The sequence below is a fragment of the Punica granatum genome, chromosome 4 (assembly GCF_007655135.1).
Source record: "Punica granatum isolate Tunisia-2019 chromosome 4, ASM765513v2, whole genome shotgun sequence".
Lineage (NCBI taxonomy): Eukaryota > Viridiplantae > Streptophyta > Magnoliopsida > Myrtales > Lythraceae > Punica > Punica granatum.
The window spans coordinates 2,692,083-2,753,030 of record NC_045130.1 but is presented as its reverse complement, the minus strand read 5'-3'; the positions used below and the strand labels follow the sequence as shown (position 1 = coordinate 2,753,030).

The window sequence follows — 60,948 nt, the reverse complement described above, 5'->3', positions numbered from 1 at the left end:
TTATCGATCAACTTAGTGACAACAATTATATTGATTGCCACGAGTACATATTTACCGACATAATCCAATCTGAATGCCACCACATGCACGAAGCAACAGATTTCCCCGCGCCCAATTTGGTCAACACCTGAAATTCCAAGCCAGAGAGCAAAGTGTCGAGAAAATTACGGCATCCATTCACCGACAATTTTCAATTGAATCGACGACACATAAAACCAATCGGCAAAAACCGACGATCAACCAACAAAATCACGGAAATAATCTGAATCAACCATTAATCCAATTTGCTTTTTTTCTTTTTTTTTTAAATTTTTTTTATTCTTTCCGGAAAATTTCAATTCATTCAATTGTCCCTTGAAGCTGAAACCCTAAAAAGTTGCAATTTGGGTCCCAAATCCCCATTCTCCCCGTGCTCGTATCCATATCCACCACCACGTTCGACCATCAGCCTCCTAACGTTCTTACCATCGGCGTCAAGTCAACCCCCTCAAGTGAGTAATCGTTCTCCTTTTAGGTTTTCGTACATTGCTTAAAGTTTTGCAATCGATCGATTTTTCTTCAATTACTAATCTGGAATGAGTGGGGGAAAACTGCTGTTTCATGTCTATATTTGATATGATTGTTTAGATCAGCAATCGTGAAGACTTCCTTGGCCCCCTTTCCCCGAACATTGCCTCTGACATAACCCTAACCCTAAAATTTTGGAATTGAGATCGAAACTAGGGTTGGATTTGTGCCGTGGTATTGATTGGAGTAATTTAATTTTTTAGTCTTGAATGTTTTGCAATTGGTTTTCACATGTGTTTACACGTTGATCGGTTTGTCCTTAAATTCTTGGTCTGGAATTGTAGGGGGGGGGGGGGGGGGGGGGGGGGGGGGGGGGCAAACAGCTGTTATATGTCGATTTGATTAATTTAGATTGGCAATCGTTAGGACTTCCTTGGGCCGCTTGCCGCGATCTTTGTCTCCGTACTCGCTTCTGACATAACCTTGATCATAATATTTTTGGACTGAGATTCAAAGTAGGAATTCTTGTGTTGGGATCTATTAGATATAATTCAATTTGATTGAGAGCGTGAACCGGGTGGTTGATCTATGCAGGATCTTCATTCCCTTAAAGATGGAGGAGGAGGGAGGGATGCACTTCTGTGCGTTGATATCGCGGCCTTTCGGTTTTGGCGAGTGTTTAACTTATGATTACTCATCTTTCACTGAGGCTGATTTTGATAAGAATGCTGATCATCGACTAATTACGGACCCTGTTGTTCCTCACGGACTACAAGATCAACCCCTTCCCGACGGTCCGGGTTGCAGCCGCGTCGGTCGTCGCTTCTTTCTCATGGGAGGTTTACAGTTTTCAAGTGGTGCGAGTAAGATAAACTTGCTTGGTCTCTCGACAGCCCTGTGGTCCTTCGACGCTGATGCATCACCACCAGCACCTGGACTGAGAACTAGACCGAGACCTTGTCCTTCTGGTTTTTCTTTGACTTTGAGGTTCTGCGGTTCTATGGAATTAGGACGATCATGGCCCGTGGGAGTCCCATATGATGATAAGTTATATATCTTCGGAGGCTTGGGCTGCTCGGCATCTCTGGAGCATCGGCGATCTTGGATCGAGATTTATGACCCTCTGAAGGACACGTTCCTGCAGCCTAGGGAAGTGCCTAAATATGTTGCGCACATGTCGCCCTCTTGTTACTTTCTGTGGGACAACGCGACCACTAATCAGTCCCTTGCCGATGGCAAGGAGCATCGCAAGAAAACACTGTTTATGCTGTACGATAGTAATCATCCCCGTCTCTTGTCGTACGACGTGGAAGAGAACTGCTGGGAAGAGTTCGACCCCAACTTCCCCGGGTCCCGCGTTGGCAACTGCAGGAGGAACCTCATTCTTTGGGGTCGAGACACTCTTTTCATAATCGACCATGCAGCTCGTTGGTCCATCTATGACTTGTCCTCCAAGAAGGAGACGGGAGAAGTGCAGGTGCAGGGCTTGAAGCTGGACGGTTTGGTGATCCATGCTTTCTGTCAGTGCTCCTCCGAGGATGGACCTCTTACCTTCTTCATCTTCATGGAAGGAGCTTCGGACAAGGAAACCAGGATCAGGGAGTATCTTCCTTACGCAAGCGTCCGGCTTGTACGCGAGGGGAAGAACTTCATTGCTACTGTCACGTCTGAAGGTGCTCTCAACATCGGTGACCATGACCATGTTGAGATGTGAGTGCGCATCTCTCATTCACTCTCTCTCTTTCTCCCTCTCTCCCTCTCCCTTTCATGTCTGTCTATTGTGTTGCACTTCCTTGGCTGTTCTGTTGATTGGAATGTACAAACATGCAATTTTAACATGGTTCAGGTGAGGCAATTAGGTACCATGTGGATTGAGAAATCGTGTAAGTTAATTAGCGCTTGAATCACATTGGAGTGTTTCCGAAATTTCAGCAGCCGTAGCCCTAAGGTTGCCGAGCACCGGTAACAAGTTAGTAGCTGAGCTTGAACAGACTTTTGTGCATGCTAGCTTATTTCGGAAAGCCCATCCTTGATAATTAGCTTGTTTGGGCCGCGAATGATGACAACCGACCTGGGATATGGAGGACATACTGATTCTGAGGGAAATTTTGTTGGAGTGGATGTTTTGTTTTTGTTGGTGAAACCTGTGGACTTTGATTATTTTGTTAATATATATATATATTTTTTAATGGGTGCTTGCTATTTTTTTTTTGTTTTTAAAATTTTCTTCTGCAGCTTTACCGATCAAGGTGGTGATTAGAGAGTTGCAGAAGAGGCTCCTCTTGGATGGAGGAGGGTCTGATAAGAAGAAACGGGAAGCTGAAGCTGTAGCTGTAGTTGGTGGGCTTGTGCCAAAGCCTAATAATTTATGTCGGGGTCCTCCCTTTAGATTCTTCCGTCTCTGTTGAAGGATTACGATCTTGTGGTGCACAGTATATGCTCTCATGTCCTTGAGACAACTGAATTTTTATCTCCTTAGGAAGAAAGCAAGTAATTATTAGACCTGATTTTTATTAAGATGTATATATATGCATGGTTTTTTATTTTTTTTTATAAGATATATATATACATATGGTCTTAATTGATGAGTGCATGATACTCAACTAGGAGGGTTGTTCTGGCCCTGGATAATTAATATATCAATATATAAAAGCAGAAACATGGAATATAGAAGCTCCGTTCGAAAACCCTCATTATCGTGCAGTGGCCTATCATTCGCTTATTAGAAAAGGATAATTATTCATCTCATTGGGCAAAGAGAAAAAATTTAAATAATCCACCATCTCTCAAACTTCTTATCTTCCTGCGTTGATCTGCACGAAGAGTAAATATTGAATTTCATGTTGGGAATTTGTGTATGCCCTACAGGCAATCTGTTATCAATTCTGTAATATGACATGTATTTCATTATAATACGAGACATTTCTGTTATTGTGTGGGTTGTACTAAATATTAATTTTACACAATAATATCATTGGAATAGTAAGTTTAATAAGCATCAAGTGTGACTAGATTGTGAGATCCTACAATTACAGAACACTATTCCTGAATGTCCCTAGTCAAAATATTATCGTTAATTAGAACGACGATAATGCTGTTAGACTAGTGCGGGTGTTGATTAATGACCAAGTCTCACAGGTCATGAATGTAGAGATATCGAGTCACACTGTAGGTATACATTAGGAGTAATGTGTACTGGACTGACCCGCCATGAGACTGCTACATAGGTCGTTACGTGACTGTCATTACTAGGTCTCATAATGACTATGGTGCAGTGGTCTTTTGACTTGATGGTTTCCTATATGTAATATCGTATATTTTGATACTGTTAAACGCCATCGTAACAGCTGGTTATAAAGACAGTTATTAAGTATGTCACAGAGCATGGAGAGGAATGTAAGTAACCAATATAGGATTTGTCCATCATACGTAATGGGAGCGATATCTCACGCTCGCTTGGTTGGTAAAGTCTGAAAATGTATGCATACCTAAATAAGTCAATATAAGGATATCGAGCTCATTTGTTCCGATAAACTTACCCAGTAAACCAAGAAAAAGAGATTGAGCCATACAAGAATGACAACGACCATACCTTGGGCTCAATAGAGATATAGAGGATAGATGGATTATACTGTACGAAAACATAGGTTATAAGGTTCGTCGAGAAACTAATTTTCCAATTTCCTAAGTAGCAGTGATGCATTGCTAGATGTTGCTCACTATTTGTAATATTAAAATAGAGATTTCGATAATACTGTCAACGTAATTATGAATCTATAAGGTGACACACTACGACTAAATCGACAAGATAATTTTGAAACACTGAAACTGTCTAATGAAGATTAGATGAGTTAATGTGCTATCGATTAATCGGATATTTAATGAGATTAAACTTACCAATTAATTAGACCCGATTTGTTAGATTAATTGGACTCGATTTATACACGAAATAGAGACACACTGGGACTCGAATTGGGAGCCACGTGTGGTGCTCATGATAAGCCACCTAAGGCTATTATTGTGCATGCCACATACATGGCCATTTGATGACCACATTGCATGGGCAAATTTTGAGGGCCATGTGGCGGTTTGGGAGGCTAATTTCAGCCATTCCACACCGGCCAAACATGGAGAATTGTCCCCCCTCATTGCCTTATAAAAGGGCTCAAAAGTTAAGCTTTCAAGGTACATGTAGGTATATATGTGTATGTGTGCTTGAAGAAATTGAGCTGAATTGTTCAACTCATTAGGTCCAATTAGTCTAATAATTCTAGGTGTTATATCGGTGTTTTGTTTGAGAGTTGACCGCTGGTACCGTCGATCTCGAAGACCCATTGACGAAGTCGGTATAGATACCGGTAGAGGTCGTCAAAGTCGGTGTGGATATCGGTAGAGGCGTCACGCTTGGGGCGCTCAGTTCCAAGTACATGTTATCTAATCCTATTCTTAACATCTACTCCTATTCTTATTCTTCTAGTAGGTCTTGGGATCTAGTGCATATCCTAGTGAATTAGGTACATGTTATCTACTAGGTCTTGGATCTAGTTTCACAGTAGGAAATTTTGAATTTCTTCCCCATCTAGCTAGTCCCTGTGAAACTAGCAATTAATAATTCCAAAATGGAGAAAAATAGAGAGGGATTGTCGCAGCCTCAAAATCCAAGACAGTCTCTTGACATTCCATTCCTCTCTGATTTTCCAAAATGCTCAAAATCCATCTTCCTCCTTCGGCTCCTTTTCTCCCCCATAGATACCTCGAGCCTTGTTGATTGAGCTGAGACCCCATTCGCCTCGTAAGCTTCATCATCATCTTCTTATTCCAGGGACAAAACCCTAGATGCGGGCACTGGAAACTTCAGTCTTTCCTGCTCAGACGATATAATTAGTACGTAATTCTTCAGACAACGAGTATGTTGGCATTCTAAGCTCATGACTGCGTTGGAGTTGGGTTGTTCATCTGCTATGACTATTTTGCTGCTAAAAAATGATAGGAAGTGAGAGCAATATCAGAACTTGGGTTTCGGACCAGCTGGTGACACTTCTTGTGTACTCGCAGACCACCGTTGTCCAGTATATTATCGGACTTGGTAAGTGCAATCTTCCTTCTCCCTGTTTTTTTTTTATGTTCAGCTTCAATTTGTATTGGTATTGACAGACTTGACTCAGTAAAAGACGATCAATAGGAAAAATCCTGGGAGGACAGTCAAAATGGTTAGGTGGCAGTCAATTGTTATATTTGTATTTTTGTTAGCAGTTTTGTATCTGTTTGTTATCAGTTTGTTATATACAAAGCACATCTCCTCTCTGATGCAAATCGTAGCACGATTTCAAGGGATCCAGTTCAAGTTCCAATTGGACTGATTACACGGGCACGAGCAAAGAAGTTTAAAGATGAACTCAACGGCCTGATTCAAGAGGTTTGGGCTCAAGCAAATTTGTAAAGGCCCATTAGACATGAACCATGTGATCAACAAAGATCCATTAACATGAGTCAAGTTATAGAAGATTCCGGACAAGGCTAAATTTAGCAAGTGTTTGAGGAAACTTCTAGAATATTTGATGATCAAAAGAAGATATTATCCGATTTGTTTAAAGTTTAAATCTCATGGAGATATTCTCGGGATATTTATATTTTATATCTTTATAGATTATGTTATATCTCTATCGATATTTTAGGTTTTCTTTTTCTTATCTTTAGGATGAGATATGACCAGATTAGGATTAGTTTTATGTCTATATATATTCATCTTAGTGAATTTTTAATAAGAATGAACATTCAGAAAATTGTAAGAGTATTTTTTTTTGTTCTTGAAAAACTAATTCGAACTTATCGGAAATTTCCGTGGCGTTCATCATCAACTTATCAAACGACTTTCCACCACCGTTTGTGGCGTCTTTCTATATACCGAGGTTCTTGTTTCGCAATAAACAACAGGTTGAGATCAGTTATACCAAGGTTCTTGTTTATGTCGTAAACAACGAGTTGAAGGTTTGTCAATCAAATCTGATCGTGAAACAATCTTGGGTTCCTTTAATTGTCGGGTCTTGTCATTCTTAGCGGGAATCGCATCAGTCTCTCTTTGTATATATACACAGAACGTAATGAAAGTAAGTCAAGCTGAGTTTCTACCCATATCTCTTTGTTCCTCTTAATTTCGTTCCTTTTGTTCTTCTATCACTTCCCATGTGACTTTGAGGCTGTGGTCTTCTATTTTACAGCCAACCAGTTATCTTCACCTGCTGATGTTCTCGAGAAGCTGGTATACTTCAGATTGTCGTCTTCGAGTGAAACACGGGCTTTTGCTAAAGAAGTTTTTTCGAGAGTGCCACGTACAACAGCTTCCGTCAATGTGAGTTCTGATCATCACTTAAATTTGAGTTTTTCAGTCATCTGCTTCATTCAAGCCTGTAGTACCCAGATGTGGGCTACACCCTTACCAATAATCGAGATTGAGAGAAACGTGAAATACAAGGACAAAGAAATGGAGTACCGGAACATTTATTTGGCCATTACTAAAATTTGTAAAAAGCCCGTAGTATTATGCCCTTACCGAGAGTGGGGACTGATTATACTTAAAATTTGAAAACTAAAGTACTTAGGTAGACAAGTATCAAGTAGAAGGAGAATATAGTAAAATATCGACATTTCTTAAGTGGATACTAAAATTTGTTAAAATGGCAGTACTTCTATTGGCCACCTGAACCGCCCGATTTTACTTTCCACCGTTGAATCATGTTTAGGAGATTCAACGGTGAAAACTGTTGGGAATTGATGTATGCCCTAGAGGCAATCTATAATCAGTTTTGTAATATGATATCTATTTCATTATATTACGAGGCATATCTGTTATTGTGTAGATTGCGCTAAATATGATTTTACACAATAATGTCCTTGGAATAGTATGTTCAATAGGCATCAAGTGTGACTTGATTGTGAGATCCTATAATTACCGAACATTATTCCTAAATGTCCATAGTCAAAGTATTATCGTTAATTAGGACAACGATAATACGGTTAGACTAGTGTGGGTGTTGATTGATGACCAAGTCTCACAGGTCATGGATATGGAGATATCAAATCACACCACATGTATACATTAAGAGTAATGTGTATTGGACTGATCCGCCATGAGATTGCTACATGGGTTGTTACGTGACTGTCATTAGCATATCTCAAAGTGACTATAGTGTAATGGTCCTTTGACATGAGATCACCATGGATTCCTACATGTAATGTCGTATATTTTGATACTGTCAAACGCCACCGTAACAGGCTGGTTATAAAGATAGTTATTGGGTATGCCACAAAGCATGGAAAAGAATGTGAGTGACCAAGATAGGATTTGTCCCTCCTACGAAACGGGAGTGATATCTCATGGCCACTTGGTGGTTAAGTCTAAAAGTGTATGCATACCCAAATGAGTCGATATAACGATATCGAGCTCATTTGTTCTGATAGACTTACCCGGTAAACCAAGAAAGAGAGATATTGAGCCATACAAGGATGTTATCGACCATGCCTTGGGCTCAATAGAGATATAGAGGACAATGGATTATATTACACAGTAATATAGGTCACAAGGTTCGTCGAGAAATTGACTTTCCGATTACTTGAGTAACAGTGATGCATTGCTAGATGCCGCTCACTGTTTATAATATTGAAATAGAGATTTCGATATTATTATCAACGTAATTGGGAACCTACAGGGTCACACACTACGACTAAATTGACGAGATATTTTGAAATAATAAAAACGTCTAATTGAGATTAGATGATTTATGGTGCGACCGATTAATCGGATATTTAATGAGATTAAATTTGTCGATTAATTAGACTCGATTTATTAGATTAAATGGACCAAAATTGATGCACGATTAATACGGTGACACATGGCTTTTATGTTAATAGACATGTGTATGGACACATGTCATGTGAGGAGCAATTTAATGCTAATCCCACATCGGTGGGAACTTCAATTTTGTTCCCCCCATATTGCTTATATAAAGGGGATAGTGTGCATGTACTGATATATATAATGTGTGTGTGAATGTATGCATGTATGTGTGTATATGCATATACTTTTATATATATAAAAGCACACACATATAATTATATGTGCAGAGACATATATGTGTGCGTGCATATATGTGTATGCATATAAAGTATAAATAATTTGAATTGAATTGTTCAATTCAAATTAGGTCCATTAGACTAAAAATTTCGGGTGTTGCATCGGTATTTCTTTCGAGTATTGGTCGCTAGCACCGCCGATCTCGAAAACTCGTCGACAAAGTCGGTGTGGATACCAGTAGAGGCGTCACGCGTGGGACGCTCGGTCGACAACTTTAAATATTCCAGGTACGATTTTATTTACTCTTATTCTTCTAGTAGGTCTTGGAATTAGTTTCACGGGTAGGAAATTTTGAATTTCTGTTCCTTTTCGCTTCCGTGTACCAGTGGAACTAGAAAACGACCGGACATGATGTCAGGAGAATATTTGGGCGATATTTATAATATTCATCTTCCATATTTGTTGGTAATCCTTTGCTCTGTTCCCTCCCAAAATTTCCCTGGATATTTCTTGTGTCTTGTGTAATAATATATTCACTTTTGTTCCTTTTCCTTTCTCTATCCTTCATTGGCTTTGTGGATGTATATTTATACATATATATATATATAGTATAATACAATATCGTGAAGAATATAGCTTCTCTCTTTCATGCGACTGACCAGTCTCGCTGCCCCCTCCACTACTCTTTTGCCTGAGCATCGTCCCAAGTCAAAGCAATGCTTGAACCCAAGGATGAGTTGAATTTAGGCGATGTTGAACAAGCAACGATAGTCAATAAACGGGGCCGTCCTCCCTTACAAGCTCCGTGAGCTCCAAAAGGCCATCACACGATTATGTGATATTGAACTAAGGAGCCGAGATAACTACATCGTGGTAACTCGCTTGGGTTTTCCTGATGAGAAATACTTCTTTCATCAAAAGCGATGTGAGGGCCTGAATTGTGTCAAAAGTCGCTTCTGGGATAAAAAAAAAACAGTCGGTCATCTTAGTCGATTAGCTCGAGACCAACATCCACGGCTGGATTCAAGCCACATATGATATCAAGGACCACAATCACTCGAAGTCTTCTGCCGATACATGGTGGCTTCATATTTAGGAAGATTTCATCAAATTCTTCACCAAAAATGTTGCGAAGGAGGAGCTCCACTGTCTGAAAATTCACTATTATCAAGTCGATATGTCGCATATGATTGTTGGACACCCACAAATTCAACATAATGGACAGGTTGAGTTCAAGAGGTTTTTCAGAGCCATCACTAGGGGATTATAGGCGTTGCATGATAGAGGTTTATATCACGGGAACCTTTGGAAAGGAGTTGCGAGCATGCCAGAGCAGTGTAAGGGAGAGGGACGGAGAGCGGTTCTCTACAACATGACGGAACATGACAAAAGGGCACCCAAGGTGGTACAAGATAGGGATTGTGAAGACCTCTTAGCGATCAACGATCACGTGACGACGTATCCATTTCGGAACCATCCGGACCAAATTAAACATTCACAACTAAGTCCGTTCTCTATGCAAATTATAGCTCCGTACGAGTTATGTGTTTGTTAATTAATATTCTTTATTTAATTAAATTTTACCCCAATTAAATGCATAAAATTTTTATATTATACTTCTTTTTATATGGTAATACCGTGCGACGAGCTTAGTCGATCAGCTCGAGACCAACATCCATGGCTAGATTCAAGCCACATATGATAGCAAGGACGAGTTCAATTTAGGCGACGTTGAACAAGCAACGATAGTCTAGAAACGAGTCGTCCTCCCTTACATGCCTCGTGAGCTCCAAAAGGCTATCACACGATTCTATGATATTTAGCCAAGGAGTCGAGATAACTACTCCGTGGTAACTCACTTGGGTTGTCCTAATGTGAAATACCCTTCATCAGCCGGATTGTGTCAAAATTCGCTTCTGGGATAAAAAACAGTCGGTCATCTTAGTCAATCAGCTCGAGACCAACATCCATGGCTAGATTCAAGCCACATATGATAGCAAGGACCACGGTTACTGGAAGTCTTCTGCCGATACATGGTGGCTTCATATTAAGGAAGATTTCATCAGATTCTTCCGTGTAATTAACAGGGGACTGCGATGTCTACACGAGAAGAACTTATACCATGGGGAGGATGGCATAGCAATCACGCCATTGCAGCCGGGGGGAGGGAAGACAAGCTATTCTATATGATATGAAAGAGCACGAGATAAAAGAATATGATGAAGTACAAGAAGAATACTATGACCACTTGTTCCTAAAGATATTGCACGTCACGAGCTACCCATATATGGTGACTAGATATAACTCCCCATTGATTTTGGATGTCCATGCATTGTGCCAAGAACAACTTTATTGGAGGTACATTCATCGATCAGTCTTCATTATTCAATTCGATAATACTCGAACCATACAATAATATTTAGAATCGGAATAACTTTCTTGTAGGAAACTCACTCGGAGACAAGCTTGGCATCTCAATCCCTTTCTTTTTTAGGAGTCGAATGAAATAGTTTGATTTCTTTCAAGCAATTCATCGTCTGTTGCTCTGTCAATATAAAGTAGACTCTTTCTATTACAACCATTTTACCCCAAATTAGTAACAAAATGTGTTATTGAAGGTATTGAAGGGCATGTTGTCGTCCACGATCACCACATATACCAGTGGTGGTCGGTGCAAAGTATGCTTATGGCGGAACACGACAGAGCACATGCATGACTATATTGATGCTACAATGAAAAATGTCTTGACCTCGGTTACAATTGATGATATGGTTAGATCAAATATCAAAGAACTCCTTCCGGAAGCTATTGAAGTGGCAAACCTCCTCATGATACACGAGTAAAATCATCCTCATTTATATTCCGTCCGGGCAGTCCGCCGTCACGTCCTCCAACACAAACCAAAGGGCAATCCACCACCATGTCCTCTGCCACAAACTGAGGACAGTCCACGACATATACTAGAGGTCTAAGTGAACTACTATTTTACTGAAACATGCAAGCACATGGACACGAGCATGTAATGAAGATTGCATTATTGCCTGTCAAAATAGATAATATGATCAGGTCAGAAGTTGGCCTTCTTCCCAATGCCATTCAAGCAATAAACGCTATCATGGAAATGACCATGTAAGATACTAGTTGTCTTCCACTTATTTTATTCTATTTTATTTTATTTTTTATGATTTAAAAGTATACTGAATTTTGGTTTGATGTTTTCTTAGACATATGATGTTATAGATGCATTTCTCGAGGAACTAAAATTGTAAGTTTGAAAATTTTGTCCTTTTTTTTTCCTTTATAATAATTAGCATGCACTTTGATATGATGTATATTGCTATGTCAAGCCTACGGGAAGAGATGTTTAAGCAATGCAAGAATACCATACTGAAATCACGGTGGAAAGAGACCAAGGTAATTCGATTAACTACAACAAGGTTCTTTTTTACTAGTTCTCAATATACTTTTCCATTTGTGCTTATTTTGGATGATTGCACATACAATTTGATTGCAATCACTTTGAAATGGTAATAAGACAATTGATATTTTTGATATATCAATGATTGTCATTCAGTTTTGATGTCTTTTTCACGTCTTATTCATTTAATTGATATTTGTTATAAAGTCTCAAGATTTGTGTCATTTTTTAGCAAAAGGCTTCGAACTCAGTTGTTAAGCCTTTTTGGTACTGTCCTTTGACACATATAATTATCTCGAGATAAATCTTATTGGACATTTAGTTTTCTATTAAAACCATAAGGGATTTCTATGCTTCCATTTGTTGCATCAAGAGAGAAATGTTTCATTCAAATATGCTCCCAAAGTTTCCATGTATATTTATTGTGTCTTGCGTAATAATATATTCACTTTTGTTCTTTTTCCTTGCCCTATCGTTCATTGGCTTTGTGGATGTATATTTATATACATATGTATGTATATAATACGATACAATACCGTGAAGAATACAACTTCTCTCTTTCATGCGACCGACCATGCTCGCTGCCCCCTTCAGTACTCTCTTGCCTGAGAGTCGTCCCAAGTCAAAGCAATGCTTGAGCCCAATGATGAGTTGAATTTAGGCGACGTTGAACAAGCAATGATAATCTATAAACGGGTCGTCCTCCCTTACAAGCCTCGTGAGCTCCAAAAGGCTATCACACGATTCTATGATATTGAGCCAAGGAGTCGAGATAACTACTCCGTGGTAACTCGCTTGGGTTGTCCTAATGTGAAATACCCTTCATCAGCCGGATTGTGTCAAAATTCGCTTATGGGATAAAAAACAGTCGGTCATCTTAGTCAATCAGCTCGAGACCAACATCCATGGCTAGATTCAAGCCACATATGATAGCAAGGACCACGGTTACTGGAAGTCTTCTGCCGATACATGGTGGCTTCATATTAAGGAAGATTTCATCAGATTCTTCCGTGTAATTAACAGGGGACTGCGATGTCTACACGAGAAGAACTTATACCATGGGGAGGATGGCATAGCAATCACGCCATTGCAGCCGGGGGGAGGGAAGACAAGCTATTCTATATGATATGAAAGAGCACGAGATAAAAGAATATGATGAAGTACAAGAAGAATACTATGACCACTTGTTCCTAAAGATATTGCACGTCACGAGCTACCCATATATGGTGACTAGATATAACTCCCCATTGATTTTGGATGTCCATGCATTGTGCCAAGAACAACTTTATTGGAGGTACATTCATCGATCAGTCTTCATTATTCAATTCGATAATACTCGAACCATACAATAATATTTAGAATCGGAATAACTTTCTTGTAGGAAACTCACTCGGAGACAAGCTTGGTATCTCAATCCCTTTCTTTTTTAGGAGTCGAATGAAATAGTTTGATTTCTTTCAAGCAATTCATCGTCTGTTGCTCTGTCAATATAAAGTAGACTCTTTCTATTACAACCATTTTACCCCAAATTAGTAACAAAATGTGTTATTGAAGGTATTGAAGGGCATGTTGTCGTCCACGATCACCACATATACCAGTGGTGGTCGGTGCAAAGTATGCTTATGGCGGAACACGACAGAGCACATGCATGACTATATTGATGCTACAATGAAAAATGTCTCGACCTCGGTTACAATTGATGATATGGTTAGATCAAATATCAAAGAACTCCTTCGGAAGCTATTGAAGTGGCAAACCTCCTCATGATACACGCGTAAAATCATCCTTATTTATAAAATCATCCTCATTTATATTCCGCCCGGCCAATCCGCCGTCACGTCCTCCAACACAAACCAAAGGGCAATCCACCACCACGTCCTCAGAACTACCTCATCTTGCTCTCAAAAGTGAGCCGAATTAAGATGCCAAGCTTGTCGCTCGGTATTCACCCTACAAAAAGAAGTATAGTATAAAAATATTATGCATTTAATTAGGGTAAAATTGAATTAAACAAAGAATATTAATTAACAAGCGTATACCTCGTAGTGAGCTGCAATTCGCACATAGAACATACTTTTTTTTTGAGGTTTACTCTGGTCCGGAATGTTCCGAAATGGATACGTGTACGTGATGGATGATTGTCAATAGGTCTTCACAATCCTTATCTTGTACTACCATGGGTGCTCTTTTGTCATGTTGTAGAGAACCGCTCTCCGTCCCTCTCCTTTACGCTCTAGCATGATCACAACTCCTTTCTAAAGGTTCCCGTGATATAAACCTCTATCATGTAATACCCGTAATCCCCTAGAGATGGCTCAGAAAAACCTCTTGAACTCAACCTATATGTGATCCCACCATGTTGAATATGAGGGTGCCCAACAATCGCATGCAGCTTGAAGCCAACTGTCTATATCAGTCTCGAGATAATCAACCAACAAGCGACACCTATCAGCTTGATAATAGTGAATTCTTAGACAGTGGAGCTCCTCCTTGCAACGTTTTTAGTGAAAAAATTCATCTACGCTGTAAATGGAAGCATTTCTCTATTGATGCAACAAATGGAAGCATAGAAATCCCTTATGTTTTCAACTGAAAACTGCATGTCCAATAAGATTTATCTCGAGATAATTATATGTGTCAAAGGGCATACTAATAAGGCTCCACAAATGAGTTCGAAGCCTTTTGCTCAAGAATGAACAAATCTAGAGATTTTATAACAAATATCATTTAAATAAATAAGACGTGAGAAAGACGTCAAAACTGAATGACAATCATTAATATGTCAAAAATAACAATTGTCTTATTATCATTTAAAGTGATTGCAATCAAACTGTAAATGCAATCATCCAAAATAAGCACAGACAAAAAAGCATATTAGGAACTAGTAAAAAAATTTATGTTGTAGTTATTCGAATTACCTTGGTCTTTTTCTTGCCACAATTTCTGTATGATACTCTTGTATTGCTTAAACATCTCTTCCTGTTGGACCGATTCAGGAATATACAACACGTCAAAGTGCATGCTGATTATTATAAGGAAAAAAAAAGACAAAAAACCTCAAACTTACAATTTTAGTTCCTCGAGGATTGCATCTATAACATCGTCGTGTCTAAGAAAATATCAAACCAATTTCAGTATACTTTTAAATCGTAAAAAAAAAAGAATAAAAAAAAGTGGAAGACAACCAATATCTTACATGGTTATTTCCATGATAGCGTTTACTGCTTGAATGGCCTCAGGAAGAAGGTCAACTTCTGACCTAACGATGTTATCTATTCTGACAGGCGTTAGTGTAATCTTCACTCCACTAGGAACATGCTCATGTTCATGCGCTTGCACGTTTCGATAAATAGTAGCTTATTTAGACCTATAGTATATGTTGTGGACTGCCTTTAGTTTGTGGCGGAGGACGTAGCGGCGGACTGCCCAGGCTGAACATAGTTAAATACATTATTCAATGCAGTTGACTGCGCATGTTGGGCCCAATTACCGCTAAAAATTATCCACAACTGGTTTCCTAAATTTTCTATCCGCATGTAGAATAGTTGATGCGTTGCTTGAAGAAACAGAACTACCTCATCTAGCTCCCAAAAGAGAGCCAGATTAAGAAACCAGGCTTGTCGCTCCATATTCACCCTGCAAAAACTAGTATAGTATAAAAAATTTATGCATTTAATTAGGGTAAAATTGAATTAAATAAAGAATATCAATTAACAAACGCATAACTCGTACTGAGCTGTAATTCGCACGGAGAACAAACTTACTTTTGGAGGTTTAATCTGGTCCTGATTGTTCCGAAATGGATACGTCGTCACGTGATCGATGATTGTCAATAGGTCTTCACAATCCTTATCTTGTACCGAGTGCCCTTTTGTCATGTTTGTCATGTTGTAGAGAACCACTCTCCGTCCCTCTTCCTTATATTGCTCTGGCATGATTGCAACTCCTTTCCAAAGGTTCTCGTGATATAATCCTCTATCATGCAACGCCCGTAATCCCCTAGTAATGGCCTAAAAAGCCTCTTGAACTCAACCTGTCTGTGATTCCACCATGTTGAATTTGTGGGTGCCCAACAACCATAGGCAGCTTGAAGCCAACCGTCTATATCAATCTCGAGAATCAACAGAGGTGACATATTGGTTTGATAACAATGAATTCTCAGATAGTGGAGCACCTCCTCGCAACGTTTTTGGGGAAAAAATTCCCCTACGCTGAAACAATCCAAGAAAGTAATCGTGGTGGGAATATTGCTGAGGATCGGTTCCTTCTTACAAAAGTGAGTGATACCAGCTCGAAAAGCTCGGGCCTCGCCAGGGGTGATTGGTCTATAGCTTATCGGTGCTCGTATTTCTGGCCCCAACTTCAAGTTATTCTCCCTCCGCCTAGTCATTTTCTTGGCTTTCCTGTAATAAATCAGCCGACAAGATTGTAGCTGCTTTTACTAATCAAGATTAATTCAAGAAGGTTCCGCCAAACAAGGGAACTAAGGTGAACCTAAGACTCATTAATAGGCACAGAGGAAAGATGGCTACTGACTTACTTTCTCCTGAAGCCCCTTCCACTAAGGAGGCCGACAGGATACTTCAGAGCAAGAAGTGCACGGACAAAGAGGGCGTCACTCGCCCGGGACAGCACAGATTCGAAGAGTTTCTCCAATTAGAGGCCCCTTCAACTAACTTGGAAGGTGATTCAAGGGGGAAAAGGAAGCTGTGTTATAAGGAATCACTCTTTGAAAGGCAACGCAACGAGAATGATATGCAGGTGGATGACGCAGATAAAGCAGTTGGCTCTGTGTTCAGGGGGAAGCTCTCGTGGTCAGGCACCAGAACCCAGTGACGACAAGGAATCAGACGATGAGAGTGATTCTTCCAAGGGACCGGTGATCTGTTTCACGTACAAAAGAAGATATCAGAAAGTTTAGGGAACCATGGCGGGGGTTCCTTGACCTTACGTTTGGGAGTTTTTTAGAGAAGAAGAGGGAGGGAGAATATTTATAGTAAGCTCCTTCACCTATCCCTAGTACTTTTTGAGGAACTTTGATCTTCTTGCGTTATCCTGTTTGCAGTTGAACGACTGTTATCGAGCTATCAAAAAAAGAAGGCTGATTTAATTCAACGGAAGCCTTTTCTTTCCTTCCTTTTCTTTCCTTTTCTAGAAAGAAACTCTGCTAAAAGAAACGAAAACTTCCTTTAATAGACAAAATTACGTAGTCACGAGGATACATTTGCTTGATTGGAAGAAGAAATTTTAAGAAATATATGGAGTTTCCCTAAACTCAGATCCAAATTTTCCTTTAGTTGCCCTATTCAAATTAAGAACATGCATAGTAAACTGATATTGATCCGACCCAACCACGTACTAGTAAATTGACTAATTATATTACTTTGAACTCTGTTTACTTTAATTAATCTTAATTGTATTTAACTCTTTATTATTAATATAATAAAGAGTAAGGTCCTCTGGCGACCTCTCCGGGGTGGGGGGAGGGTGGTCGGGAAAGGAGGGGGCCACGATACTCCCCCCACCAGACGCACCCACCATTCTTAAAAAAAAAAAAAAAAGATTCTCATTGTTCTAAAATTTCCTTATTTTTTTTTATGAATGTTTAATATTTTATTTAATGTCGTTAAAGGTTTGTTAACGGGAAGGACTAAAGTGATGGATCGAGTTGTAACGTCAGGGATGTTTTTTATGGCAATGAAACGTTGCGAATGGAATTGATGGTTGCTTAAAACGTCAAGGACCAAATTGGAGTTTACTCCTCACACAATTATATATTTTACTTGTCATAAGACCCGCCGGTTGCGCGGGCAATTATAATTTTTTATTTTTAGCTATTATTTTGTTAATCAAATTTAAATATTTTCTAGTTAGCTAAGTGGTATGAAGTATTAAAAAAATTCACCATTAAATTTTCTGAAAAATTACTATCAACTCTAATTTTTTTCACTTTCATATATACTAGGGTCCAGTCCCATGTGATGCCGTGGGTTGGACAAATTGTTCATCGATATATTAGTTTGTCATAGTAATGTGTAATAACTAATATATAATATAATCGAATTTAAAGATAAAACTACATACATATAAAATTTATGAACCCTCAATTTATAGAATATAATATAGATTTTAGTCCCCAATAATCTTAATATGAGCGTTCAATGTTTCTGATTGAAAAATCATAATCGCAATATAGCATGCCTTAAATGGCCACTTAATTTTATGCGGACGAACTTTATTTGTAGTATGAGTTCGTTGAATAGAAAAAAGGGTTCAATTCATTAAAATTATGTTGCAATCATAGAAAAGTCAATAATGAAAATAGAATTAGTCTCAATAATTAGGCTGACATGACTTTGCATTTCACTAGAAAAATTAGTACTTTTTAACATTATAAATAAAGGAGACTATTTGAATTGACAATAAATTCAAAAAGTTTATTTTATCAACTTGAATCGATTTTAGGCGATTCAAAGTTTGTTCACTTAAAGCAAGGTCTCAAGTGCAAGTCTTGAACAAAACTAAATTAGCTATTGGAAACATCATTAGTCAATTGATCGACTCTATCGTCAGTGGGAAACATCAATTATTAGCTATGAACATGCAGTAAAATGCTCCAAATGACTAATTTCGCCATGTGATATTTGTAATTTATCAAATTACAAAATTTTCAACAGTTTGAAATAGTATCTTCAGCCAATGAGAAATCCACAAACTTGGGTACGTGTACTTGCAAAATTCAAATGGTAGACATGTGTATTTTACTCAAAATAAAAAGATTAATTTGGAAAATTTTAACAAATATATAAATTACAGTACAGTAAATTTTTTTAATAATAAATGGTGCGATTATCTTAAAAATCATATCAAAATATCATATAGGAAATGTAATGACAATTATATATATTACCTATATGTATGAACTAATTAACTTTATTTTCGTAATTCAAAAAAAAAAAATTCTAATGCAATGCAAGATGGCGTTGGTATATCTTGCAAAATATCAGGAAATACATGAAGATATTTTACTTGTGGTACAGGTGGAGTGCCTGTTCTGAAATTGTCTTCTTTTTTATTTTCTTTTTCTTTTTTCATGTCAATGTTGCTTAAGCAAGGACTGTAATTTGCTTGGCTATTTCTTGATTGAGAAATAATTAAAAGAGAAAAAACAATTGATTGCATCAACTTCAACTTAGCTGTTCGGTTTTTTGTGGGCTCCAAAAGTCCGAGTTGTTGGACCACACTCGGAAATGGGGCCCAGCAGGCCCATGAACATCCAGAAACGTAAATGATGAAAATGAAATCTGCCTGGGGGGGGGTGTGGAAATAAAAAAGAAAACTTAACTCCTCTTCTAATTTTAGTTTTGGTAAATTAATCAACGGAAGGAAATGAGAGCATCGAAATATAGAAAATACGTATCACAACAAACAATTATTACAATTAATCGTACTATCAAGTCTGTTAAGCAAGTGAAACAAAGAAAAAGCGATTGATAATGAGCCAATACTTGAACCGAACCAAAACATGTTTTCAACGAGTTGGGAAAGAAGAGCCAGTCATCAATACGAGAGCAACAACAAATGAGCCCTCCGGTAGGATATCCTCCATAAAACACGGTAATAACATTTTTTTTTACGTGCGCATTATACAGTATTCTTATTCTGCCTAAAATTTAAAAAAAAAAGTTTGGGTAGCAAGGTTTGTCATAACTTTTTTATTTCCTTTACTTTTAAAGTCAATTAAATTCATGGGCTCCTTCATATATAAAAGCAAGTATAATTTATTGCAATTATGATGAATGTTGTGATAACGAATACTTTTTTTTTTGGCAGAAATTTTGTAAGATGCTTAGGGCTTTTTTTGGGGAAATGTGGGAAAGTGAATTATTATTCTTATCAAATTTACCCTCGTACCTTCAATCTAATGGTAGCTAACTAATGAAATATATCACATAAGAATGGATAAAAATGAAAAGCGAAAGCGAGACTGAAGAAGGGTAGTCGAGCTTGATAATAGTGAGATGAAAAGAGACATCTTAACTTTTGCAATATTTGATTATGGCAATCTTTTATAAGGAGACCACGTACTTTTAGTAAGTAATGATATACATGTATCACCATTCACCCTAATAATCTTGTCTTTTACTCGTAAGAAAGTAAGTAATTAGATCTAAATGTTATCGATCTTTCATGATCTTAATTAATTAGGAGTGCATGACACTCAATATAAGGGCTGCTCTGTCACGAGATCTTAATCAATTAAAGGGTGTAAGGGGATTAGGATGCCCAAAATTATTAGCTGTGTGCAATAGCGCCTTTCTCATTATTAATTATTATTACTACTATTATGTGCTTAATTACTGACCAAGTGGGGCAGTCCAAGCCTCAGCCAGAATAACTGAAAAAAGAATGACTAATATATCAGAAAATTAAAAAAGAAAGAAACTCTTAATCATATAATGATACCGGATTTTTTTTTTCTTTTCTATCTCTCCGTCGCTGAAAAATCTAACTGTTTTGCTATTCTTCCTTATGTGGATTTTTTAGCTGCTCTATTGACATATAAGGAGACACAAAAAAAAAAAGGCAAAATGTTACTTTTTAATCCATGTTCATTTGTAAGAATATACAATACGAGTTTCATATTTTTTTAAATCACTGGACCACAGGGTACGTAAAGATTTAACTGTATTTAGGATCTCTAAGGAATGTATAATTTTCAGCAAAGTAAGGAATGTACAATTTAATTCAAAGGAAAAACTAAGGACTTATAAAATTGATCCATATTTATAAAATTGCAAGATGACGTAATTGGTAACAGATGAAATGTGTGTGCCATTTTAACAAATGTATAATTTCTTTTTAGGTTATAAGGGAGACTAATGGGTCTAATATAATGAAATAGAAATCAAATTTAATACATAGATATAAATAGTTTTACCTGATATCGAATCTGAAACCTCCTAATTACCTGACGAGGACTACGTTACACCATCTATAATAAAAATTAAGGACCTGTAAAATCGATTCACTAATTCGCACTAATTTTGGGAATATGATAATAATATATAAATATGCAAGTTGTCACCCTAAAAAAAAAAGAGGAAATAATGAAAAGGGAGATTTTTTTTTTTTTTACCCTTTATGCTGGGAAAAAAAGGGAAAACTTGTTCTACTTTTTCGATAATTTCTAGAGAGTGGTTCTTGTTCTGAAACTATCCTTTCCTTGAACTCAATGTCAAATGTGACATTGAGTTCCTGAGGGCGTTAATGATACATTCATATCACTTATTTCTAAAGGTGATGCCCCGGAGACCATCTCCCAATTCCGGCCGATAAGCCTTTGCAACATGGCTTATAAGATCATCACAAAAATGCTTGTTAGGCGTCTCCGTCCTTTCCTCAATTATTTTATGTCCCCTTTTCAGTCGAGCTATATTCCAGGTCAACAAGTCTCTGATAATGTGGTGCTTCTTCGTGAAGTTCACACGGCCCTCAGAAATAAGCAAGCTCAGAGAGGGATCATGATTATAAAGTTAGACTTTGAAAAAGCTTTCGATCGTATTGAATGGGATTTCTTACATAATGCTCTCCATTTCTTTAAATTCCTTGATGCTTTCGTTCAGCTCGTTATGAAATGTGTTTCCTCTTCAAAGATGAATGTTCTGTTTAATGGTGGAAAACTCAGTCAGTTCTTTCCTTCCCGTGACATTCGCCAAGGTGATCCCCTCTCTCCTATTCTCTTTACCCTTGCCATGGAAATCCTCTCGCTCCTTATTGAGCAGGAAGTCGATCGAGGTACCTGGAAAGGTATGTGATTGGTCAGAGGTTCCCTCTCTTTATACCACCTTTTTTTTGCGAATGATATCCTCATATTTGGGGAAGTGAATGATGCAACCTGCAATTCTATCAAAAATACTATGGACTTCTACTGTCAGGTCTCTGTTACAAAAATCAATGTTGCTAAGTCTCGAATTATTTTCTTTGGAAACACATCTCTTCGGGATAAGTCTCGTGCCCTGAACACTATCGGCCTCCCTAAAGTCCCTTCCTTCGGAAAATATCTTGGGTTCCCTATGAATGTCTCTAGCCTCGTCTGCTTCCTTTAATTTTCTTGACGATTCCTTCAAGAAAAAGCTCTTGGGATGGAAGGCTAGCTTGCTTTCTTTAGCTGGTAGGGTAGTCTTGGCTAAGTCTGTCCTTTCTTAAATCTCATTTCATATTATGCAATGTACCCTTCTTCCTCAAGCCATTTGCAACACTCTTGTTTGTCTTAGTAGGAACTTTATTTGGGGTACCACGGAAAGAAACAAAAAATTCCATTTATTAGGTTGGCACAAGATCACCCTCCCAAAAGAAGAAGGCGGTCTTGATATACCAAGAGTTGAAGGACGGAATATTGCCATCTTAGGAGGGTTGGCTTGGAGATTGAGAGAGGACAATAGGCCCTGGTCCAAAAGTCCTCCACAAAAGCTACATCATTGAGAGAGTCTCAGTTAGATGCTAAGGTAGTATGTGATCTAGTTTCCAGGGTGAATCATGACAATCTATCTCTAATGCCTATCATCTTTGATTGCAGGACACTCATGGGCCGATTCGAAGGGTTTAGGATGCAACACATCTACCGGGAAGGAAATAGGGTGGCTGACCAGCTTGTTCATCTCTGTTCAGATAGCACTATAATCCGTATCTCCCCGGTTTGGGACATTTTGTATATTGGTACTCCTCCGCCTAAGAGGTATGACTTGCTATTAGCGGATGTTATGGGCATTACTTACCCTCGCTCTATTTATACAAACGATGATGCTATAACGCCGACTTAGCTTATTTTAATGAAGTACCCTTTCTATCCCCAAAAAAAGAACTCAATGTCAAAAGCTTCTGATAAGCTTCCTCTAAGTATAAAATATCAAAAAGGCGACCTTACAACTACAATAAAACCTACTTAACTCTCTTCACTCGCCGAAAAAAAAAAGTATAGTGCAGTGATCAACGCTCCTATTTGTTAATCAAAATATTTCAGTTACGATTTTTTTAGTGAAACTTCCTATGATCTTTAACTAGTTGTTAAGATTTCGATTTTTAAACTCACGGACCTCTCTTATAATGTAATAGATAAGTAAGTTAATGAATTATTTTTCTTATTACCCCAAAGAAAAATGAAGTAATTTTACCTCGTAGACAAATGTATTGAATTCTGTAATTTTCTTCAAAAGCAATATAAATATTCTCCCTATTTTTCAAGAAAAGGAAAAACTTTGGTACACTGCCCGCGTGGCTGTAGGCTCCATAAAAGAAAACAAACAATTCGAGTGGCTATAGAAACCCCATTAAAAGCAGCCAGCTAGCCAACTCTCTTCGTCTTCCAGCCAGGAGAATCTGTCCTCAGCCCTCCCTCAGCCTCAGTTGCCTGTCTTCTCAGATATATCAGTCATTTTCTTCTTTCGATTATGGTAAACACGAAAAACCCTCAAACAATAATCATCCAATCGGACGCGTTCCACCGGCTCGGAATTAATTATCCAGTCACGAATCTTATAAATCAGACTATGTATATATATTAGAAGCTCGAGGCTAAAGATGATCATACTAGCGTATGAAGCGAATTAAAAAAACACGATTACGACAGGCTGGCACGAGCAGTGGGCCCTGGCACCGCAACAGGTAGTGCTGGTGGCTGAATTACTAAAGTAAAAAATGCTGTTGCTGACGTGGATTTTTTGAAATAAAAAAAAAATTTCTGATAGATTGACATGACAGGTGAGTGAGGTGAAAGCTGACTGGACGGCTCAGATTCACTCCTCGGTTTCTGGCTCTGCTTGTATCTGCCACCCTTCAATTCCCCCACTCCCTTCCCCTTCGTCTCCCCTCTTCCCCCTTTCTCCCTCTCCCCTTCTCTCTCTCTCTACTTTCTCTATCTAGACGCTAATCACAGAGGCAGCGTCCAAAATTGCCAGTAGAAACCCTGGTGGAAGGAGTAGGAGTTCGATTGCAGCGGGGGAGAGAGAGAGGGAGAGAGAGTGATGTTGCTGGGGAAGAGGCAGCGCCCTCCGACGATGAAGAGGACCACCAGCCTGTCGGAGATCACCTTCGATCTCAACGCCACCGGCGACGCCCAGCCTTCAGACCCCCGCCGGCCCGTCTGGCCGGGTCGCGCTTCGGGCGCCCCCGATGGGTGGGATCAGCAGCTCCTAGCTGCGGCCCCGCCGAGGGTCGACCGGCGGCACTCTGCCGATTTCCGTGAGACCCCCAATTTCCTCCGGTGCTGCTCCCTCTGCAAGCGCCGCCTCATCCCCGGCCGCGACATCTACATGTATAAGTACGTATATATCATCAATTACAAGCTCATCATCGTAAATTATGAAACTATACAGTACCGTGGCTTGGATTATTCTATACGGACTAGAGCTCGTGCACGCACTATGCGCGATATATACATCTAGATATAAACCTCTGAAATTTTTAGAGATAAGGCTGCGAGTTATTATGCGTCGATTTTTCACTAATTAGTTCCTTTTTCTTTTTACGGGAAAAGGCTAGTTTTCTCGATTTTTGTAACAACAAAATTAAAGTTCGGTTTGTCCCTTATTTGATTTTTTATTTGTTTTTGGCCAAAATTAAATAAATAGCACGAGTATATACGAAGGCTCTGAATCAAACTCTGATATTGCATATCAATTATTGATGCAGAAATTGTATAATATTGTAATTCGGCTACAAATAATTAAACCACATGGCAGACGTTATTATCAGTATGGAGCAATCTTTTTATTTAATCAAATTGCAAATATTAATTTAGGCTAAGCTGTCATTTATTAATTAATTAAGATTAGATAAATAGTTCGTATTTGCAACTGAATATTAAAATATAATTGACGGATTCCTTTTGTTTATCGTAGGGGCGACAGTGCATTTTGCAGCCTAGAGTGCCGGCAGCAGCAGATGAACCAAGACGAGAGGAAGGACAAGAAGTGCTCTGTTGCGGCCTCGAAGAAACTGGACGCCGTGGCCTCTTCCTCTACTGCTCCCGGAGCCAAGGTCGCCGCTAAGGGGGAGACAGTCGCCACGGTGTGATCCCCGACCAGCTATTGCGGCCCATCCATATAATCTTGCTGACCCGCCACAGAAAGTTATTGGTACACTCCCGGAGAAGACAATTAATTGTTGAAAGATTATGTATTTATAAGAACCTGGCGAGTGGAGGATCCGGAGATTGAGATCTTATGTCTTGTGGGCAAGTTTTGGAACGATTATTGAATTTTTTGTGTAATCTAATCCAAACTTATACCCTTTTTGTCTCTCTACCTTATGAGTCCGTCGAGGCGGCGGTTAAAAGAGGAGACATCGATACGACTTGCTTCGAGCTAATGCTCGCTAAATCTCCTAGCTTGAAGATTCTTTGCCGGAAATTCCATGACACAGATGAAATGAAATCTAACTAAAACTTCGCCAGTCATATCGAACGACGAATAATCTCTCTGCTCAGATCGGAAATCTTTCGCATACATGAATTCAAGATACAATGATTCACTTATTCCGTCGTGCTTGCTAGCAGGAAGATGGGGCAGAATGGGTAAATGTCTGCAAGTTCACATGCAAATTTGCAATTAAAATTTTTAGTGGATCTTCCGCATAAAATAATTATAATGTGTAGAAATTCTTCATCGGAATCATTTTTCTGTCCTCCTTTTTCGCGGAACGTAAAGCTACTTTCAAGAGCATGTCCCAGAATCTGTCCCACAAAGCAAAAATTCGCATTTTTACCATTTGACAATGAAGCTGGAAAAGGATGCGGGCATGATGCGTGCAAGAGCTAGCCTTCCATGGGATCAAATCTCGGGTGCTCGCCGATCAAACGGATTCCCGAGCAGCAGCTTGGTACATGGCCGCCCCTTTTTGGGAAAATCCGACTAATAACAATCGACGGCTGTCAGTGACTACCATTGTTTAGGTAATTTATAGAGTAGAGAATTCCGAGCTATATATATATGTATATACATGTGTACTTTACGTCCATTTTTTGGGAAGAGATTCTATGGAGGTGACCATACTGTGATGATTAGTGGTCGATGAAATGAAAATGAGAGGAAAGAATCTGTGGCTTAGTCAGAATTGCATGGGGTGGGGCCCACCCAAATTATGCACAATAAAAAAAAAAAAGGCGATGAAGACAAAGCAGATCCCTCCGTGTAGACCAGTGGGAGTAATTTTGGCCGATTCCTTGTCCTTAAAATGGGACCGACAACCGATGAGAGGTCCCGATCTATGTTTTGTCATGTCATATATATAGCCAGAAATCCTTTCTTAGACTTAGCTGTCTCGCATTTCATCATATATATCAGTTTGATATCCTAATTTTCCGACTGTGGTCATTCGTCACAATATTCGTAGATGACATAAGGATGCGATCCAAAGACGCTTTGATGACTAGTTTTCTCCTTATAATCCAATTAGCTACTGGAGCTGATGTGGGCAATCGCATTAACTAAAAAGTGTTTTGTGACATTTTTATTATTTCAGTTTATCTTACTATCTTATCTTCTTCAAACTAAGTAGAGTTTCGGGAAAAAAAATGTTCTAAAATGATGACATGACTGATAAATTAGCGAAAGATATAGTATTAAATCAAATTAAAATAATTAAAAGGTAGTTTAATAATTAAAGCCAAATACATAAAATGAGAGGGCAGGAAGTGAAGGAACACGTATACGCACACACGTATATTTTCATTCCATTCAAGTGGAAATAATATGATAAAAATGTTGTCGGATCGGATGAGGACCATAGATTGGCAATATTACATGTGTATTTTCAACTATTGGGTCTAGATAGCGAAGAGTCTAATTTAGGATATACGCTTGAGTCCAACTCAAATGCTTGATTGCATTTCCTTTTCCCCTGAAGTGAATCGTGTTAGGAAATTGGGTGGACATACTCCCCGACGATGATCCTCCGTCGGAAAGCAGCATGAGGCAAGGAATCGATCAAACCAGTCGCGACCATGGTTATGTATGAAGAGTTTTCAGCCCGTTTTTATTAGCAAGCTATTTGCAAGTTGTTCCTTTTTTTTTGAAAATTCGCTGTTTGATATAATGTTGCATGGAGACGGAGTCCAAGTTTACAGAATTTCATTTATAATAAACAGCACCATGTTTTCTTTGTTTGGCTTCGGCTCCTTTTCTACCGAAAAAAACAAATAAACAGCACTATGTTGGGAAATATTTTAAAAAAAATTGAATGATCATTTTTCACAATAATATAATAATAAAAAAGAACCACAATTAAATTACCGAAGAATATTGTTGCGTTTGATTTCAAAGTAGGATTTTAAAATCAGAGTTTGATTTTGAAAAAGAGTGGTATAAATGGTTATGTATGGGATACACCATTTGACTTTGTATGAATTATTTTGTTTTGTTGTGAAAAAAAGAGTGGTATAAAGGGTGCTCACCATTTGAGTTTGTATGAGTTATTTTATTTTGTTGTGAATAGAATTAAGTTAAAATGTGATTTTAAAATCACACTTTAAAACCAAACAAGCGATATATTTGTCGAGATTGAGATTATGTGACGGACATTGTTGTAGATAAAAAAAAAAGCATTTTAGTATATGCAAATAAGGCAGGCAGGAATGTGACCTTGCAGGACTTCTAAATGCGGCCGAAGTATCCTTGAAGGGTCAACAACGATACCAAATTGGCCAACTGGGAGATTACAATAATTGGGGGATCGAAGATTGCGAAGCAGAAAAAGCTTCCTTTTGAATATTTCTTTTTTCTTCCATTTCTTTTCTGAGATTTCCGACAAATTAAGCATGTATGATCAAATTATCTATATATTAATGGCGGATTTCGAGCATCTATGCTAGTGACATTGTTCAAAATTAAATCTACCATGAGAAAGGGGTATAATACAGTGACTAATAACCTCACCCGGTAATCTAGAGGTTCTGAGTTCGATTCTCATCAGTGGGACTATCCATATCATTTTATTTAGATTTCATTTCTATTTCATTATATTAGGACATGAGTTTCCTATTGTAATAAAAAAAAAATCTACCATGTCCATGCTGTACTCGCAATACCATTTTTGTTTCCTTCTTAATCACTTATAAAAATTTGTAATAGTTGCTTATGCATTATGATAATTTCTTATTCTGTGATCTTTTTATATTATTTTTTTGTTATTTTCCCGTGAATAAACCATTGTATTACGCTCTTTCAATATTTAGTTGGGCATTTTCTCTTGTATCCATTTTTGGTGTGGATATATGAAGAATTTTCATTCATATTCAAGCAAAAAAAAAAGATAATTTATTTTCGATATGATATAAAAATAAATAATCATAAAGAAGTAATTGGATGACATTGTCGATATCATGTTGATGGTACTAATATTCATTACACTAATTGGATTAATAGAATAAATTTAGGAGGGTTGCACAGGTGTGATCGCTCCCCGTAGATTTGAATAGTGTATTTGGTTTTAGAATTGAGTTGGTTTGAGTTTTGATTTTAATTGGTTTGTAATAATTATGATGTTGAATTATGAGAAAAAATGTGAAAAGTAATGAATAAATGAAAAAAGTAATGATTGTATTGTTGAATTATGGAAAAATTAATGAATAATTGAGAGAATTTATTATTAAAAATTGAATTGAATGGTTAAAAAATTGAAGAAAAATGAAAAAGTAATAATTGTGTTGTTAACTTTTGTTGTGTAGTGAATAGAGTTAAAATCTTAAAATCATATTGCGAAATCAAACAGACAAACAGGCCTGAAAAAACTTGCAAATTTTCTAAAATATATTATCGAATTTATTATTTTGTCCATATAATTATCTTTATTCATTCCCTTTAATTTTATAATTTTACTATTTCGTTAGTTCCACTTGAATTTCTCGCCCCCTTACACTTAATTTCGAGATCCATCCCTCAGTGGTATCAACCTAGTTGGCAACGACGAGGCTATGGGTGGGAAATGGCATATATAGGAAACTTCTTTTTTTTTTGGTGAGTGAAACTTTTTTTAATAAGTATATATATATATATATATATATGAAGTATCATTTTCCCAAAGTCTTTCTTGGCGTATTTATGGTGAAAATTCGTTCAAGAAGTATCGTTTAATTTTAATCGGGACCTCTTTTTTGGGTAATAAAATAACGCTCCTTCTTTCTATTACTAGCCCTAGTGAAACTTCTTCAGAAGTGATTATGTTAATTACTATTAATAGATATCTTGCATCAAACATTATCCATTAATTGTATCATCTATATTGGCTCTTATTATAATAATTTAACAACGTCCACTTGATTATGTCAGTTGCATATATCTGTATAAAATATCAATATCATAATTCACAACTTTTTTTTTTGGATGCTCCCCTAATATATTTGGAGACTCAATTGAGCCCAACTGATCTTGTATCGAGCTATGTCCCCATTAAATGGTAAAATTCTCCAAATTTAGATTTTATGAACTTGAACCTGAGATTTTATATAAAAGAAATAAATAATAAATCATTTGAATCAACCCACTATAGAACAATAGAAAAATAATAGGTTCTAATGCCACCTATGGCTATGCAGTCAGGGTCAGCCCTACCCTAGAGCAAAACCAACTATTTCTATCGAATTTCATTTGATAAGTATCAATCAAATTTCTCTATTATATCGTGTTAATACTGATACCTTCTTTTATGTCAATTTATGTATTGACTTATTATTTTATATTGACGTATTATTTATGTTGCATGCATGTATGTGACAAAATTTCAAGGAATATATGTTCACCCAAAAAAAAAGAAAAAAAGAAAATCAAGTAATTGGATATGATATAATATTTTTTACAACAATAAAATGAGCTATTTTCTCTTAGTTTTTCTTTTTTCGATATTTATTAGACAAGGACCTGAATAGGCCCTCCGAAGTCGTGACCTCTCCAATGTCTAGTCCTACGGCCCAAAATTGCTGTCCTGAAAACGAAATTTTAGATTATTATTTTCTCATAAAAGTTATCTGCAAAAATTGTTCCAAGCCAATCAATAAATAAAATGCAAAAATTGCAGTAAGCAATGGGATCGGATGCATAAAGTAAAATACTCGTTAAAATTGTAAAGCTTAATTGAAATTATTGGATTCCATCAGACACACGGACGACTTACATAAGTCGGGAATTGATAAATCAATTACATTTATGATGCACCCGAATGAATACTTGTACTGATAGGATGAAGAATGTGTTTTATAGTGATTTCCCACGTAACTCGTCGGATGTTCATTTCTGTGTCCTTCGAATTCAATTTTTTCTCGAAGTTCTTCTAATTATTCATGTCCTTCTCATTCTCGATCAATCCCCGTATCGAGAGAGGATCAGCACTTTCCTGTCATTCTTTTTTTTGTGTTTTTTTGTTGTTCATTCTATAAAAATTATTTAATGCATGAGTCGTACGTAAAATCATTCATTTCAAGGTTTCTGTTTTGTTTGTTTAAAATCTATTCGTACTAAAATGTAAGAATAAAATCACTACCAAAAAATATATAAAATGGAATAATAAAGTTGCATCTCATCATGAAACGAAAAAGAAAAAGAAAAAGGTGTCAATTTTTCATAAATGTCGTGCGGAGCCTAAAGTTATTTGTGTGGTTCGAATGAAGGAGTGGAGTGCTATACACAACTCTAGGGGACCTCAATGTCCACGAAGGCATGGACGGATTAATGTGCAAATTCGGAAATCACATATTGGAACGAGGATGAGGGACCACGCTGTGTTGGAGGTTGGCACATATTAGGCAAATGCTTCTCCTTCCGAAAGGTCATCCCTGACAGAAGTGCACATTATCCATTCACATTCATGTTTTAATGTGTACTTGATCAATCTAATATCTGCAAGCATTGGAGTAGGAGATGACCAGCAAGATAGATGTAGAAAAATGTTGCTGAGTTTAATTAACTACAACCCATGGTTGCGCAAATTTATTTTATCTATACACCATTCAATTTTCTCATCAATTATATATCGCGTTAGAGAATATATATATATATATATATATATATATAGCTGAATACTTTGTATATGGCGAGGATAAGTACAATTTACTGGGGAATACATCGTTATATACCTCTGTGTATGGCAGGTATGGGCGTATCTCTTAACTATATATTCCATGATAATACGTCGAAGTCCCAATTTCTCGTTAAATGTGAGTATAAATTGCATGCAATCCATCTGTTCCTCCAGCAAAAATGTAAATATCAATTTTGCAATTTTTTTGGGCCCACAAACTTATTAGATTTAAACCTTAAACACATAAGAGCCGCTTGGAATTTTGGGCTTGATCAGGCCCAATACCCAGTGGGTGTGTCCTAGGCCCATTTCATTTAAGCATGTCCAGAAGACTTGTGAAGAAAAAGTTATATATGAAGAAACATCTCATTGCAAGAACCCTTTTTAATTAACTAAATTACACTTTCCGTCAATTCTTTATATATATATATATATATATATATATATACACACACACACACACATATACATATGTATGTATGACTTCTTCAACGAATAAATTTATTGATTAAATTTAATTCAATATTGGATTCCAATTGAACTTTCAATACTAGAGTTGACACCCAAAAAAAATTAACTAAAATGTTATATATCTGTTGAACTGTCATTGTAGTTAGAAATTCTCTGTACACCAACTCTGAAACAAATATAGCATATATGAATTTCGTCTAATTCTAATTCATAGGTATTGCATGCATATCCCAAAGCACAAAGCTCAAGAAAAGAAAAGAAAAGAAAAAAACAGGAGCATGCATTACTCTTGCAAAAATGGGACTATGCAAATATATATCTTAATTAATTTCCGTTATAACATATACATACATATATATACATTTAGTTTCTTTTCAATGGCCGAACTTATATTTATCTATGTCTATATATTAACACACACAAGTAGACCCATCAACTACCCTTATATTAACACACACACACGCAGACACATCAACTACCCTTATTCGTCGAAAGAGTAGATGTACAATGTTCATACACGTCGGCTAAGGAAGACTAAATTGTGGGCAAGAATGGGACACTTCATCATCTAATGTAATAAGCACCCTGCACATACATATATGTAGATAGCTCTAAGCAAGTAGCAGTTCCTTAGCTGGTAGTACTTACATCGCATAGATTGTATTGTATTTTTTTTTATGATAAAGACATAATATGCGCATTTATTATTATTAGTGCATCAAATGGCCTCTCCAGATGTTCATGAGTAACACCACCAAAGATAGCGATTTAGTGGTTAACAAGCTTACTCTCATGTAGTTTGGTAATTTCAATATTTCAAGTTCAAATCCCCTCTAATGCATTGTAAAATATAATTGTTAGTTGTGTGCTCTTTGGCTGGGGCTTGGGGACACCGGCATCTGTAAACTATACTAATCATTTGATGGTGCTACGCTGATGGGGCCAGTCCTTGCACTAATTGTTCAGTTCGTCTGATATGTCTATAATTGAACACAAGAGTTTACACATCGCGTAACTGGGTCGATTGTTATATCGTGATAGTATAACATGTTTCAAAGGTTTTGCATGATGAATCAAACTGCTAATAATCATCGCATATATAACTAAGAATAAGTCACTAGCATTGATTTCGAATGTTTTATTTTATTTTTATAATTAATTTAGATTAGATTTGTGGAGATAAATGAAAGAGGCATGATATATACCTACCTACCTCCAACCCTTACCCAATTCCAAGCAAATTGATTATATGTCATATTTTCTTTATTTATATTGACCAAAGAAATATATTAAAAAATATTTTCGGTGTCCCCAATCAAAAGCCCTTCACCTGCACATCTTTATTTCTTCTATCCATACATTCAATGTTCTTTTGCTCTCTCTCTCTCTCTCTCACAGGCACATTCCTAATAAATGTGAAATTTAACAAAAAAGGACCCCAAAGAAAAAGAAAAAAAAAAAAGAAGAAGGAAAAGGTTCAAATGCTATGTTCTATAATAATTAATTATCGGAATAATATAAAGTTGGAGATGAGAGTCCGATGATCACGTAAGAGGGCGAAAGGTTCGGTCGACTACTCGCCACCCAACTCCCAGTCAAGAGACACGCCTCTTCCTAATTCGCATAATTGCATGCAGTCCTCTCTTTCTAAGTTGTTAGTTTCACATGGTCCCATAAAAAGATACCAGATGGACCGAATAACCGGTAGATTCGGTAGTTCCGTGTCGCTTCGTCGGACTAAATAGATGATTCATATAGTTCTGTAACTCTACCTTATATTAGCAAACTTGCATCCATGAAACTTTTACTTACATGAATCTTAATTTATAGGCAACATGCTAGTTCTGCACGGTGGTACGAAGGTAGCTTCTTAGATGACTTGTTCTTGCCGGGCGTCGCTCTACGATCTGCATGCATCGATCTCTTGTTCCATTCATCGACGAGATTGTTAATTGGATTTGGTTATACCGCTGTTGTATATCGCATTTTCCCATCTATTAACTAACAAAGAGATTGTTAGGCCCGCATGGTCCATTTTTAGAATAATAATATATCTATTCGATCCATGATCTATTCCTGAGATTGAGATTTGTTCGATTTAAGTTGAGTATAATATGATACATAAGTGTTTATCAACTCGAAAGGGCAAAAAAAAAAAACCTCAAAGGGAAAAGTGACAATTTATCGGCATGCTCTGATTCAGGTGATTCAAAATCTTGCACAGAAAAAAAAAAAAAGAAGAAGAAATCTCTTTTCGTCTTAAATATAAGTAGTAGGAGTAAAACAAATTGACAATTGGGAGAGATATATTTCTTAATGAACTGGTTCGGATCGACTTTGGTCGGATACAAGGTAATACAGACAAAAAGGAGTCCTTTTTAGGCGAGAGAAGTTTATGATTGTGTGGAATTAAGAAAGGGGAAATGAACCGGGGAAAGGAATAATGACAGCACGAGAGAATTTGGGAAGGGGGATAGAGAGAGAGAGAGAGAGAGAGAGAGGTAGCTGCGAACTACTACAGCAACAAGAAGAACGTAACAATGGAGATGGGAATGGATTGAGGGGGTGGAAGACGAGAGGGAGGGAAGGTGGGCGGGGGCAGGTACCACGTGCTGCACCCATTAAAGCCGTTTAGTGACTCGAAGTCCTCTCTCCTCTGTCACTGGCTATGATGAACAAGGAAGAGAGAGAGAGAGAGAGAGGGACCCCCACACCTTCACTGTTTCTTCTTCAGTTCCTCTCTCTCTCTCTCTCTCTACATCGCTCACTTTGTCTCTGAGCTGCTGAATAGCCCCCAAACAAACTCAAACCTACCTCCTCCCTCATTCATGATTTTTAAAACCTCCCAACTGCACACTCCTCCTCCCAATAACCCACTCCCACAAGAAACACCCCCCCTCCCATTCCCTCCTTCCTTCTACCTCTGCGGAACACATCACATTTTCTCCTCCTCCCTGTCTCTGTCTCTGTCTCTGTCCCTCTCTATCTGGGCTGCTTCGTTGCTGCTCTGGGCTCTTGATTTGTTCGCGCCCCTTGATTGTTAATGATTGATTGTTGCCCCCACTTAGTTCCCGTCTCTCAATTGCCAAGGTACGCTGCAGAATTCCGGAGATCATTCTCTCTTGATTGACTTGCCGTGTTCAGTGTTCTCATCCAATCCATTTTGAAGCCCGAATTGTCATAGGATGAAAAAGATCCCCCATTTTACTGGAACCTTGGAGCTGAATTCTCTTATTGCCATTGGTCTTTTTCTTATTGGGCCTTGCTCAATTTCAGTGGTTGCCTTTTCGTTAGAATCTATGAACATGCCCGGCCGCGGAACTGCTGCTTTTAGGTTGTGTTCTTGAAGAAGTTATTTTTTTTAGGGAAAAAAAATTATTTAAAGTTTGATCCTTTCACTTTAGAGTTTATTTAAAAATTCGGACTTTAGTTATCCCCAAAACAAGACACGACTGGCTAGTTTCTTTAGAAATTAAAAAGCCTCTTGCTGTCACCTTTCAGAGGGATCATATGTTGGGTGTCGGAAGCCTTGTCTAATCGATACTGGGGTTGTCCTTCACTATGCAGATGTCGGAAGCCCAGAGGGAGTCGACAAAGCTCAGCCTCGGGCACGTGAACTTGAACGGGCATGTAAATGGCGCGGTGCCGATACGGAGCCCTGCCACCATCTCTGAAGTGGACGAGTTCTGCAGAGCCCTTGGAGGCAAAAGACCGATCCATAGTATCTTGATAGCGAACAATGGAATGGCTGCGGTCAAGTTCATAAGGAGTGTGAGGACATGGGCTTATGAGACGTTCGGCACCGAGAAGGCCATTCTCTTGGTTGCTATGGCTACTCCAGAGGACATGAGAATCAATGCCGAGCATATTAGGATTGCTGATCAGTTCGTGGAAGTTCCTGGTGGGACCAACAATAACAATTATGCCAATGTGCAGCTCATTGTAGAGGTATGGTGAACATTACTTCCCTCTCTCTATTGGTCGATATCCATCTAAGATTCTTGTCAAGACTGAAGATTGATTTGATTGCATGTGGTCTAATTCATTTGATGGGTCTGGGTGTGTGAGCAAGAGATCAAATTGAAACCTTTTTGTCCCTGAGTTCCTGGTAAATTTGTAACTTGTCATTTATCAAACTAATCTCTGTAGCATATCAAAAACCATCGATGAAATAATGGGGCAGTTCGAGTCATGCTATGCTCACCTATAATGTCAAATCCTCTTCAATCTGATCACTGAAGTTGAAAGCCTCCAAAATTGCTAATTTAGATGGACGGTGTTAAATATTTCTTTTTAGATGGCCGAGAGTACCCATGTTGATGCCGTGTGGCCTGGTTGGGGCCATGCATCGGAGAACCCTGAGCTACCCGATGCATTGAGTGCAAAGGGGATTGTATTTCTTGGACCTCCTGCTACTTCTATGGCAGCATTGGGAGATAAGATTGGTTCGTCTCTCATTGCTCAAACGGCGGAAGTGCCCACTCTTCCGTGGAGTGGTTCTCATGTAAGTATGCACTTATGTGCTCAACACCCTATTCTTGAAGGGTTTCTTTTCCCCTTTATATTAGGCCATTACACTCATGATGGTTGCCCTCTTCGTCTTTCAGGTAAAGATTTCTCCAGACGGTTGCTTGGTGACAATTCCCGAAGAGATATACAGGGAAGCTTGCGTATATACTACAGAGGAGGCAATAGTAAGTTGTCAAGTTGTCGGTTACCCTGCAATGATCAAGGCATCTTGGGGGGGTGGCGGTAAGGGTATACGAAAGGTATAGCTGATATTTTGATCTTCCATAGCCTTTAAATGTAAGAGTGTATGAAATTCATGATACAATTGAACGGTTAAATTGTTATATGAAGCGGTCTTGTTTGTAAAAATGTCGTGCTTGAATTATTACAATGAGAGCTAATTGTTGTAGTCATTTGATTTTAGGTTCATAATGATGATGAAGTTCGGGCCTTGTTCAAGCAAGTTCAGGGTGAAGTTCCTGGCTCGCCTATATTCATAATGAAAGTTGCTTCCCAGGTTCGGGGGTCGAGTAATAACATTATCCAAGTCCATCACATTCCAGTTGTAATTAGCTCCTAACTTCTAGGATCAGTTGTCTGATTTCTGTCTCTGAATCTCTTTCCTGCAAGTAGAGCCGGCATTTAGAGGTCCAACTGCTCTGTGATCAGTACAGCAATGTTGCTGCTCTGCACAGTCGTGATTGTAGTGTCCAAAGACGTCACCAAAAGGTAAGTTTTTCTTTTGGTGATAACTTGAATTTAAGACTGAGGCAGCTCATTCAAATGCAAGCATTTCTTTTGCCGCAATTTAAAGGGTGAAGTTATTCTTTCTGAGACACAATCTTTTGTGTTCTGTGTAGATTATCGAGGAAGGTCCGATCACTGTTGCTCCTTTAGAAACTGTTAAGAAGTTAGAGCAGGCAGCTCGAAGGTTAGCGAAATGTGTAAATTATGTTGGAGCAGCGACTGTCGAGTACCTGTACAGTATGGACACTGGAGAATACTACTTTCTGGAGCTCAATCCTAGGTTACAGGTGCGCAATTAGCTTAGTAGTTTCTTTTACCAATTCTCATGTACTTAACGCAACCTTATAAAACAAAGGGAATAATTCAATGTAGGTGGAGCATCCTGTCACCGAATGGATTGCTGAAATAAATCTACCAGCTGCCCAAGTTGTAGTAGGGATGGGAATTCCACTATGGCAGATCCCAGGTGCGATTTTCGTAAAATGCATTTATTTGTTTTTCCTTTTAAATTTCAAAACTAAAATATTTATCACTGTTGGTCTGAAAATTCATCTTTCACTTCTTCTGCTCCCAGAGATAAGGCGGTTTTATGGCATGGAGCATGGTGGAGGGTATGATTCTTGGAGGAAAACTTCGCCAGTTGCCACTCCCTTTGATTTCGATAAGGCAGAGTCAACAAGGCCAAAGGGTCACTGTGTAGCTGTCCGTGTCACCAGTGAGGACCCAGATGATGGGTTTAAGCCTACTAGTGGGAAAGTACAGGTTGGAAACTGCTCTTTCGAGAAATCTTGTCATTGAATTGATTTAAATTCTCAAAGAAAATGACACCTGAGCTTTTGCAGGAATTAAGTTTCAAAAGCAAGCCGAATGTGTGGGCTTACTTTTCTGTCAAGGTACATTATTTCGATGCAATATTTGCATATCCTGCTGCAACTGGTATATATGGATCTTTATAGTGACAAAATGTTTGGTTGCAGTCTGGAGGAGGCATACATGAATTCTCGGACTCACAATTTGGTAAGTGCTAACAATAACTCTGTATTTGAAAATTGATTACTTGGTCGGTCATGGAATTCTCTTGAATATCAGTGAGTACTATGTCTTGGTCAAAGTCGATCTTTGCAAGTATCTTCTTGGTCCTACTTCTGCAGGGAATACTCTTTATAATGTTGGAAATTTTCTTGAATAACAATGATACTCAAATCGTTCACTGCAGATTTCTGAACTAGTTCAATTTTTAGAGGAAATGCTCTCAATAGTGTTCTACTTGCATTTGATAGTGCAACTCTCTTAGTAATGCCGTGATATTTGAAATCTAGATAAACTAAGTCGCTATATGTACAGGAGGCGAGCTATTATAGTATATTGAAGGGCAGAAAATTGGGGATATATTCTATTATGCATGGAAGAACAAAGATCATTTGTTAATTCACTTGTCAATGGAAGGTCAATTTTTGACATGACACATAAAACTTCTTTTGGGCTGGGAAATTATTAGGGTCAAAAGACAGAAAATAAGAGAAAAGCCATTCGAAAATTCTGCTTTCACTGTCTTCCTTTTAGATTGTTAAAGGTTACATACCCGCTGAAAAAATTCATAATCTTGTTGCAGGACATGTTTTTGCCTTTGGAGAGTCCAGAGCTCTAGCTATCGCAAACATGGTTCTCGGATTGAAAGAAATTCAGATTCGCGGTGAGATCCGTACAAATGTCGACTACACGATTGATCTTCTGCATGTATGTTTTTTTATCAGTTTCCACTCAATTCTTGAAATTGATAGCGGAGAAGTTATTCTTAAGCAACCAATTGTTGGCAGGCTTTCGAGTATAGGGAGAACAAGATACACACGGGGTGGTTGGACAGCAGGATTGCTATGCGGGTCAGAGCTGAAAGGCCACCTTGGTATCTCTCTGTTGTTGGAGGGGCATTATATGTAAGTACAGGTGTTTTATTATCTACTATTTTATTAAGCCGTCATTTCTAAAGGGTCTCTGCCAGTTGATTCACGGTTTACTTATTGTGTGTCTCGTTTACCACAGAAAGCAACTGCCAGCAGCGCTGCTGTTGTTTCAGATTATGTGGGTTACCTTGAGAAGGGGCAAATACCTCCCAAGGTAATTACCTCATAAGAAAAAACTTTACTATCCCCCCTTTTTTTTTGTTTAAATGTTATCTTAATGTTATTCTCTCATAATCTCAGCATATATCGCTTGTCAACTCTCAAGTGTCTTTGAACATAGAAGGAAGCAAATACACGGTATGCTTCTCCTAGTTATTGTCATACTCGAAATTTTTTTTTTCCCTGATGCTTTTTTGTTTGAGCTTGTCAAAATTGTTGTCACTGAACTATCGCAAATGTATAAATAGATTGACAGGGTTAGAGGTGGTCCGGGAAGCTACAGATTGAAGATGAACGAGTCTGAGATTGAGGCAGAGATCCACACTTTACGTGATGGCGGTCTACTAATGCAGGCAAGGATATTATTTGAAACTATTCTTGATGCTGTATTTGATTCCATCATGTTCATAGTTTCTCCTTCTCGATTGTAGCATGTGGATCTGGGGAACATAAACGAACCATTTCTTTCTGCCATACTGTGGTGGAAATTTCACATATTTTCCAAATAGCTGTGGCTTGCATATATCTTGACCCCAGTTAATTGTATGATTTGAAGCTTATCTACTATACTGAAATTTAATCACTTTTGTGAAAATTCCTTTCGTTCTCTGATTTTGATAAAATGACATCTATCCTCTACTATGTAAATCAGTTGGATGGAAACAGTCATGTTATATATGCTGAAGAAGAGGCAGCTGGAACTCGTCTCCTCATCGATGGAAGGACTTGTTTGCTCCAGGTTTCACTGAAGTCTTCCCTTTCTCTTATTTCCTATTCAGGGAGGTTGCTATCGGTTAAATTAATTTCCTATTATTGTTTCAGAATGATCACGATCCATCAAAGTTGATGGCGGAGACACCATGCAAGCTCCTAAGGTATCTGGTCTCTGATGGTAGCCATATAGATGCTGACACACCTTACGCTGAGGTTGAGGTCATGAAGATGTGTATGCCTCTTCTCTCACCTGCTTCTGGGGTTGTTAAATTTGAGATGTCTGAAGGCCAAGCCATGCAGGTATAATTATATACCTACTTCAAACAGTGTTCTTAGCTCGTGGTAATGATAAAAATATGGGATGGGTTTTATACATAATAATTTGAGGTACTTTATGTGGGTTCAGGGTGGCAGTTGGTATTCTAAACAATACCTTTCCTGATACTGTAGCCAACATAATAGCACGTGTTCCTCTTGGTTGGTCAAATGTAAATGATACAGTTGTTATATACATGTGTAGCAAATATTCTCTCATTGCACATTTACCACTGAATTCTACCCATTCCGTGCTCTATCTCCTCTCTCATTTTATCAGAGGAAACTACAAATACTGCTTCATTGAGTCATTTTTATTTCACAGGCATATATCCATTTATTAATGCCAACTTTTGGGTAGGCAGTAGTGCTTAATAGCTTGTCTCCCATTGAATTGATAATAATAAATAATAACCTCTAGGCTGGTGAGCTCATAGCAAGGCTGGACCTGGATGATCCTTCAGCCGTTAGAAAAGCCGAGCCTTTCCATGGCAGTTTTCCGGTCCTGGGCCCACCTACTGCTGTTTCTGGGAAGGTTCATCAGAGATGTGCAGCGAGCTTAAATGCAGCACGAATGATTCTTGCTGGTTACGAACATAACATTGATGAAGTAAGTTTCTCGCTATTCGAATCTTTATATTTTGATTTTTCCTGTTTGTTGTGGAATTGTTCAATCTTTGCTTCTATCTCATTGATGAGTTGTTGCATCAGGTTGTCCAAAACTTGCTTGCTTGTCTTGATAGTCCAGAGCTCCCATACCTTCAATGGCAAGAGTGCCTGTCCGTTCTCGCAAATCGTCTTCCAAAGGAACTCAGAAACGAGGTAAAAGTTTCTCCAGACTATGTGGATTCAGCAAATCTTGTCATTTTATCAGTTGCATCTTGAGCTAATTGCTACCTCTTGATTATCATATCAGTTGGAATCAAGGTACAAAGAATTCGAAAGCATTTCTGGCTCTCACAATGTTGACTTCCCAGCAAAATCGCTCCGGGGCATTCTCGAAGTGAGATTCTTGCTGATATTAAAATTTTTGCGGACTTTCATTTTGAAGATATCAAATTGAATTATCTCCATATGATCATTGGATCAGGCTCATCTGTCCACTTGTTCTGAGAAAGAGAAGGGATCCCAGGAAAGGCTTGTAGAGCCATTGATGAGCCTCGTGAAGTCTTACGAGGGTGGAAGAGAAAGTCACGCCCGTGTTATTGTTCAGTCCTTATTCGAAGAATATCTCTCGGTCGAAGAGTTATTTAGTGACAACATCCAGGTCAGTCGTTTTTTACCTGTCCATATGTAATTGACCAAAGGAAGAAAAACAATCTCATGTTGCATTATGTTAAACTGGTGGCCACCTCTGTTTTCCAGGCTGACGTGATTGAACGTCTTCGGCTTCAGTATAAGAAGGATCTGTTGAAAGTTGTTGATATAGTGCTCTCTCATCAGGTAATTCCTAAAGTATTTTCTTTCAAATTTGTAAATCAGTTGGAATTTTTTGCAATAAACACAGATCAACTGAAATATATCAATTGTGCTTCGCAGGGCGTTAAAAGTAAAAATAAGCTGATATTGCGACTCATGGAACAACTTGTTTACCCTAACCCTGCTGCTTACAGAAAGAAATTAATCCGTTTCTCCACTTTAAACCACACAAACTATTCTGAGGTTAGCAATCTTAATTTACTCTTGATTGGGACTGTATTTTCAGTAAGGGTAATATCTTTCCAGAACATTCACTGACACATGTTATTAATTATATTCTCAGTTAGCCTTGAAGGCAAGTCAGCTGCTGGAGCAGACCAAGTTGAGTGAACTTCGGTCCAATATTGCCAGAAGTCTTTCAGAACTAGAGATGTTTACTGAGGATGGTGAGAACATGGACACCCCAAAGAGGAAAAGCGCCATTAACGAGAGGATAGAAGATTTGGTAAGTGCTCCATTGGCAGTGGAGGATGCTCTTGTTGGTCTTTTTGACCACAGCGATCATACTCTTCAGAGGCGGGTTGTGGAGAGTTATGTTCGAAGGCTGTACCAGGTACCCCCTAGATTGCAATTTCTGCTTTTGTTCTTATTTTTAGCTGAGTTTGGTTGTCTTTGGTAATGAAAATCCTGCTTGGCCTTTGGTAAAGTGAAATAGATTTTTCATTTTTTTAAATTTATCTTTTGATTCTTAAGAAAGAGGTGCTTTTATGCAAGAATAGAATCTTATTGAATCTGTCTTCTCAGGTTTCGCCTTGTTTAGTATTATTTTATGGTGATTGACGTTTCCTCATCTATTCATTTTCCCTTCTATATACCAGCCCTACCTTGTGAAGGGTAGTGTCAGGATGCAGTGGCACCGGTCAGGTCTCATAGCCTCATGGGAGTTCTTGGAAGAGCATATTGAGAGGAAAAATGGTGGCGAAGATTATTTACCTGATAAGCAATTGGTTGAGAAGCACAGTGAGAGGAGATGGGGTGCCATGGTCATCATAAAATCCCTCCAATTATTGCCTGCAATCATTAGTGCTGCATTGAGGGAGACGACTCATAACCTTATCGAGGCCATCCCCAATGGCTGTGCTGAACCAAAGAGCTATGGTAACATGATGCACATCGCATTGGTGGGGATCAACAATCAGATGAGTCTTCTTCAAGACAGGTACCAAACACTTTTTATTTTATTTTATTTTCTATTTAGTCTAGCAATTTAGTTTTCTCATTAAAAAAAAGACGAATAAAATTAGGAAAAAAGGGGTATCAGATTTCACCATAAGACACTCTATAATGGCATCCTTGTTGTAAGAGGCAACCCAATCAGGTTTATCATTCTCTTCTTTTTCTTTAAAGAGAGAAAGAAAGTGGAAAAGTGCTCCTAATTTTTTCTTTTGAAAAAAATAGAGAATAAGGACAAATACATGTTATATTTATTACCTTCCATAAGATTTAAGGTAAAACATGTCTTTTAAAGGATATAGAACATGTGTTTTCCTTATTCCTCATTTATGGAAAAGAAAATGGAAAACTAGAGAAGCTTTCTTTGCTTCCCTGGGCCAAACAGACCATAAGATCAGCAAAGTTAGCAAGTAATATTTTTTTAATGTATGTTTGTTTTCCTAATGTTTCATACTATCCTGACAGCAAATTTACCCATTGGTGTCCTTTATTTTTAGTTTTGAATTAATTTATCATTTTATTTTAATTTTATGTTAATGTCGACTGTAATATTTATCTGTCATCTGCATTTGATTTGCAGTGGTGATGAGGATCAGGCGCAAGAAAGAATTAACAAGTTAGCAAAGATTCTTAAAGAGCGGGAGCTAAGCGCGAGTCTCCGAAGCTCTGGTGTTGGAGTAATCAGCTGCATCATACAGAGGGACGAAGGCCGGGCACCAATGAGGCACTCATTTCACTGGGCAGCAGAAAAATCCTACTTTGAGGAAGATGCACTGTTACGGCATTTGGAGCCACCTCTATCAATTTACCTCGAATTGGTTCGTTAGCTTAGTTATTTTTAGATTTTTATGAATAAGCTTGCCTTTATTATTATTATTTTTTAACAAGTTCACCTAATATCATACAATACAGGACAAGCTCAAGGGTTATGAGAATATCCGCTACACTCCCTCTAGAGACCGCCAGTGGCATCTCTACACAGTTTCAGACAAGCCCCTGCCCATCCAGAGGATGTTCCTCAGGACACTCGTGAGGCAGCCTGCAGCGAGCAGCAATTTCACTACTTATCAGGGCATGGACATGGTACCTGTGGGCTCTGAGAACATGTCATACACTTCCAGGAGCATTCTGAGATCATTACTGGTGGCACTGGAAGAGCTGGAACTCAATGCCCATAATGCGAAAGGGAAATATGACTACGCCCACATGTACCTCTATGTTGTGCAGGAGCAACAACTTGGTGATCTCATGCCTTTCATCAAGTAAATGGCTCTTTTCCTCATCATATTTTGCTTTTTCTATTGTTATGGTTTCATTGCCATGTGTCTTATGTGGAGAATATTTTCAGGAGAATTGAGGTGGATGCAGAGAAAGAAGAGTCTGCGGTTGAAGTTATATTGGATGAATTGGCGCATGAAATTCATGCATCCGTTGGAGTGGGAATGTATAGGTTAGGTGTTTGTGAGTGGGAAGTGAAGCTCTGGATCGCATCTTCGGGGCCTGCAAACGGTGCGTGGAGATTCGTGGTCACAAATGTGACAGGACATACATGCACAACCCATGTAAGTTTGTCTTATTTCAACATTAATTCATGACAAAAGTTTAGGATATATAAATTTTCTTCATTATCTGATCATGAGCTACTGATGAAATACAGATCTACCGTGAGTTAGAGGATACTGGCAAACACGGAGTGATGTATCATTCCATATCTTCCCAGGGCCCTTTGCATGGTGTGCTGGTTAATGCACAGTATAAACCTCTGAGAGCTCTTGAAAGGAAACGTCTCTCTGCCAGAGCAAATGGAACCACTTACTGCTACGACTTCCCTCTTGTGAGTACCTAATTTGACCCTTGCATATTCAGCATAAATGTCCACTGGGTTTTAGAAAATACTTCCAGATATCTGTTTTTGTTTTAATTTCTTAGAAGATGAAATATAGTCTATGTTTTGAGGAGAAGCCTCTGCCTTCTAAAGAAAACAGGAGGAGGATGTTGGATTTGCTCCGTACTTGAATTTATTAATGTGGATATATTTGTGCTTGCAGGCATTCCACACATCCCTGGAGCAGGTATGGGCATCCCAGGTTCCAGGCTACAGCAAAAAGCCCAAGGAAAAAAATCTTGTAAGAGTGACCGAGCTAAAGTTTGCTGACAGAAGTGGGACCTGGGGCACTCCTCTCGTCCCTGTGGTCCGTGAACCCGGGAACAATGATGTGGGCATGGTGGCTTGGCTCATGGAGATGTACACTCCTGAATTCCCTTCTGGGAGGAGAGTATACATCGTTGCAAATGACGTCACCTTCAAGGCGGGTTCATTTGGTCCCAGAGAGGACGCCTTCTTCCATGCAGTGACGGAGCTTGCATGTGCCGAGAAATTACCCCTGATATACTTGGCTGCAAACTCAGGGGCGCGGTTGGGGGTCGCCGAGGAAGTCAAAGCCCGGTTCAGGATTGGATGGTCGGATGAGTCGAACCCTGAGCGTGGATTCCAGTATGTGTACTTGACCCCTGAGGATTTCTCTGAGATTTCAACATCAGTGCTTGCCCATGAGTTGAAAATGCCAGATGGGGAAGTTCGGTGGGTTATTGATACTGTTGTAGGGAAGGAGGATGGTCTTGGAGTTGAGAATTTAAGTGGAAGTGGGGCAATTGCCAGTGCCTACTCGAAAGCATACAAGGAGACTTTTACCTTAACATACGTGACGGGAAGGACTGTAGGAATTGGGGCTTACCTTGCTCGGCTTGGGATGAGGTGCATTCAGAGGCTCGATCAGCCCATTATCTTGACTGGCTTCTCTGCACTGAACAAACTTCTGGGCCGTGAGGTGTACAGCTCCCACATGCAGCTTGGTGGGCCCAAGATCATGGCCACTAATGGTGTGGTCCATCTCACAGTCTCGGACGATCTTGAAGGGGTCTCGGCGATCTTGAATTGGCTGAGCTACGTTCCTCCCCATGTGGGAGGCCCACTTCCCATGTCCAGTTCGTTGGATCCTCCAGAGAGGCCCGTGGAGTATGTTGCAGAGAATTCATGCGATCCTCGGGCTGCCATTTGCGGTTCTTTGGATAGCACGGGGAAGTGGGCAGGAGGAATTTTTGACAAGGATAGCTTTGTTGAAACCTTGAAGGGCTGGGCCAGGACGGTTGTAACGGGCAGGGCCAAGCTCGGGGGTATTCCTGTGGGAATAGTGGCAGTTGAGACCCAGACAGTGATGCAAGTGATTCCTGCTGACCCGGGTCAGCTGGATTCCCACGAGCGGGTGGTCCCACAGGCAGGTCAAGTTTGGTTCCCTGATTCTGCCACCAAGACAGCCCAGGCACTGCTCGATTTTAACCGAGAAGAGTTGCCACTGTTCATCCTTGCCAACTGGCGGGGCTTCTCAGGTGGGCAGAGGGACCTGTTCGAGGGGATACTTCAAGCTGGATCCACAATAGTGGAAAATCTCCGGACCTATAAGCAACCCGTGTTTATTTACATCCCAATGATGGGAGAGCTCCGTGGTGGGGCCTGGGTGGTTGTTGACAGTCGAATCAACTCTGACCACATTGAGATGTATGCTGACCGGACGGCTAAGGGCAATGTGCTCGAGCCTGAGGGCATGATCGAGATCAAGTTCAAGACAAGGGAGCTGTTGGAATGCATGGGAAGGCTTGATAGGGAGCTAATCGATCTGAGGACAAAGCTCGAAGAATCAAGATCCGCCGGTTGTAGAGCAATGGTCGAGGAGTTGCAACAGAAAATTAAGGCTCGAGAGAGGACCCTTCTGCCTGTTTACACCCAAATAGCCACAAAATTCGCGGAACTCCATGATACTTCACTTAGGATGGCCGCGAAGGGGGTGATAAGGGAAGTCATCGATTGGAAGAAATCACGCTATTTCTTCTATAAGAGACTTTATCGAAGAATTTCTGAGGCTTTGCTTGTGAGGACTGTCAGAGAAGCTGCAGGCGATCGGCTATCTCATAGTTCAGCGATTGACATGATAAAGAACTGGTTCTTAAGTTCAGACCATGCAAAAGGGAAGGCAGAAGGAGATGCTTGGGTGGACGATGAGGCTTTCTTTTCGTGGAAGGATGACCCCAGGAATTATGAAGAGCAGCTCAAGGAATTGCGAGCCCAGAAGGTTTTGCTGCAGTTGACGAGAATCGGTGACTCAACGTTGGATCTGCAAGCTCTGCCACAAGGTCTTGCTGCCCTTCTAAGCAAGGTAAATCATGCCATATCTTTGCTTCATTAGCAATTCTGTTATTCTTCTGTTGGAAGTTTCTGTCATAGCAGTTCATCTACCGAATAATCGAAGTGCTTGTGTGATCCTACAACTGACTTTGTCAACTGAATGCAGGTGGATCCATCGAGTCGAGCGAATTTGATCAATGAACTCCTGAAGGTGCTTAATTGAATGCATTCGGCTGTGCATATTAGTGCATGATAGATCGATGGTTGATGCTAAGCAAAATACCATCATGGAAAAACGAGGTTAAGATCGTCTCCCCGAGCTGTAGATTCTTTCTTTAATATAGTCGATATTAATTTATAGGGTCGTAGGATTTCTGGAGAGTATAGATGGAGGACCGGTTACCAATGAGCAGAGGCTTTTGTTCGTCTGTTAGTTCAATACCAGTCGATAGTTTACATGTTCTTCGTGAAAACTATTTGTAATTATTTCATCAATAATCAATAAATTTCGTTAAGCCGAAGTTCCTGTGGCCTGAGCTTCCGGTCGCAAAGTACGTACGATTCCCAGCTTTGTGATTGGGTTCGGAATCATTGAGTTCATCGACTGAAATGGAGCAGAGTGGCCCCGTAAATTATTGGTGCAGTCGTTAGAATATTTGCATTCTAAACTCACTGGAGGGAAATTATTGAGCTAAGCATGGCATAATGTGGTCAGAAGTTCGGCCTCCGGAGGCCGGGCTCAAACTCAATGAATCTAGACTCATTTATTAGCTCCATGGATACATTCCTGAACTGCAAATGGATACGATGCTACTTGATAAGAAGAGGTGCGTCGCACTTCCTTCCCAATGGGGACATGATATGAATGAATCTGGTCACCTTGGAGGACAATGTTCGCTCAAAAGCTAGAAAGACAGCAAAATGTCAAAAGTGATCCAAAAGATGTCGACGATGAAACCACTACTATAATATGTTAGGATATTGCGAATTCCCGCATAGCTTTATAGATTTTTACGCAATTTTCGATGATATGATTGGTTTTGTTGATCGCAGCGCATTCAAATACGAGTGTAATTTGCAGTCCATGGACCCGCATGAGAGATAGTGGGAATAAAAATACTTGAGGGACGTCGTTTGCAGGTCATACCATATCATCACATGTAGAAGATTTGCTCATATATCTGAGCCTCTTAGGCCTCCCTATCCAGAGGTTTAAGCATCCACAGCAAGGAATTTCTACTCTGGGAAGCGGGTTTATGTTTGCCAGCTTGATTAGCAGCGAACCGACATTCTCGTCCTTTAGAGCCTCGGGCGTCTGAACCGGGTTAGTCCTCAGCTCAACTTGATTGGTTTTTAGAGATAGATTTTCCAGATTTCCGTTTTTCAGTAAGGTAATGCGATTAAGCAGAAGAAATTTTGTTTCGCTCAATGAAAAATTCGAACATCGAGTCGGATTTGGAAGATAATTGATTGCTCATTCACAGGCCTGAATTGAAGTTACATCAAGTGGGGATTTCGTGGACTCTAAAGTTGAGCTTTGAGTAGGACAGGTTTCCTTTAGCCCCTCAGCTGGAGTTGAGCTTTGAGTAATGTACAGATAGCCGCTCCTTTTAAATCTTATTCTATCGTGCACAAATTCGTTTCCTATTTTGCTTCTCAGGCTTCCTCCACCAATTTCGGGGAGCAAGAAGAAACGGCGTCCGAGACGGTGAGGAATATCTTGCCCTCCCCAATCAGATTCGCGAAATTGGATGCGTGCAGCTTGTCGATCACCACTGGACCTGGATTCGCCAGAACAAGCTGTGCAACGACGAGAGAGAGAATTCCGGTAAGTTGCATATCTCTGTCCTTTGTGTTTCCAGATTAAAGTAGCTAGGCACATGACGTGAGATAACTGCTCGGGAAAAAGTATTTCGTTACCTGCACATCTCTCTTTTGGAGGCTTCGGTATAACTCTTCAAATGCGTGGATACCACTCGTGTCGATATCAGTAACAGCTGCAGAATACATTTCATCGTTACAAAGTGTAAATGACCAAGATATCAAGGTGTTGGGACATGCGAAAATGGAAATGAACAAGTCCGGTGAAAACGATAAGAAAAATTTACTTACGTGACATCTCGACTATTAGATATTGTAATCTCGGCATATATGCTGCTTTTAATTGTTCTTCCTCATCCGTCAACCACCTCAATATCCTGCAAGTGAAACAATTGATTTTGAGTGCCTGAAATCTTGGACCTATGATCCATGGAAATTCGACATGGTGAAACAGCGGATGCACCTTTCTTTAATGTAATTCGAGTTGGAAAAGTAGATTGCCGAGTCGACCCTGACGATCAAAATCCCTGGGACCTTAGTTGCTTCTGGATATTGTAAAATGTTTCGGTAAACTGCTGTCCTAGGAAGCTTCCCGAGGATTGCTGTCCTTGGCCTTGTGACTTGCAGAAGGATCTTAGCGAAGGATATCGTGACCTGTTGTGAGACAGAAGAAAGGTTTATAAGCACGCTTCCCATTAGGACGAAAGACTGAAAGTGAGGCCCTCCAAACATCGAGGATCCTTACCGCAATCAGAAGCCCGATCTCCACAGAAACAAAGATTACACCAAAGAAGGCTCCCATGCAGGCAATAAAATCGAACTTATCGATCTTCCAAATGAGGATGGCCGCCTCAAAGTCAATCAGGCCGATCACAGCAGATATAATAATCGCCGCAAGAATTGCATTAGGAGTATACTTGAAGAGGGGCGTAATGAATTCCAAGGTCAAGAACACAACGCATGACATCACAATGTTTGACACCGCAGTTTTGCAGCCTGCCATGTAGTTAACCGCAGATCGGGAGAACGAACCTGTAAGAAATGCACGTAAAATATTTTATCAACACTTACAATACCTATAGTACGTAATACTTTTCTCCATGGAGAGGACCTGATGGAGATTGACATGAGATTCTATTTCATCTAAAGTGCATAGAAGATATAGATATCGTCTTTTTTACGCAAATCATCACCTGTGGCCACATAGCAAGAAGTCATGGAGCCAACGATGTTCATCACTCCCATAGCCACCATCTCTTTGTTCCCGTCAAGTTGATAATCCTTCATTGCAGCAAAAGTCCTTCCAATTGCAATAGCTTCCTGTTCAAGTCATTTAGTATTTGGGGGGGCGGGGGAATTAGGCAGATGCTTAGGAAAGTGTTACAACTAGTGAAGATAGAAGCAAAGAGAGGTTGCCCCACCGTCAGTGCAATCATCCCAGCCACGATTCCGATCTTAACACCTTTCAGGAGATAGTCACCAGTGAAGTATATTTCATTTACAGATGGGGGATTAATTCCTTTCTTGATATGATTCACCTGCAGATTTTTAGTTGCAAAGATTAGTCCACCCAACACAATGAATGCAATCATGTATTTCATCACGTAAGATTTGGTCTTACTATTTGGACGCCTTCCTTTTCGGCATGGGTTATGTACACAAAGAAAGTGGACAGGATAACTGATGTCAACGGGGCGATTGCAGGCACCCAGAAGAATTTCTTGTTCTTCTTCCCCTGATTCGTCGCACAAAACATTAAACCGGATTCAGAGATTACTCGTCAACCCTGTACAAGAGGAAAAAGCTATAAACCAGAGTCCAAGTATCTTACGATGTACTTTGCAACCAAAAGGAACCCCAAGAATGATGCTCCTATAACAATGGTTTGCCAGTTCCACTGGCAAAAGAAAGGTTACGATGGAGTTAGTTCAGTTGATCGAACCTAGCTAATTAATATCATGGTTAGTTTGTGTGGGAGAGATAAGAACATACTCCGTGATGAGCTGATTGAAAGACGGAGCGCATCACTGAAACAATATCTGATTTCTTAGTGAACTTCGTTATGCCAAGAAAGCCCTTAAGCTGTTGTAGAGCAATCGTAATGGCAGCACCAGCCATGAATCCGACAACAGCAGCATGGGACAGGAAATCTATCAGGAAGCCCAGCCTAAAATTAATGCAAAAAAGAGAACCGTTATTAAAAGTCACAGTGACTCTATCTACTGAAGCTTTGGGTGAGATCACAAGAGCATGGTACGATAATCTTAGTTTTTCACCTGAAGAAACCGAGAGTGGCCTGAGTTACCCCGGCGAAGAAAGTTGCGGTGAAGGCAAGCCTTCGGTAATCATGTGGATTTGTCGTGGGGTCAATTTCGTTCTGAATCAACCTCCCTAGCAATAGAGAGACAACTGCAACTGGCCCAATGGCAATATCTCTCGAACTTCCCATGAATGCATAGATTAAGGGTGGAACGAAACTAGAGTCTGGATGGAGAAAATAAGAGTTCAGCACATCTAATATGAGGTTGGATAAAATCCAAGGTGATCAAGATTTTTGGGTTAACATTCCGCTTACAAAGTCCATACTGCGGATCCAAGTTTGCGAGCTTTGCATACCCAATATCCTGTTTGTTCGGGTTAAAGTTCATTAGATGGAGAAAGGAAGTGGTTGGACAAAGAAAATGAAAAGCTTGGACAGAAGTGAAGCAAAGACAGAGACAAACATTTTCACTTGATCATATCAGAAAGATTGATCTTTTTGTTGACGGCTATTTGAAGATGTCGGATCTAAAATACAAGATGTTCCAAATGCTATTTGGAGTTATCAAGGACTTTTTCCTACCTGGGGAATGCAGAGACTAGCAATGGTGAGACCCGCAATGAGATCTCCTTTGAATTTACTGAGACTGTAACTTCTCCCCCACTCAAAGATTGGGAAGATGGCCTGAACACCCAGGACAAACTTGCGAGACCCGGGCTGATCCCTAAAGGGACGCAGAGGATCATCTGCGAAGAATGTCTCTTTTACGGTTGAGGCGAATTCCTTGAACAGGTGCTGCCTTGGAGGAACCCCAACCTTGTGAACTTGCCACTCATTCTGTGCTGAATATTGGGATGACGCCTGGCTCTTAATCTCTGCCTGTTTTGAGTCCTTCTCCTCGTCACTCGAATGACCCACCATGGCCATGGGACGATAAATTCAACTGCATTTTGGTTTTCCATGAAAACATGAGCGAAAATAAATCAGCTATGAAGTTCTCAAGCAAAAGCTGATAAACACACGCTGCCAGATGCAACTAAAACATGACTGCTTTCGAAAATAAATATATTGCCAATTTATTGTTAATCAAATTTCCTTTGTTGCACTTCAAAGGAAAGCAGTTTGAACTCGAGAAAACATGCATGCAAAAGGAAAACGTTACCGACTGCTTTCCTGCAGAAGGATGAGAAGAGGCTTTAAAATAAAAAGAAATAAGCTCCAACGGGCAAGAGGTAGCATGCAGATGTTATGCTTAAATAAGAACTTCGGGTCAAACTTCTCTAGCAAAGAGAAAGAGAGACAGTCATAGGAATACTATTCACCACTAATTAAAAACTCACATGAATCTGGATCTATTAAATGTCTCAATTCATTTGATGAAGAAATCAATTTTTTATATCATTGACCAACCGACCTTTGGATCATCCAACTCACCATAAGAGTGAGGTTTCGACCTCGAAAGCATTCTAGGCAGCCAGAGAGGTCGAATCGTATAATGCAACCATGACCTAGTCCTATCCCATCGCTTTTGACCCGTTGCTTACTCTTATAATGGGAAGAAATTTCAGAGAATGCTATTCGATTAACTGAAAAGGACACCTTTTTCTGATATTCATACTGTGTCGAAAGTCCTTTGAACGTTTTGCTTCAGTGAAAACAAACAAGCATGTGATGCAGACTTCCATCCATCTATATAAACCGTGGGAGAAATTTCTTAACTTACTGCAGAGGCTTAAATCCGGATTTTGACACTGTCGTTATTGGACCACCATTAGCCTTTCATCCGAGTGACGAGTTCGAGATCAAAAGACTGATTCAACTTGAAAGGAATAAAAACTGATCACTCACTCCTTGAAAGCTATCTTCTACTTTCCAAGGCAAACACTTCTCACCATCCACCTGTCCCCAGAGTCCACTAAACTTGCTTGTCCCAATTTTATCCCTATTAAGTTCCTCTGCAAGTTTTCTTGACAATTTACTGTATATCATTGGACAATGGACCGAGTTCTGCTGATCCGATTTCGCATCAAATGCAATCTGGTGCAAAAGGATCCCTTCGGATCGATTTCTGTGTACATATTATTGAAGGAAAAGGATGAATCTCCGGTCGTCGTGACAACAAAGCTAAGAACTTACTGTTTCGCCACTTAATGCAATGTGATGTAATGCAACAGATCAGCATTCGGTAACAAATACCACCAACACAATATTAAATGAAATAATGCCAAGAAGACACTAAACAACTCTTTTTGCCCAACACAGAAGAACAAAGAAACACTTTTTTTTTGCCGTTTCCCCTTTTGGGCATCCCGAAAGCCAAGATGGGAAAAAAATAAACCAAATATAAAGACGAACTAAAATAATCAGCCATTAAAAAAACATGATCACAAGAGACATCCAAACCTTCCACTTTTGTGACAGGGTCTACCTTATTTCAGCTCAAACTCAATAATTCAAGGGTTCTACAAACGAACATCGAGCATAAGATCAAGAATAATGAAAGGGAAAAAGATTTTTTTTTAAAAAAAGGAAGCTTTTAAATTGATTCATTCGCATGAGTTTCTAGAGAATAAAGTGTACCTTCTCACTTGTTCATATGCTTCTCATAGAAACCATCGATAGTGGAGAGGCTAAGATTACGAACCAACAGCCCCACCACAAAAGTCTCTTCCTTTTCCTCACGATTCTGTCTCTGCACAGCGAAAAGGTGAAACCTTTGATCGTAGACAATTGGAAGGAAAGTGCTAAAAAGACATATTTAAGTAGCAGAAAAATAAGAGTGCCGCCGTTGAATCCCACCTTCGGTGTCGGTCCCCACAGTCGACGGTGGTCCTTAAGGGAGATGTGGGGTTAAATTCAACGTGATGTGATGGACGGGGCCCGTTTACCCGTCTACGTTCATCAGTGAAAGCGTTGGAAAGAAGCCCCTTTTCTGTTCTGTTGCAAAGACAACTATTTTCCCCGGTCGAAGCACTTGAAAAACACTATTCCCGGGAAAACAGAAACCAGAGAGAAAGAAGGGTCATCTCCATTTGCATTTTAACAGAGGGAAAAAAAAAACAACTGACAGACAGACAGACAGATTCCGAGGAAACAATGTTCGTTAATGTCAAGGGATCATCGGATTCAGATCAATTTAAGTGATCCAGAGAACCGGAGAGAAGCTGCTGCTTCTTGTTGGCTCTCTCTCTGTAAAAGTTATTGCCTCAGGGCTATGGGCATGGGGCGGTTGTACGTCAGGATGCCACGTGGCGGTGAGAGCTCAACGGTGACGTGGACGACGACTCTATGCTCGGCGCTAGAGCCCAGGAGCTTTCCTCGGTCAAGAGCGTGGGGTTCACACGTGTGTGACTTCTTGGGGCTACTTTACGACTTTTCGCGAGCTATGTATCTGGACGTGGTTGAGGCCTGGTTCAGCGTAAGGGGCCCTTAACGACCGTGGACGCTTGAAGGAAATCTAATAAAACGACGCCGTTTCTTTCCGGCTCGGCCAATCGGAGTTCGACTATTACTACGTTTCTCTGTCCAAGAGATTTGCAGTTGATTGATTTTTCCAAAGGCCAAACACGTCAGAGACTGACTGCTCGTGTTAGATTAGGATCTCTGCTCGATCCATTCTGCCATGGTCAAGTTGTAGACGACAATACGTATTGAGACTCGGGCGTCGTACTTCAGAAGACATGTCACAATATGCTTAGGTAATGCTAACTTGACCATACGCGCGTAATGTCATCGCATGATGAACGAAAGAGACTGATCCCCGGTGCAGACCATCAGCATATGGTATAGTATATATCATACGATGTTCATCACGATGTTGGCATTATCTTGCAGCCTGCAGGCCATTATATATATATATATATATACAGTAGGAAGTTGTACGGTCGACGCACTTATAAATTAAATATACCTTCTTCTAACACGTTATATATGGATATAATTGTATGCAAAGTAATTTTGTGAAAGTATATATACTAACATTATTATCTTTCTAGATGAAAAACTTATCATGTTCAGTTTTAATAGATTATTATGTGAATCTACAAGTTAAAATAATGATATTGATTTTCTTTGTATTTGGTTCATGGGCCTTCATTATAACCGAAAAAATAATTGTATTGATTAATTTAAATAAATTATTTGGTGAGAAGTGTGAAAATATGTATCGAGCTACTCTTTTAATTTATTGTGATATTGCTCGATTATCAAAGGATACATCAACGAGTTAGGGACTAAAAATAAAAAATAAAATCAAGATATTGTAAAGCCTAGAGTTTTTTTAATCATTTTGTTATAATAATTATAATCTTTTGTGGTTCATAGTTAACCTGATCAATATCGACATTTCCACGCATGAAAAATAATTAGATATATTATTTAATTTAAGAGAATTGATTGCCGATTTATGCTTGAAAGATGCAAATTATTAAAGTTTTTTTATTTCTCCGATCGCTAGTTGACTAACGAGTAACGATAGACATTATATACCCAATCATTTTGAATGTCGCTTGTATCATCTGAATATTTTTACTCCATATGTATATCTGTATCTTGTATATAAATATACACAAATGAAAAGTGAAAAAGAAAGAGTCTCAGGATTGCGAAAGCAAATATCATACACTATATATATATATATATATGAATAAATTGGAACAACAATAATTGCATTTCTTTTTCTTCCTTATTATACTCTCAACTACTCACTCCTAGCTGCTTATTCTTATATACAAGTAAGAAAAGTTACTTGAATACGATGCAAGAAATTTATGTATTTATCAAATATGGGTTATCAATCATCAAGCTTGCTTATACGACTTTCATGAGTTTTTTTCTTTCGATTATAAAAGAGACCCATAAATTTTATTATAAGAAAACATAAGACCTAATTAAGCAATATGAAAATTTTCATCACTAGAATTAATCCTGTATTTTTTAGGTTAGCAGACCAGATTATGTGAATTATACTGCTCTCGTTCCTCTCTCTCATGAGTTTTGTCTTCGGACGTAGCCTACTTTGTTCAAGCTTCAATGTGGGGGACCCGCGTAGACTTTTTTACAAGTGGAGGTAAAGTGCAAACGACACCGTCTTTTGACATTACCAGTCAGCACTTTGTGTGTTTCTCTTCCTTGGTTTTTGATCTCTGACGAAGGAATTTTCAGTCGACTGATTGCTTCGATGGACAATTCAAAGAAGAGATACGTTTCATATTAGGATCTGTGCTATATCGGTTTTGAACGGTCAAGTCTAATGCTAAATTCTAGTCTTCTGACCAAAAAAAAAGTAATAATAAAAATTAAAACTAGTCTTGTGCGTACACTATAGACCTTTCGGTCATTTATGAATTACTTCTTAAAAATATGATGAAATGATGACTTCGTAATATTTCTAATAGATATTTTATGAATATATAGAGATATTCATAGAAAATACATACTTTTTTTTTCATGAGAATATATAGAGATATTCAATTGAATGAATATATTTCATTGAGCAAGATGTTGGATGTTCAAAGGAAAACATTGATTGGAGGACACTTTGTAAATTTTAAATTCATTATTGGGTAATTAACAAAATTTATGTGTACATTAAGCATAGGATTTCTAAGGGATGATTGATTAAGAGAAATAAGGAAATTGTCCAGAAAACTATTATAGAACACTCTCGTTGAAATTAACAAATTCCCTGTGAAGTGGGAATATATATGTATCGAATAATGACTATTATTGTGGTGCTCTAATATTAAAGGATATAATTCTTAAATTTTCAATGAGCCTATAAGAGATTAGGTCTGTATGTATCTTTAAAGTTCAAGTTGATACGATGCGAAACCCAAGTCTCGTTATAAATTCATCGGTAATATTTCAATGTGAGATTTTAGGATCCTGGACACCCGCTCTCATTCTCATACGTAGCGTAAATTCAAAGCCGGGATGAAGTCAACACGCTAGCAAGTGCAGTGGCACGTAAAGAGATGCATAGCATGAGTGCGTAGATGCAAAGTGTCATATAATTAGCACGTTAGCATAGGGATTGGGCCTAACTCTGATACCATGTGAGAAATTTAAGATGTCATGACTGTCTAATTTAAAAAATTAACCTTATTAGATATGATTTATATATTTATTAATTGCTTATAAGCTAAATGAAAATTTCATATAATATTAGAGCACGTTTGCTCCTCATTTAATTAATTTCACGCGATGAGCCTTCAAAACTAATTTAGTTCACACGTGATGGAGAGTATTGAGTAAGAAATATATAAATCATACCGTATCTATTATCTAACACGATTAATGTTTTAATTTAGACGGTCGTGGCATCTTAAAATTTTCACCGTAATGAGGTATGGTCATGGGGGCGCCAAAAGGAAAATGTGGGATGATATGTCAGTTAAAATTTGTCTAACATATGGCTTCAGATTTTTGCATTGGAGCAATGTGGGAATGGAATTCTTTTCTTCCCCATTCTATTTCTCTAAACTCAATGATTTGGGCTGGTGTATATAATAAAAGTTCTATGCGTAATCATTTTGGATAGGACTATTGTAGTCAATATAAGCATTCAGATCTATGTCCCGTATCGTCGGCAAATGAAAAACGAAAAACGATGTTGACGATTGCGATTTGCGAGCAAACGTAGTGCACGAAAAATACCAAAAAAACAATGCTAGGATAAAGTTGGACTAAGACCTTACTTATAATATCATTCTCGCAATGATTGAATAAAATAAAAAAACAACAATAGTTTTACGAGCCTAATAATTGCACTATTTTTTTTTTCAATGATTCTCTGCTAACTGCTAACTTATCTAAGGAAGAACTTTACGTCATAAGATGTCAGAAATTATATGAATTATCAAATATCAATTTATCACAGTTTGAATCACTCGAAACTGTTAATTATTTAATTAAACTCAAGAAGTTCAACAGCTACTAAAAGATGGAATTACCGATCTAACTATTTGATTCATCAAAACAAGAAATGATAAAAGAAATTAAAGTCAAATCAATTGGCCAAGAAAAACTTAAAAAAAGAAAAAAATTAAAAATCATTATTGCATTTACTTAAAGGACATATCAGACAAATCTATATATCTATCTATTCATCTAAATATTAAAAGCTAAGGCGAAACATCGAATCATAGCACATAGGACAAATGAAGCATTGCATCAAGTGGCTATTGATATGCTAACTAGTCGATGAAGAACACTTGGCATAATATTGTACTAACATATCATAGTTCATTAATATATTAAGGTATCTATATTATAAAAGAAGGTGTAAGGTCTAAGCAATATGTTTGATACAATCTTCCGAATTATACTATAATTTTGTATAAAAATTATAAAGAAAATCTTTTTTGATAAGTGATTCTAAAGATTGAAAAAAAATGCGTAAGAAGTATCTAACCATTATCTTCTTTCATATCAACTCTTCTTCCCGTATTGCTTTCTCAATGAATAAAACTTGACCAATAATGATGGAAAAAATCTAAAAAATCAGAGATTATTAAATCGTTTTTTTTATTTACAATGACAAATTTCTACACTACGCATGCTTGTCGACTAGTATGAAAATTTTGCTCCTTGAAATGATAGCAGGCCCAATCCAAGCCCACATGAGCGAGACTTCAAACAAATCATTCTGGGGCTTTCTTACAAATATGTTAAATTGGAAGGGCACTTAATCAGAACTGATTTCTTAGAGGAGTTTTTTGCAATCAATCGCGAAGATTGTCGAATCCACCGGCACCGGTACCGGCACCATCAACCTGAAGGAGAACCCTATCGGAGTTCTCTTCCTCTTTCGTAGCCGAATCAGATTGAATCAACTTCACGTTTCGGTGGACTTTCCGAGCTTTGCAGAGAAGAGAAATCAAATGGGTGCAGAAGCAGGCGACCAGAAGGATCAACCTAAGCCGAATCCCATGACAGAGGCCCAGTTCCTCTCCTGGAAACGCCGAAAGGTTCAATTTTTTGACTTGGGTATTCTTTCGTTAGAGTCAAAAGCTTTCATTTTTGGTGGACTATGGTGTGAATTTTTGACTGTTTCGATGAATTCATGAAATGGATTACTGGAGATAGGAAAAAAGTTATAATCTTGTCCCGTAAGCTGAATCGGGGTATTGAGTTTTTGGCGAAGGAGACACTGTCGGTGAAGGGAAGGATGGTTCTCTGCCAGACGAAATACAAGCTTAGCTTGTCATATAGACTCGTAGTTTGGGCTGCCAGTGTCCTTTCATCTGGTTATGATGACTTCTAATCGTGCATGATATGAAGATCTCGATATGCCATAACAAGGGAATATGTGGGAGAAGGAGAATGAGGGAAAAATACTCGGTTTTCATCCTGCATTCATGGCCTTGCATTGCTAAAAGGGAGCATATATTAGTTGATTGGCAGTCCGCACGATTGATGGAACAGACTAGATGTTGATGCTCGATCTAGACAACTTTCAGAGGTTAGAGCAGGTCAAGCAAATATCGGAAACAGGAATTACGCTAGTTGCTTATATTTGAAAGCATGCTCCCTTAAAAGCACATAACTGTGGGTCAACTAAACTTTCACTGGGGCAACTTGTAAGGCCTTTTGGATGGAGGAAACGTGCAACTTAAGTGATGTACAGAAACTTTTAGATCACCATTTTAAGATAGTTAAGCTTGTTCTTTCAGGTTGCTGTAATATACAACTAGATACTTGACAGCGTTATTGGATTAGACAGAGCATGGAAGTTGGCCCTTCAGGATACACAGGAGAAAAAAGAAAGGAAATCAAGAGAATTTCTTCGGCATTGCCAATGTCTTATGCTCGGTTTCGGATCTCATTGATGCTTTTGCTCTTAGGTGTTTGATTTGCCCTTAGATGCGTCCGGTATCAGCTAAATGCATCGCTCATTCCATGTTTAATCTTACTATTTCACTGATACATGTCGTTGCCCTGATCTCTAGTTCAAATTTGATAGACGTAATCTTCTGAGTCCTATCATTGTTAGATCCGATGTTTCTGCTCTTAAAGGTGTCACCTTCTGGATTCTATTGTTTGCTTCACCCTTCTTGGCCACATCCACATCAAGGCATTCTCTAACTCATTAAAATATGGGAACAGATCCTTCAATTGATGAATTAGCCCATGCACTTTCTGACTGAAGAAACTTGACTCACATTGACATGACAATGCGGTCTGTTTATTCACACAGGATGCTGATGCATCTGCAAGAAAAGCCGAAGCTGCCAGAAAACGAACGGAGGATATAGCTGCGGGAACTGTTCAGATGAATGGACGGGAGCTCTTCTTGCATGAACCTTGGGTGTTTGATAACTCTCAGTATTAACCCTTTTGCGCGCGCGCGCGCGCGCGAGTGAAAGATGATCATATGATATCATATCATATATGTGGAAGATAGACTGATCGATGGCATGATTGTAAGATTATCGTAACGGGTCCCTAGTTAGGGCATGAGTAAATTGGCCACCTTCTTCAATTGCGAATGACTGTAGAGGGTCGCACTTAGTGTATGGATTCCTTTTATGTTTTTGCAGGGCATTTGGTAGTGTCTCGAGTACCATGTCTTTGAACCGAACCAGATTGGACCGATACCTTTATCGCTAAATTCACCGAAATTGATACTATTCCATCGAATATCTTAATGTTAGTTTTTGGATCTACCCGAACCCACTGAAACAATCAGAAATCACTGTATCAGTTATTAGAGCAAAAATTAACATGTAATACTTTTGACTTCCACATTTTGACCCCGCTTACTGCCTCTTTATTTTTCAATAAATGCATGCAGGCTATGGACAGTTACTACTTCCTGGACAGCGTCTTGCTTCGAATCTGTTCTTACATTTAACTTTTTACGATAAATTTCACGAACTTCTCGATCTTTTCTGGGTTTGGTTCACTGGGAGTAATTTCGATAAATTTTTTATGAATTGATGAGAGGACATCTTCACTTGATACGTTTTATCTGAAACTTTTTCTAATTTAACGATAATTCCTCGGATTGGCAAAAAATCCAAGGCAAAGTTTTTATTCTTGGATTCCTATGTGAACCTTCACTGCCTCGAGAGCAAACCGTAATGTTCGTTC

General features: G+C 38.8%; 5 protein-coding genes and 1 long non-coding RNA gene across 10 annotated transcripts; 5 read left to right on the top strand and 1 right to left on the bottom strand.

Annotated features, from left to right (window-relative positions):
- Positions 1-228: 228 nt before the first annotated feature.
- Positions 229-3,024, top strand: LOC116203323. Its single transcript, XM_031535014.1, has 3 exons — positions 229-491; positions 1,102-2,217; positions 2,743-3,024. The coding sequence occupies exons 2-3, from the start codon at positions 1,121-1,123 to the stop codon at positions 2,765-2,767; spliced, it is 1,122 nt and encodes a 373-aa protein (XP_031390874.1). The 5' UTR covers positions 229-491; positions 1,102-1,120; the 3' UTR covers positions 2,768-3,024.
- Positions 3,025-15,642: 12,618 nt separating this feature from the next.
- On the top strand, positions 15,643-17,111 carry LOC116205532. The gene is made up of 2 exons (XR_004156523.1): positions 15,643-15,952; positions 16,606-17,111. It is a non-coding gene; the product is annotated as an uncharacterized LOC116205532 (long non-coding RNA).
- A 6,718-nt stretch (positions 17,112-23,829) lies between these two features.
- LOC116206186 (FCS-Like Zinc finger 5-like) lies at positions 23,830-25,298 on the top strand. The gene is made up of 2 exons (XM_031538986.1): positions 23,830-24,315; positions 24,896-25,298. Exons 1-2 carry the CDS (start codon positions 24,020-24,022, stop codon positions 25,068-25,070), a joined length of 471 nt encoding a protein of 156 aa, XP_031394846.1. The 5' UTR covers positions 23,830-24,019; the 3' UTR covers positions 25,071-25,298.
- Positions 25,299-34,106: 8,808 nt separating this feature from the next.
- LOC116204677 (acetyl-CoA carboxylase 1-like) lies at positions 34,107-47,293 on the top strand. The gene is made up of 32 exons (XM_031536873.1): positions 34,107-34,625; positions 35,103-35,483; positions 35,833-36,039; positions 36,143-36,304; positions 36,469-36,561; positions 36,678-36,773; positions 36,905-37,078; positions 37,164-37,257; positions 37,366-37,553; positions 37,634-37,684; positions 37,769-37,808; positions 38,404-38,528; positions 38,609-38,725; positions 38,832-38,906; positions 38,993-39,049; positions 39,160-39,264; positions 39,564-39,650; positions 39,734-39,925; positions 40,362-40,550; positions 40,652-40,762; positions 40,857-40,943; positions 41,031-41,207; positions 41,306-41,383; positions 41,480-41,602; positions 41,703-41,972; positions 42,238-42,578; positions 43,173-43,410; positions 43,505-43,854; positions 43,941-44,154; positions 44,250-44,426; positions 44,641-46,803; positions 46,939-47,293. The coding sequence occupies exons 2-32, from the start codon at positions 35,103-35,105 to the stop codon at positions 46,993-46,995; spliced, it is 6,819 nt and encodes a 2,272-aa protein (XP_031392733.1). The 5' UTR covers positions 34,107-34,625; the 3' UTR covers positions 46,996-47,293.
- A 913-nt stretch (positions 47,294-48,206) lies between these two features.
- On the bottom strand, positions 48,207-54,010 carry LOC116204678 (sulfate transporter 1.3). 5 transcript variants are annotated; one of them, XM_031536876.1, is made up of 15 exons: positions 53,653-54,010; positions 53,434-53,545; positions 51,436-51,796; positions 51,169-51,217; positions 50,870-51,077; positions 50,586-50,760; positions 50,425-50,490; positions 50,215-50,328; positions 50,015-50,131; positions 49,787-49,913; positions 49,339-49,625; positions 49,057-49,247; positions 48,885-48,970; positions 48,693-48,769; positions 48,207-48,572 (listed from the first exon to the last, which is right to left on the bottom strand). In XM_031536876.1, the coding sequence occupies exons 3-15, from the start codon at positions 51,778-51,780 to the stop codon at positions 48,429-48,431; spliced, it is 1,986 nt and encodes a 661-aa protein (XP_031392736.1). In that variant the 5' UTR covers positions 51,781-51,796; positions 53,434-53,545; positions 53,653-54,010; the 3' UTR covers positions 48,207-48,428. The 5 variants fall into 5 exon arrangements, with proteins under 5 accessions (XP_031392736.1, XP_031392734.1, XP_031392735.1 ...); XM_031536874.1 differs by lacking the exon at positions 53,653-54,010 and having other exon boundaries at positions 48,256-48,572; positions 53,434-53,624; XM_031536875.1 differs by lacking the exons at positions 53,434-53,545; positions 53,653-54,010 and adding an exon at positions 52,577-52,903 and having other exon boundaries at positions 48,256-48,572.
- Positions 54,011-58,544: 4,534 nt separating this feature from the next.
- On the top strand, positions 58,545-60,495 carry LOC116202328 (zinc finger CCCH domain-containing protein 15 homolog). Its single transcript, XM_031533851.1, has 2 exons — positions 58,545-58,823; positions 60,053-60,495. Exons 1-2 carry the CDS (start codon positions 58,737-58,739, stop codon positions 60,185-60,187), a joined length of 222 nt encoding a protein of 73 aa, XP_031389711.1. The 5' UTR covers positions 58,545-58,736; the 3' UTR covers positions 60,188-60,495.
- The last annotated feature ends 453 nt before the right edge of the window (positions 60,496-60,948 follow it).

Coding starts and splice junctions, on each gene's coding strand:
- LOC116203323 (XM_031535014.1), top strand. CDS start 1,121: ATGGAGGAGGAGGGAGGGATGCACTTCTGTGCGTTGATATCGCGGCCT. Junction 2,218..2,742: donor GACCATGACCATGTTGAGAT/GTGAGTGCGCAT, acceptor TTTCTTCTGCAG/CTTTACCGATCAAGGTGGTG.
- LOC116204677 (XM_031536873.1), top strand. CDS start 35,103: ATGTCGGAAGCCCAGAGGGAGTCGACAAAGCTCAGCCTCGGGCACGTG. Junction 41,208..41,305: donor TATTTAGTGACAACATCCAG/GTCAGTCGTTTT, acceptor TCTGTTTTCCAG/GCTGACGTGATTGAACGTCT. Junction 41,603..41,702: donor ACCACACAAACTATTCTGAG/GTTAGCAATCTT, acceptor TTATATTCTCAG/TTAGCCTTGAAGGCAAGTCA.
- LOC116204678 (XM_031536876.1), bottom strand. CDS start 51,780: ATGGCCATGGTGGGTCATTCGAGTGACGAGGAGAAGGACTCAAAACAG. Junction 51,218..51,435: donor CTAGTCTCTGCATTCCCCAG/GTAGGAAAAAGT, acceptor CCGAACAAACAG/GATATTGGGTATGCAAAGCT. Junction 49,248..49,338: donor AGATCGGGCTTCTGATTGCG/GTAAGGATCCTC, acceptor GTCTCACAACAG/GTCACGATATCCTTCGCTAA.
- LOC116202328 (XM_031533851.1), top strand. CDS start 58,737: ATGGGTGCAGAAGCAGGCGACCAGAAGGATCAACCTAAGCCGAATCCC. Junction 58,824..60,052: donor TCTCCTGGAAACGCCGAAAG/GTTCAATTTTTT, acceptor TTATTCACACAG/GATGCTGATGCATCTGCAAG.
- LOC116206186 (XM_031538986.1), top strand. CDS start 24,020: ATGTTGCTGGGGAAGAGGCAGCGCCCTCCGACGATGAAGAGGACCACC. Junction 24,316..24,895: donor CGCGACATCTACATGTATAA/GTACGTATATAT, acceptor TGTTTATCGTAG/GGGCGACAGTGCATTTTGCA.